Source organism: Lepisma saccharinum, chromosome 20 (assembly GCF_977018435.1).
Source record: "Lepisma saccharinum chromosome 20, izLepSacc3.1, whole genome shotgun sequence".
Taxonomy (NCBI): Eukaryota; Metazoa; Arthropoda; class Insecta; order Zygentoma; family Lepismatidae; genus Lepisma; species Lepisma saccharinum.
Genome location: NC_139248.1, coordinates 45214219 through 45286307, shown reverse-complemented (window position 1 = coordinate 45286307; position 72089 = coordinate 45214219). Strand labels below are relative to the sequence as shown.

Below are 72089 nucleotides of genomic sequence, written 5' to 3'. Positions count from 1 at the left end.
AGCCAACAGAGCTACAAGATAAATGCTTCCTTGATGTGGAAGGGGCGTTCGACAGGGTCTGGACACAAGGCCTCATCTGGAAACTTCAAAGATCTTCAATATCAGATTTCTACGTCCACATAATACAGAGGGAAACCTTTTATTACATCCAAGAAAAGCCACTAAATGCCTGCACAAAAATCGCACCCCATACTGCATTCTTTGTACTACGAAACTACCTAGTCAAATTCATCGAATTCTTTCTTACTTTTTTATCAAAAATAAAAATCTTAACCAACTGCTTTGACCGCAATTCCCAACACATGCAGGTAATAACGGTCACTAGGCTCCTGGTATATACAGTCAAAAAAACATTTTGTTTTTCAAGTTTCAAAACATGTATTTCAATTTTACTCATTACAATTATGATCTATATAAGAAATTACTTGAATTTATAGATATAAAAATAATAAAAACTTCGTCTGTAATCAAAACTGATAGGCAACAATTAAAATTACGTCTTCTAAAGAAAAATGTAATGTCCTTTCGGAAGTTTTCAAATAATTTAAAATAAGTTTTGAAAAAAATAAGTAAGAATTAATCTACATAGAAGAGACAGAAATAAAAATAAGTTTACTGACAGCATTTAATGACACTATTTCATACAAGAATCACACACAAAATCTGTAGGATCTTCATAGCCACAACACACTGAATGAGCCCATATGCCACACCCCCTGCACCGATACCACATTTCATTATTCCTTCCGAAATCTTCACAATAGAAACACTTCACACGCTCACCATCTGAACCGTCGGCAGGCAAATCATCATCGATGTCGTCATCACAAAGTTCTGCTACTCCCAGATCTTCATCCGACGATGATTCTTCATGAATTTTTTTGCTACATTTTGTTACACAGAGTTTACATGATTCCTAAATATTTGGTCAAACCAGCTTAGAAACAGTAGACACTAGCCTACAGCCATCATACCAAATATTACACTTTCTGGTTGTTGCAGGGAATTACGGTCACATGCAGGGAATGCCGGTCAGTGTGAAGATACAAGATACAAGGAGCCACAGGAACTCAAATACATGGGACAACAAATCCCCTTTGAGGAAGCAGCTAAATATTTTGGACTTACGCTTGAGCATAATTTTAGCTTCAAACGACATGTAGAAGACATCCATTACAGAGGAAGCCAAAGATTAGTGGGGCTATATGCAATCTTCAGAACTTGAGCTTGTCATTGGAAAAGACAACACAAATATACAAGACGATGATCCGCCCGATGCTATTGTATGCTATACCTGCATGCAACAACATTGCTCCAACCAATCTGCAAAAGCTTCAAGTTACCCAGAATAAAGCTGCGAAGCTTATCAGTGGCCATTCAAGAAGAACAACAAATCTTCAGATCCAAGATGACCTTGAACTACATCCAATTTCCGTCATAATCGCCAGAGAAGTACACAAATTCTGGAAAATGCTACGAACGCATGACAATCCAACGATTGGAGAGCTAGACAGAATACCGCTTGGAAAGGCGAACACTAGGACTGAGATAAAATCAACTTCTGCAATACTCAATTACACGTCGGTCCTTTTTTAGGACCACAAGGACATTGCACTTCAAGTCGGCCCTTTTTAGGACCACAGGGGTGGAATTAGAGATCTCACCAACTTCTCCGCAACGCAGATGTCACACTCCAAGCGACAGAGGCAGGAGTAACAGAATTCAAAATCACCAACAACACGTCAATCGTTAACTCCACACACTATAAATAGAAGCCAGGCTCAATGCGACACTTCACAGCAAAAGACAGCCAGAATAATGATGAATGAATGGCGAAGGGACTTTTGAGATACAGAGTATTCTAACTATGCTATGCTTTATCGGCGTGCATTACTGTGAACGGTGTAGCACACGCATCGGGAGGCTTTGCACGCTCAGGGCATTCATGGTCAATCAGAGGCAAGTAGCGGTGCTGTAGGAATCTCTGACTACCATTTCAATTATTTTTTGGGTTAATAGTAGTCAAATCAACCCTTTCTACAAGTATGGTGGAGTCTTGGTCACCGCCTAAAAGTAATCCTCCAACGCGACGCTGTTACTCTGCAGTGGTTTACATTCGAACTGCGCCCCTGGAACAAGATCCCTCAGGTGACATGGAGATTCCCCCAGAAGAGGTAACCCAACCATCTAAAAAAAAACTCAACCTAAGAAAGTCCCAATACCTCCACCTATTTCCGTCTTCGGAATTAAGGACACTTACGCCTTCACCTCTACTTTAAGCAAGACGCTTAGTCAACCTCCTCACATACAGCACAATAGAGAGGTCACCTTCCAAGTATCAATCAGGGCAGATTATGATAAAATAATTGCATTTTGCGACCAGACCAAACGAGAATATGCCTCCGGCATCGTTCTCAGTGAACGGCCTGTGAAGTTGGTAATACGTAAATTACCCATAGATACCTGCCTGGGCGACCTGGAGCAGGATCTGAAAGACAAGAACTATACACCTATATCAGTTCATCAAATGTCTCTCAGAAAGAAGGGATCAAATGAACGAGTGTTGATGCCACTCATTCTGGTGTCGCTTTCAAGAAACTCCACCACTCACGAAATATACAAAGAAAATATATTTTTGGCTGCAGAATTAAAGTACAGGTATACAAACCACCCACCACACTACAGGGTTATCGCTGTCAGCGAATGGGACATGGTCAAAACCACTGTCCCGCTGCCTCAAATGCGGACAGGGACACTTGACAAGAGCTTGTCTCAAAACAGACACCACTACCCCAGCCAAATGTGGCAACTGCCACGGTGAATACCTCGCAACCTTCGGAGGATGTCCGGTGTTCAAAGCCTACACGGACGCTCAAACTTCCACTAACAAGAAGACGCAAAAATCTACCCGAACCATCACTTCTTAACACACAACTGCTACTTCTGCAGAAACTACTTTTTACCAACTAACCTCGTCAACATTCGCAGGCACAGCCACTCCGCCCAGACACACCCCCAACCAAAACCATCACCAAAGAAGCCCCCTCCACAACAAGCATATCAGAATCACTCGGGATGACACATCACCCTCAGACATTAAACTCATTTTTGACTTCTTCAAAGGAATGACCCTAAGCAAAATAATACCAGATGTTAAAAGAGGTATGGCTCGTCTTACCTCTGCTACGGACACAGCCACAATAGCAGCCGCGTATATTGATACCATTGCAGAAATGATTGACGATGGCTGTTTCTAGTCAGTCGAAAATTCACCACTCACTTACCATCATGGCGTGGAATGCAGATGGGCTAAGAGAGCAGAGACATACTCTCATCCACTTTCTTCAACATAACAAAGTAGACGTAGCACTAATCAGTGAAACACTTCTCCCACACAGTCAAAGGCTGGAAATTACCCAACTATCTCAAATACCGACTGGATAGAATTGGAAGACCGAGAGACCACGAGCCTGTCATATTACAAGATTCCCACCGTACTCTCACAAAAGGAGTCCCATCCCTTCTGAGACGCGAGACAAATTGGGATACATTCAGAGGAAATGTGAACTCTCTTCTCGATCTTCATGATCGACCTCAGACACCCCAGCAAATCGATCAGTCAGTATCACATCTCACCCACTCTCTGTTCAAAACTGAGGCTGAAAGCACAGAAGTAACACAGCTACACCGATCGTCACAAATGACAGGCAGTCTTCGTCTCCAAATGTACATTCAGTTAAAATGGTGGGCGAGACGAAGGTGGCAACACACAAGGAGTCCAACATATAAACTCTTTGGAACTGTCTCTGCTCCAACGTGAAAACCCTCATCCAAAAAGAAACTGCACATCATTGGAATGACACACTCAGTGGCCTTTCAGTGAATGATCAGCGTATATGGAAATATACCAGGGCATTTCTTCTTCCCAAGGACTCATCACACACCAGAGTCATAGAAGGACCAAACGGACTGTTACATGAGCCAAAAGATCAGGTTGAAGTCTTTGCAAATGCTCTCGAGGAACAATTCACTCCAAATGAAGATCCATCAGATGAGAATACAATCGCACATGTAAAGAGGTCGATACGCACTTGCACCACCAGACAAATGGAGCACATGCCAAAGTTGACGTCACCTCGAGAGGTAGAACGCCAAATTCGAAGATTGCCTAAAAAAATAGGCTCCTGGTCCAGATGGTATACGACCGGAACTGCTGTGACATCCCACTCGTAAATTACTTGTATACATTACATACATATTCAATGCCATCCTACAACTAGGCTACTTTCCTGCAAAGGTAATAACATTACTCAAACCTGGAAAGAGTACTCTCAAACCGGAGAATTATAGGCCAATAAGTATCCTTTCACACCTTGGGAAAAATATGGGGGCCTCCCCCATGGCGCAGTGGTAGCGTCTTTGCCTTGTAATCAAGCGGTCCCGGGTTCGATACCCGGTGGAGGCACAAGTGGTTCGGATCCACTTTAAACTGTAGGTCCAGTCCCGATTAGCCTTACTGTGCATAAAGTGGACTTAAAACAGCAACTCAAACACCTTGGGAAATTCTTCAAAAGAGTATTACTCTCGAGACTCATGACACACGTAAAAACCTCCTCGCTCCTAGCACACAACCAATTTGGTTTTAGGGCCAACCACAATACCACCTCTCAGCTGGTCCGTGTGGTAGACTACATCACAACGGCATTCAATAAGGCTTTTGACCGAGTCTGGCACTCTGGTCTCATATATAAACTTTTAAGGCAGGGTTTCCCGGATTGCTATGTTCGACTCCTCCAATCTTACCTGAGCAAACTCAGTTTTTTTGTCTCCTTCTCAGGAGCAACGTCTCAAACCCGGCTCATATTAGCAGGTGTACCTCAGGGAGCAGTACTTTCTGCACTTTTGTACACGCTTTATACAGCAGATGTCCCAACTTAAGAGAGATGTTTCCAAGCCACGTAAACTTACGATACCGCAATCTTTGCAGCCAGTCGTCGAATAGCCTTATGCCACCGCTATCTACAAAAACAACTCGAAGAGTTCCAAGCATGGGCTCGCAAATGGCGTCTGAAGATGAACGCCGTGAAAAGTGTATGTGCCATCCGCACAAAAAGAAGAAAGTATGAACTCAGACAACTTTCAAGCAGTGCCACATGAAGACAAAGTCAAATATCTAGGGGTCACCCTAGATCGATGACTAACGTTTGCCTCTCACATCCAAGATGCGGCCAACAGAGAACTACTAAAAGTCTTTGCACTTTTCGTTTTTTACATGTCCGGAACTCACACTACAGACGAGGCTACATCTACTCCAGATCTACATCATTCCAACTTTTACTTACGCGGGCCCAGCCTGACAGCATTCACATCTTAAACTACTGGTACGGGTGCAAAGCAAAGCAGCTGGGATCATCTCAGGCCACGACATGTACACCCGCAGCAGCCAAGTTTTAGAGGGTCTGGAATTGACTCCAGTAATCCAGCAGCTACGGGACGCTCACCAAAAATTCTGGCAAACACTGCCAAGACATACAAATCCGAAAATAGAACTTATGGGGACAGCGAATCGCTTCAGACACACTTATGCAATGCCAGGCCCATGAAACACAATTTCCATATGAAACATTCCTTTTGTTTCGACAGTTGCACACACAAGATCTACGTATAGTCACAGGCACTTGTCATTAATTCCACACACACTTCACTTAAACAATTGTCATAGAGTCAAGGGCAAACCAGCTCGACACTCATCTTCAAAACTTCAGATTTATGCCATGCCATGCCATGACATGGCGAAGAAAAACAAACACCCTCCAAAAATATATACAGTGCGTGTGTGCTAATAAATGAAAAGATAATAATATACATTTATTATTACTTAGTTTCGGTCCAGTTTTTTTCAATAATTCACAGGAAACAGTTTTTAATCATATGTGGTCTTATTTTGCTTCTGATCATCAATCAGTGAATCATATACTGCCCTACGAAAGTGTTGGTAGTTCAGTTGTTTTATTTCGTTCGGGAGTGCATTCCAGATTTTAGGTGCCACGTAACTGAGTGAAGATTGCGAAACAGAAGTTCTGCAGCGAGGTATATGGAGATTAGCGGCATTTCTGGTGGAGTATGAGTGCGTTTCACTCCTGGCTTTAAGCTTTACACTCAGATAGTCCGGGATGTTTTTATTTATAACATTGCAAGTAATGCAGGTCATGTGCAGTTCTCTCCGTCTTGCCATGCTGAGAATTTTGTGCTTAATCAGTGTTCGTGAATTTTAAATCTGTAGACATACGTCATGCATGCATTTTGGATTTTCTGAATTTTGCCTGAGAGCCGTTTTGTGATTGATTCTTGACCCGTAAACAACGTCGCAATAATCGAAAAGAGGATATATTAGAGATTGGACCAAATTTAATTTAATTTTGGGTGAAATAAAGTCAACAAGCGTGTAAGGGCTCTTTAGCACTGAATATCCTTTACCACACTGTTTCAGTACATGTTCAGACCAGTCTAATTTTTGATCCATGGTCAAGCCCAAATTTCGTATTGTTTGTGAGAATGTTGGTGTTCTGCGTTTCAATTAATATTTTGCATTCGCTCAGATTAATTTGTTCAGGAGATTATTGTTTCCGATAATAGTAAATGTTAACTAAATATGGTGGAAATTCATTAATATGTCAAATTCATAAATTAATTTGTTTAATATGGAATAAAGAAGAAATCCCTCAACAGTGGAAAGAATCCATAATTGTTCCTGTGTTTAAAAAAAGTGATAAAATGAACTGCAATAATTACCGTGGAATTTCTCTACTCTCAACAACATACAAAATATTGTCTAACATTTTTTTAACAAGACTAACACCATATGCTAATGAAATTATAGGTGATTATCAATGTGGATTTAAACGTAACAGATCAACTACAGATCAAATTTTTCACATCAGACAGACACTTGAAAAAAAGTGGGAATATAATCAAAATGTCCATCAGCTATTCATTGATTTCAAAAAAGCATATGATTCGGTCAAAAGAGATAAATTATATAATATATTAGTAGAGTTTGGAATACCTAAGAAGCTTGTTAGTATGATAAAAGTATGCACCAGTGAAACAGAAAGTAAAATTCCTGTAGGTATTAATATGTCTGACAAATTTACAATTCATGATGGGTTAAAACAAGGAGATGCATTATCTCCATTGCTCTTTAATTTTGCCTTAGAATATGCTGTTAGGAAGGTAAAAGAAACTAAAGAAGGACTAAAATTAAATGATGTGACTCAGTTGTTAGCATATGCAGATGATGTAGACTTGCTGGGGGATGATGTGAATACAATTAAGAATAATGCTAAAATATTTTTCAAAACTGCTAAAGAGATAGGTTTGGAAGTTAACAACGAGAAAACTAAATATATGCTTACAGGCCGAAACCAAGTGTTAGGTAATTATCAAAATCTAATTATTGATAACAACTCGTTTGAACCAGTTTCCAAATTCAAATACTTAGGAGTAATATTAACAAATGAAAATTATATTAAAGAGGAAATAAAAAGTAGGCTTAATTCAGGAAATGCATGTTACTTCTCTCTTCATAAACTTTTGTCTTCTCGTTTAATATCTAAGAAACTAAAAGTTAAAATATACAAAACCGTAATTTTGCCTGTAGTATTATATGGATGTGAAACTTGGTCCCTTACATTGAAAGAGGAACATAAATTGAGAGTATTTGAAAATAAGATCCTTAGGAAAATCTTTGGACCTAAAAGGGATGAGGAGACAGGTGAGTGGAGAAGGTTACATAATTTAGAACTACATAATTTGTATTCATGTCCAGATATCATTAGAATAATTAAATCAAGAAGACTTAGGTGGGCAGGCCATGTGGCACGAATGGGAGAGGAAAGAGAAGTTTACAGGATTCTTGTTGGGAAACCTGATGGTAAGAGACCTGTGGGAAGACCAAGACGAAGATGGAGGGACAACGTTGAGGTGGACCTAAGGGAAATCGGTAGGGATGGAAAAGAGATTATAGATCTTTCTCAAGATAGGGGAAAGATGGAAGGCCTGTGTTGCTGCAGCCATGAACCTTCGGGTTTAGGAAGGCTAGAGAGTTAGTTAGTTAGGGAGGAAGTACCTGGCGCAGATTTGTGTAGGCCGAAATTTATGTAGGGGGTCAGACCAACGATAAAACTTGAATAGTAATAATACTTATTTATTATTCAAGTTTATGTCCTATGATCTCTCACATAAAACAATTTTTTGGAATTATATTACTAGAATTAATGGTAAAATTTAAAACATAATCTGATTCCTATAATTTACTCAAATTTTTATCGATCTAACCAAGTTTTTACTTTGGTTATTCTGTTCGAACACTAACTGAACTTTTTTCGATTATTAACAGTGAACAGGGGTGTCCATCCCCCTCCCAAGGAATACGACGCAATCCCCCCCAAAAGGTAGAAACTTTCCCCGCCCCCTTTATGCAGAATTATTTACTCAAATTATTTTGGTCACAGAAAATTTACGGATCAAGATAATAGAGATAAATTTAAGCAATGTAGTATATTTCTTTAGGTATTGTTTACAATATAGACATTTACATGTATATTGTATAGCTATTACTTTTACATGGATTGAAATAATATTTTACATAAACAATAATAAATTCTGACGTTGCAAAGTTGTTGCTGCAAAATTATTGATAAGTTCCTCATTTTGCACCACTATTAAAATATCGGACTCACAGGATGGAATTAAGGTAGACATTAACCAGTCATCAGCCATACACGAACGTAGTCTGTTCTTAATGATTCTTATGACACTCATTGTGTGTTCTCTAGAGCAACTTGCCACTAGTATGGAGATCACCTACAAATTTGGAAAGGTCGGAAACTGGACATCAACGCGGTGTGGTTTAAGAAAGCCATTCTTAACCCATTTCTGCTGATCCATAACTTCTTCAGAACTTTCCATGTCGTCTGTACCTGAACTTTCGTTCTATTTTAAGCAATTGTTCAAAGAGGTTACTGTTGTCGATAATTTGATCTTTTCCAACTTTCTACTCCAATATCACTTAGCTCTCTCGCAACTTCATCTCAGTTTAAAAAAAAATTCAAAGTGCATAAATTCTAGGTAATTCTTCCCTTGTAGTCAGGGCTGGATTAACCTATGGGCAAATGGGGCAATTGCCCCAAAAGGAAGCTGTGAAGTTCCTCCAGCAAAAAAATATTTTAACCAGCTGGCTATGCTTGTTGTATTTTAAAAATAAAATAAAAACTTCAATGTTGTCGTATGTCTACACTCTTCTGGATCAAATTGTAGCACAGCTATCAGTGGACCTGTTTGTAGATATCTGAAGCTCAGTATACTTTATACCATGGATTGATTTGGCTGTGGTGTGGAAATAAGGCACACTTATTCAAACAGTGTATAACTTTCCTTCGTTAACCCTCCAGTACTCGCGCGGGTGACCATTGTCACCCAGCCCCTTTGTTTTCGTTACCGCCAAGCAGTGTGGTGGAGGGGAGTGGTAGGGGCTCCAGTACCTTCCGCCTACATTTCCAGCTACCTGACTAGTGTGCTTTTGTATGTTGTAGTGACGAGTGGCCCGTGTTATTGCGCTTGAAAGTCAGTTGGGTGACACTTGTCCCCCGCGCGATTAACGGCGTTATGAATGCACCAAAGCGTCCACGACTCTGTAATAACTCTCTTATTTTGGACGTATTGCTTGGTGAGAGTTCCGATGAGGATGATGTTGTGGAGAATGATAGTGACGTTGGTGGAGATGACCATTTAGATGTCCAGGACGATCTCTTTGACACCGAAGAAGCAGATGAGCCACAAAAGGACCAAGTGAAAAATGCCGAAAATGACCTGGCGCCAAATGCGGAAGAAGAATCCAGTGATGAAGAGGACATCCCATTTGCAAATTTATGCATGGTAAGAGACCAGTTTAAAAATGTAATGAAGTGGAAGAACTATCCCCTTAGCCCAGAAATGTACGAACCAGAGCTGACAACATTATTTTGCGGCTCCCAGGACCAACTGGACGGGTAGGGAAGCACGCAGTGCACTTGATTGCTTTGAACTTTTTAACGTTATTGGAACCAGGCACGTATCCAGAGGGTGGCTCAGGGGGCTCGAGCCCCCCCGAAAGTTTTAGGTTTACATTAGATAAAATGAGGTTTTTGATTTCTTGTGGTGTGAAATAAAATAATGTGACAATAATTTAAGGAGAGAAATAATTATCGAGGCAAGACGGAGAATGTTCCGTAACCCTGTTATTGATAATAGCACGTATCCAAGATGGGGCACAGGGAGCTCGACCCTCTCCCCAGGAAATTTTTCAGTTAACTTTAAATAAAATTAGGTTTTTGGCTTCTTGAATAATGTGAAAATAATGTAAGGAGAGAAATAATTATCGAGGCAAGACGGAGCATGTTTTATACCCCTGTTATTGTTAATGGCTCGAGCCCCCCTCCCTCCGAAAAGTTTTCAATTTACACTAGATAAAATTAGATTTTTGGCATCTTGAATAATGTGAAGATAATAAATTTATAAATCTGAGAGAAATAATTATCGAGACAAAACGGAGAGTGTTCTATAACCCTATTATTGTCAATAGCACGTATCCAAGGTGGGAATCAGGAGGCTCGAGCCCGCCTTCAGGATTTTTTTCTGTTTACACTAGATAAAATTAGGATTTTGGCTTCTTGAATAATGTGATGATAATTTGGGAGAAATAATTATCGAGACAAGATGGAGAATGTTCTATAACCCTGTTATTGTTAATAGCACGTATCAACTGGGGTTGAGGTGGCTCGAGCCTCCCCCCCAAGGATTTTTTTTTTTATTTTACACTAGATAAAATCAGGTTTTTGGCTTTTTGAATAATGTGACGATGTTTTAAGGAGATAGACAATTATCGAGGCAAGACGGAGAATGTTCTATAACCCTGTTGTTGATAATATTGCACGTACACTTTTCTTGCGCTTTCAGTGTTGTCGCAGCGCACTTGAGCACTATGTAGAAACTAATTACTGGAAGGCGGGAGAGGGTACGTTCTTGAATGAGAGAAGGAGTCAACTACTGGCGATATTAACGAATCGTTTTATCTGCGGAACGTTCTAGAATATAATGAGGATATAAATACGTGGATTCAATTTTTCGGTTGATCTGTACAAAGAATCGGTTAATGAGATTTCAGAGGTAAGTGTGACAATTCATACAGTCGATTGGTGATCAGATCAGTCAGCGTCCTCTGATTGCTTTATGAGATATAGTGATTCGTAAATGAAGACATTGACGACAGCAGAACTTCCGGCTCCTCAGTGTAGTGCTAATTCGATTCGAGGGCCGAATAGATCAAAGGTCTCTCTTTAAAGTGAATATTTCAGCAGTACCTGATATTGGAATGGTTTATTAAAACAGAAATAAACTGCATAGATTAACTGAAAAGCAAAGTTTTGAGTGATGATTTAGTTTTGCTAGAACTAAATTTCGTATATGCAGTCCGAGAATTTCATGGTATAAAAAAATACTTTTCTTTAAGCCTACTGGGTTCGAAACACATTCAAACACTTAACTACCATAAAGAGACAGCCGAAAATTTTATGAATGTCGAGAAGAGAAAGCAAGAAGATGTTGCATATGTAAATATTTTAGGCGGAAATTCTTGGCTCTACCAGGACCCAAATCAGGGCTCTACCAACCGAACCACCTAGCCATCCTTGACTTCAACCGATTTTTCGTTAAAATGTCGACATAGTACATGTCCTGTGTATATAAAATCGTAAGGTGTTGCCTGTATAGTGAACAAGCACAGAAAATATAGGAGAGAAGAAAACTGAGGAGCATTATCACCGGTTGAGGAGAATTTTTTCTGTGGTCAACAAGAGCTACTACTTCGAGGTGACAATGACAGTGGCCTAATAAGAGAGATTTCACACCATGTCGCCTGAACGTTAGGTTTGTGCGGACTTTTGTGTCGCTACGGTGTGAAACGTTGCTGTTGATTGGCCCATTCCAATCGACATGTATCACGTGTCCCTTCGGTCTGAAACCTTCCTAAGTCTTGAAAATCCAAGTCACAAGGATGAAAAATTAGGGCCTTGTTAAGGTTAGGCGTGAAGGCAGGCAGACGACAGCACCCTTAAGGATCATATTCAAACCTGCAGGAAGAACGGATCTTACTTCAATCTCCAATACGATGATAAAATCTTCTGGTGAGTTGATTTTAAAAAAATGTGTCTGAGATAAAGAGAGGCGTGCCCAGGATTTTCGGAAGGGAGAGGGGTTACGCATACTATTGTTGGTGGTCAGTCCTGATTTTGCCATTTTTTCCCTGTCTTTGACGTTCCTCTTTTTTTAAAAGGAATACTGGGTCAAATGGGGTTATTACCTCACCAAACCTCCCTTCGGCACGTCACTGGAGATAAATGAGTAAGCATTTCATCATACTGGGAGACGAAACATTAGATGTGTTGGGAACGGAAGGGTTTTCACTGTGCATTAATTGTTTCGTGATCCACCTGTATTCGAGAAGACTTCCTTTGTTTCGTGCCGATACATGACAAGACAGCGGAAGCTGTGACAGGCATTTTTGAACACTTGTGAGTGCTAAGGCCTGAATCTGAACAATTTGGTGGGTTTCGGCTTTTATAAGAGCTGCAAACATGGGTGGACAAGACACTTTAGTGGTGTTCAGGCTCGAATCAGAGAGAAATATTCGAGAGCTGTCTGCGTTCAGTTCGCAGCCCACAATTTGAATCTCGCGTTGTCGTCGAGTGGATTGTCCATCCCGTGCATGTGTATCAGCTTCGTAAAAACACTCAAAGACACCATAGATGTTTTTATACCTGATGAGAAGAAATGGACAAACCCAGATACTGAGATGGTTCCGGCACACAATATTAATGCATGGAAACAGAGGAGTCGAGTGGTAAAAAATGTTCCGATTTCACGTTCTGATTAAAATGATACCCTTACAGTGGCAACGATTTAAGGGATAGTTGCTCCCCATTTTTTACTTTTTTTGCCTCAACATTATGACCTCTTAATATTAAGCCTTGGCTACCAAGAGAAAGTAAACTTTCCTTGCAACGCCCTCCGCACCCCCCCCCCCCCCATTTTGGAACCCAATTGCCACCTCTGGGCTTAAACACACAATTGTGAGGTTCTTACTATACCCCTTAAAAAATGGTGTTGAGCCCCCTCCCCCCGAAAGGAATTCCTGGATACGTGCCTGATTGGAACTATAGTTAAAGGAGCATTTTAGCCGAGACAGGGACGCCAAACACACGAATGTTGTTGAAATTCGTGCTTTCATAGACATTTTGCTACTAACCGGCTGTTTGGTGAGTAACAGGAAAAAAACTAAGCAGGTGCTGGACAACTCTGCAGGGACTGGTGTGGAAGTCTGTTATCTTGGCGTGAGTGTGAATAGATTTCATTTTCTCATGCGATGTCTTCGTTTTGATAACATCAGAGATCGTCAGCAGCGAAGAGAAATTGATCGGCTTGAGCCTATCAGAGAAGTTCTAGAACTTGTGGGGCAAAACTTGTGGTCAACGCCTCAATCATTTACAAGTTCAACAATGCTGCAGCTAAACCACCTAGAATTCCTGAAACGTTTGGCTTTCAAACTCATAAACCCTCTGATTGAGAGTCTAATCCAGCTTCCTTTCATCCCTGTACATCTGAAGAGAAGAGGAAAGGCCCTTCTTGGAATCGAAGAAACTCTTCAGCCTGAGCGCAGACAACAAGGTAACAGTAGAGGTTGCTGCTATCTGTGTGGGAGGGCGAGACAAAACAACCAGAAAGCATTGTGAAAAATATGGACGTCATATCTGTAGTTATCTTTCATCAATTGTTTGTACTGAATGCTTGGAATGCGACTAAGGTAATACAACCATTGCAACTGTAAAATATTGCTGACTTCTTAGTATTCTTATGTACAAATGTATTTCTGTAGTTAAACATTCATTTCAATCTTGATATCCAAAATGTGAAACAAAATAAGGACATTATAGGCCTAGTTATTACATTGAAATTTTCAACCTACAATATGCGCAAATAAATATTACGAGTAACAAACATTGTTGTGACAATACTCTTTCCATATGTAAAATGCAGGGTACGATTTAGCGATTTCTTTTGTCTTGTAAAAATGGCCAAAATATGTTAATATATATGTTTATGGATTCTCGATAAAGCTGTCTTTCAGATGAGCAAGGAAATTTACAATGTTACCCTGCATTAAAAAAAAGTTATGGTAGCCTAAAGTTTAAGATATTTTTTCCATGCAAAATTTTGTTAAACAACGATTTGGTAATTTTTTCCTTACAACACCTGTTTGATACAAAAATAATACAAAAAACACTTTAAGTGTCACTAGAATAAATTGTAAATATAACAAAACAAAAAATCCACCATACTATAATTAGTCTTTTCGAAATAAGTAAAATACCTTATGGGTGACAACTGTCACCCGCGCGAGTATCCGTGTTACGGGATGCCGCGCGAGTACTCGAGGGTTAATAACATCTTATTAGAAATGTGGGTTTTTCTACGGCAAAAAATTGTTGAGATACTAGCTCTCACTCCTGGTGCATCAGTGAACTACGGGACACCTAACTTTAAGCAACGCTTTTTTGAACCGCGTTAAGATAAGCTAACGGACGGCGGAATGAGTAAATTGTTTCCTTTCGGCTTTCGGCTTTCGGCCATTGAGTACTTTTTCAACAGTGTGTGACTTACGTTTTATTGTTGAGTACTGGCGTGTTCGTAACTAGACGGCTCACTTCACGTAGTATTGAGGACTTTTAAGGTAAGTACAAACGTATGTTCTTTCCTTGTTTAATGTTTTTACTAGCATAGTAGGCAAAGCACATAGCGGTTTACATATATATGTTTATGTTCCTCATAAGTCATAAGTTAAGACTCTGTGACGCACCCAAATAATTTTTAACAATCAATCAATAAGTGAAGACTTAGTTATCGGATTTCTTTTAAAGAAATGCCACAAAATGTTGGTACTCAGCACAGCAGGCTCGGAAAGGCTTGTGCGAGCCGTTTCTTAAATTCATATTATTGTTCTGACACAGTTTGCACACCTAGTAAGCAGTATCAATGTTAAACATCAGGAAGACATCCCAATGGAACTGTCTATGTATAATATTGTATGTAAGGACCCGTTCCGCAGTACATTTCCCAATGTCCAAATTTTCTTTAGAATTTATTTGGTCTTAATAGTAACAAACTGCAGCGGAGAAAGATCTTTCTCAAAAATGAAATTAGTGAAAAAACAGGCGTCGTGCTGCCATGGGATAGGATCGTTTATCCAATCTTTCTATATTAAGAATTAAACATAAACTTCTTCGTGAATTGGACTTCGGTGATATAATAGATGGACCGTGGATATGTAGTGACATATTTACTCTTAATTCTAAATAATATCATTTATAATAAATTATGTACGTAAGTACAGTCTACTGCTCAGTTCTCTGTTTCCGTCTGAACCCCCTTAGTATTTACTATACTATATATATTGTAGTTACGGTGTTCAATCATCATAATATACTGTAGACATTTAGACGCAGAATTTTACTGCTGCTATAGCGCTACAATATTCGTCCTGTAACTTTATTTTACTGCGCTCTTCTCCCTGCAAACCTATCTGCGATATGTTCGATTGTGAATGACTACTGATTCTAAAATCAGGTCTACCATTTCAACTGCTGAGAATTGGTGCTTAACATATTGAGCTAATAAAGCTCCTAGTAAAAAATAATAAAAAAATGGGGGCCCCCCCACAAACCATTTTCCCCAGGGGTCTCCACAAACCTTGATACGACCCTGCTTGTAGTTGCTAAATTACCTGCAGTAAAGTATGTCATCTCAGAATATACAGTAGATGCATGTTCTGAAAACCTGTTGGAAAGATATATTATCAAACTATCGAGAGACGTGTACAAAATATCAATATTTGTTGGGTAGCTCTTGATACGCTATCTTCATAAATCTGTATGAGTGTCTGTGTATGAGTGCTACTTGTTTGAGAGAAGGGATAAAGGGTGCATTTGCCTTCTGGTTGCAACTGTTCATCCCTTGGGGGTATACTACATATATATGCTTCTGCTTCAAAATAATTTACTGGAACCTCACCTCCCGACTTGGAAATATTTTAAATACTACAGTGTGTGATATTCTCCATCCAGTGTAAGAACGAAACAAATGTAAACAAAAGAGCGTGACCTGTGAGTTTTGGACTTGATTCCACACTTGGGCGTCTGGAAGGGGGGGGGGACACAACTCACTGGAAAATAGATGTTGCCATAAACTTATACAATTAGAAACATATATTTCATTACATTCACAGTCATAATAGCTTTAATCTGAATAAGTGCTTTTTGAGGGAAATATGTCTTGTTTGCCTCCTCCCTGGAAAAAAATTACCATGCTTGCCCCTCCCTGAAAAAAAACATCCTGCGGACGTCCATGATTCCATTATGCTGGCGTTGGCTTATTTTTAGATAATGTACATGAAATAACCTACCCCCCTTCGGTATAGAAACTTGGGGAAATGGCGCTCCTTTTGTCAAATGCTCTACATACTTATATTTTCGAACAGCTGCTATCTGAAATAATCATTAGAATTTCTCTCGGTCCATGTGCATCTGTTTATATCCACTCCATGCTTACTGCGACGATAGTAAAAACTTGTAATATCGAAAGACAGCGGTGGCGAGGGGGTCAGTTTCCCTCCACATTTTTCTACCAAAAAAATGAATCTGTCCTTGCCCCCTCCCCTTCTCAGTTTTGGCGCCCAATCACTGCTGCTCCCGAAAGATTGAAGAGAAAATTTATTTAAGGCCGTACTAAAGCCGATTTTGCGGTAACTTTTCGATAACAGATGGCAACACAGTTTGTCATGGCATCCGAGGGCCATGTTGCCAGAACTCCGCGTAAATATAACCAAGGTAGATACATACAGGTTGGTCGATTAGGGTACTCGATATGAGATGACGCCATGTTGGTTAGCGGTGAGTTAGTGGATTAAAAAAAAGTCCTAGTGGATCAGCGAAATTGATTATCATGAGATTTTAGTTAGATATTAGAGAAATAACCAAAATATCATCAGTGGAAGGAAGTAATAGTAGAAATATTAATATAAAATCCGTTGTTTTATATTATGTATTTATTTTAATATTTAGAACGCAGAGAAGAAAAAAATAATAAGTGTAGTGAATTCAAATACGAAACGGGCCAAGTGAGGACAGTAATTGAAATAATTGAAAACATTTTGTGAATTCGTTTGAAGCAAATGCTGCACTGACTGTACATTCCATTTTGTATGTTAATACTTTCTACCTTTGATCGGCGACTTTATACTTTTCCCGACTATCTCTGAAGCAAGGCTGCACATAGCGGCCGAGAAGGTGGTGATTTGGAGGGGGGGGGATCGAGTGGAGAGAGCGAAGCAGCACACGATGCTGCAAAAGCTGGTAACTTAGTCGCCTTCCCCCGTTCCACGCAATCCCGTTCCCTCTCATTTGTTCATTGGCGGAGCCGTCTCGCGTCACTACTTGCTTAGAGATTTGTTTTCGTTCGCTTGCTCCAGCGAAGTTCTTTTCTTGTGTATCCATGAAGTGATCGTTCAAAATATTCTTGGGTATAACCCAACTTAACGCACCGCGCTTTCATTGTTTGAAATGTCATTTGGAAGGTGTTATTTTCCGCACTCTATACTAGTAAAATGAAGTTAAAGATAAAACAGATCTTCAATTTTTGTAATTATAAACATTGTTGAAAAATGCTTAAAATTAGTAATGTTAATTTTTCCAAAAGGCCGTAAATTTCAGTTTCTTAATGTATTTTTCTTGCAGAATCAGAATAGTGAAGATCATAGCATTTTATGATACACATTAAAATGTTCCGTTACTAGCAGTTTTGTTTTGTTTTGTTTTGTGTTGGAATGCTTACACGTTATGAGGAGAATGAAGACATGGTGTTGTTTCACCTAAATTGTTCTGTAAATAAAGAGAACTGTCGCTACTGGGCTGTGGAAATTCCCCGATAACTCCATCAGAAACCGATGTAATTTTTCGCACATGAATAGCATAAAATGCTATGATCTTCACTATATATTTCTGTAGATATATTTTTTACCCAGCAAAAGTTAACTTTGTAGTGACTTCTTAAAATTCGTCCGCTTCCCGTGTCCCACCCTTCAAGACACTAACGAGCTAAATAAAATTCAGTACGCTTACATTGACATTATTTGTAAAGCAACACAAAATGTGTTTTAATTTTCTATTTTCAAAACAATGAATAACAAAATTTTGTTGGAAGTGTTCCAATGTAATTTCCTTTTGTTGTACCTATCTTAAAATGGATTTATATTGACTAAAACTGCGTTCATTAAAACAAGAAGTGATGGGAATGTATTTCAAATTTGTCAGTTATTCGCAAAAAGTCACCCAACTCTTTGGGTTAGTTATTTCGCGAATATGGAGTATATGTTGAGAAAAGTTCTGGAATATGAAAATATGTAAAAATAACTAAAATATGTAAAATTGAGCCAAAACCTAATATGTAAAAATTTGGATGCATGATGTGCAAAGATAATACAAAATATAACTGATTTCAGCTTCATACATAAATATGTATTTACGTATAAATCCGTTCCCTGCTAATAATCATCCGCTTTTGTTCCATCACTCCTAAAACTTAACATCGGATATATGAGGAGAAAGTGGTGAAGTAAAATATAGCATACTACTAAACAAGAAGTCCACGGGTAAATATTTTTGTTAGTTTACGTCAATTTTATGTCACTAGAATAATAAGGATGAATAATGGTTAGACAAAGCATTAGCTACGGGGGAAGGTAAGGTGGCGACACAAGTGTAGATGTAAAGTGGGTGCTGGACGAGCAAAAAGAGAATAATTGGGAAGGAATAAAGGCCCGGCACCTTGTAAAAATATTGACTCCTTATTAAATTATATTATTGCCAGTTTCGTAATAAATACCCTAAAAATTTTCTTATGCTCTTCGCTCGCAATGCTGCTCACGGTGTTGCTACTAGGGCGGATTGAAGGAAGGGGACATAGAGCGCTGGAAGTGATCTCTCCTGAAAACCTGGATAGTTTTCACGGTTCGCATTTTTTTATAATATTATATGCGAAATAGTTATTGGGGTTTTTAATTTCTTATCGAATCCGGAACCCCTTATAACATAAATATCTGTTCTTAAACATCCTGTTTAAGAAGAGACATTCGTATGTTAACATTCTACTGTGCAAGAGAAAAATCAAGAAACTGAGCAAAAGCATTCCTCGAGGAATTCATAAATACTTACAATGATTTAATATAATATTATATTCCATTATGTAAATAACAAAAAAAAAACAACAAGAAGCAGCAGAGGGTGGGATTTGAACCTACGATGCTTCGTTTTTGACGAGAAAGTATAACCACAGACAAAGGTATAACTAGGTAAAGGTCTTTTTCTTTTTAATTTAAAAGAAAGCCCCTAAGCGGCAGCTTCCTCCATATTTCAGTTCTTTCATGACAGACAATCACAAACATCCACGTCCGAACTGGGATTCGAACCCGGGACCCCCTGGCATTGCAGCGCACTGTGCTAACCACTCCGCCACGGAGGTCGACTTTGGGACTAAACGTACAGCTTAAACCGTCTAACCAACTGCTCCATCAGATTACCAAGGAAAAGCTCTGTAAAACGCACTGATCTCAATGGAAACAACCCTGAGCCGGAGTTCCGAACCATTTTCACAGATCAAGGAAAATACACACTCCGCAGAATCGTCCGATATCGTGCAAGACATCTTTACTGAAATTTCGCCTCAAGTGGTGAGAAATTAGCCTCTTTGCATTCAGATGGAACGGCAATTCTCTCCAAGTGGAGGAGACTCTGTTCAGTGTTACAAACTGTACAGAAATTTCCCTATTTTTAATTTCAGAACGTAGAATCGTCAATATTCTTCAACATTCGAATTTCTACTTACGATTTTTTTTGTTTATTTCTGTATTGTATTACTGGCTTAGTGTTCCTAACGTCATGGAATATGAAAGAATTTAAAAAAAATCAACAACACAAGAGCGTTTTCATTTAGAAACAACACAACACGAACCTGTACTGCGTGGAAGGGAGGTAGACATGAGGGTGTCTTCAGAAGGATGCGTCATTGTGTCTGTTCGATATTCGGTCTCCGTAGCGGTGTGGTTAGAACAACGCGCTACGACGCCAGGGGTCCCTGGTTCGAATCCTAGCCTGGACGTGGGTGTTCTTTGTGAGTGTTCCTTAATCAATTTCATCATATCATCGCGATTAACCAAAAGTGGCAGAAATTCAAAGTAAAATAAACCAAATCAATCAATGTTTGTCCACTGAGCATCATCCATTGCCGCGATTGGCCAAGGATGTAGAATACCTATACAAAGTAACAATAAATAGAATTTAATTGCTGTTATGAGCCTCTGAAAGAACAGAATTTTCCACTTCTTGAGGAAGAAATGAAGATCTTTTGCTTTGAAATTTATGATGCTAAAACATTCTCGCAATTCCTGTTGTAAAGTTGGCTACTATATGTTGGCTGAGAAGTGCTATGTTGCCAAATTTACGAAATCAGGACTTTGAAATTTTTCAGGGCGCGCAAATAAGGTGTTACAAAGAGTATTTTTTCACTTCTAATCCTTGTCACAACCTACCCCTTACTTGTGTCACAACTAGCTCCATATGTACTTTCTCACTTCTAACCCTTCAATTTCAACTTCAAGTTTAAATTTACTTAAATCAAACCTCTCACATACTGAGTATAAATAATATAATTCTCAGGATATATTAGTGCTGTTTGAGACGATATTGAAAACTGTAGAGAAGAAATAATATCTACCACAGAAATTAGGTAAAAAATCCACAAAAAGAAAACACCCATCTAACTCTTCTCAGGGGAGAAGCACATAACTGGCAAACAATGGATAAGAATTGGTCATGCCAATGAGCTATCATTGTCAACAAAAAACGAACATCACTAATAGTTTCCACGGAACAGTGGTTGTCACAACCAGCCCCCGTCACAACCAACCTCGGTCTCCTGTATACCTACTTTTAAACCTCTGTGTATGTGTGTGTATGTGTGTACCATATTTACCATAATATATACCATAATTACTATATTTATCTTGCAGTGTAATTGAAGTTTATTTAGAGTTTCCCAGTCTAAGAGAAGTTAACGTGGAGATATAATTGTTTAGGTTAACAGTCATATTAGGGATATTAAATAGGAGAAAATTTATTGGAGAAAAGACATCCAATTATATAAATCAGATCTGTTTCCCTTAAGAGTGTTAAAGATTATTATCTTTGATACACTATACATTTTAGAACCTAATTTGCGTGCAATATTCTCAACATTTAAGGCTATAACTCTGTTTGTTAAAAAGTTAAGAACTGTTTAGCATGGTTTATCGGGTTTATGTTCATTACATGATATTAATAAGTAGCTAAGTATAACTTTAATAAGCACTAAAATAGAGTTTGTATTGTAAAAAATTCACAGCTATAGTACAGAATTTTGGGCACTATTTTTTGTATTTTCCATGAAAAATTGGCTTCCAAGGTAGGGTGACCAGACGTTCTGATTTTCGAAGAAGAATCCTATTTTTGAGGGTCATGTCCTGCGGTCTGCAACGCTACTAGAAAAAAAACACAAATACGTCCTATTTTTCAACAGCGTCCTGCGAAATGTACTGCAAAACATCCAAAATTGGATACCTCTGTGAAACTGTTAGTGCCATTTGAATTAACAGTATTGTTGGCTTGCTTAGCAATAGTTGTAGATCTAAAAAATTTCACCTTGGAAACTGGTAACTTATATTTATTGGTTAGAAGCAGATAATGCATGCAGTCTCTTCATGATATAATATGCAAGGTGCCGATTGATTACTAAAGTATTTGCAGCTGGGCGCTTTGAAAATTAAAAATTGCCCAATTCTGAGGATTTGTCTGTTTGATGCATTGATGAGACGATTACTAGAACAGCGGCAATATTCTCAGTATTGATTAATATTTTAATATTATTTTACAATGTATGAATGCTTTAGGTAAAAAAAAGTAATGAAACACAAAGAAGTGAAAACGTACAATTAAAAATATAAACAAAAGGAGGATCAAAAAAGAGTGAAAATATAAAGGAAATATGTAGGAAGGGAAGAGTGGTTGAACGCCAGGGGTTCTGGGGTCGAATCGCAGCAGGGCATGGATGTTCTTTGTGAGTGTCCATTCATGAATTAAATCATATCATCACTCATATTCATTGTTGTAAATATCCAAAAGTGACAGAAAAGTGACGTTGTTAAATAACAAAATTCAAATCAAATCAAGAAGAAACTTAGATCAGAGAGAATTGTGTAAAATTTCAAGAGACATGTAAGCAGAAATACTTTTTCTTTGCCAATGAAGGAGGGGATACCCTGTACTCTGATACAGCACAGAGAAATTCTATACTCATTCGTAATAGCTACAATCCCCACCGTATGCATCCATGGAAGTCCTGGTTTTTGTTTCAGAATATCTGGTCACCCTATTCCAAGGTCTTCTTGAAAGTAGATAAGTTTGTGTTTGTCTTTCTGAGCTGTTCATAATGAAACTTCTGTACTATTACACACTGAAATAGAATTACAGTATATAGATTGGTAGGAACATCGTGCTCTCGCTAGAAGCTATTTCCAACAGTAAGCAGAATCCTTCGTGTTTTCACTTATCCACTGCAAAAACCTCTTGACTTTAGTAAATATTCCTGGATATCCTGGAAAAGCACATCCCACTCCATTTGACACTATACCTGCAAAAAAAAATAATTTGTTCATCACGAAAAATAAATTAAGTTGATAATAATATGCTAATGTATATTTTTTTTGGAATTTGATATTTTGAAAAACGCAAATCAAACAACATACCCCCAATTCAGCTATACATAAGAACATAGAGGCAAACCCATCAAGAAATAAGTTACACATGGGTAACCGTGCTTCCACTTTTACAACATTTATGATATGCGTCCGAATGCAGCATTTATTCATTACATTTTTTGCATACATCTATTCGCAAAAAAGTAGCATTTTTCTGTTATATTATCCTGACGCGGGATGTACTTTGACTCTTAGTAAGGTTAAGAATTTGTAGTTCCACAAGTTCACACTACACTGGGTTGAGAACAATTTTAAAATCCCGAATTAGCCTATTTCCATCGAACCATCATGTTTCGGTATGTATGTTGCTGCTAAGTCACAGTTACATGCTGTATACCATAAGTATACGTATACATGCATTATCTACACTGACGTAATCCATGTGTATTGCATTGATTTACAGTTTACATAGTTTATGTAGCAAGGCAAAATAACATTATTTACAAGAAAAAATCCTTTCAAGCACCAACTGTTGACTAGTGGCAAACACGAATCAAAAGTATGCATTTGTCACCGACAACAACGATGTATTCAATATATTTCATGATACGTTTTCTACGTACAAAACTGTAATTGTAGAGAAGAATACGAGAGATTTTTTTTTTGTAAACGTAGGATAATTATTTCTTCTTCACTTCTACAAAGAGGGAATTCATTGTCACCCCCACGTCAACTAGAACCCTGCTTATAATTTAGAGTGTTATTATTTACAGAAGTAGTAAATATTTTTATTGCGAGCCTCCTCTGTAATGCCGGAGTACATTCAACACGGTGCGGTTTTATGAAAGATCGAGCTGACTATTAACCCACGAAGTATTGGAACAGTCAATCGAGATAACAGGGCTTAAATTGAGGTAGTAGTTCTAATGTCTGACAGAAAGCTGTACCCATCAACCATTACCATCGTAGAAACGTTTGGGAATCAAAAACTATTATTTGACTTTAGCGTAGACACCAAAGATAGACATATAACATGGTTCTAAAAAAACAACTGTGTAGAATAATAATAACAATGTAAGCTGCCCAATGTGGTAGAAAAACATTAATTCAGCAATTTGCTCTGTAGTTGAAAATTGTGTTATGTAAATTGTGTTGGGTGACTGGAGCATTCCTTGTTCCCTCCCGAAAATCTGGAAATATGCAGAAATTGTTGACCCTTTTTATCTTTTACATGTAACACTCTATAACTTATGCTTACCACTACGTAAGGGCGGAATTAATATTTTCGATGTAGAACTACAAACCTTATTTTGTAACTTGAGTACCACGGAAGTTAAGAAGTAAGATTATTTCCTAGATATGATGTGCAATTACGTTGTCATATATTTTTAATCAATTGTCCGTAAATATATAGTTGAGTTTTTCCCGTTTTTAATAGGTTCACCTAACATCAAACGTAAAAGTCAAGTTCCAATGTGTAGAGCTGACTGAAGAACATGTCATATGTCACGATTCACACTTATGAGAACAAATGCAATATGTTCAAATGTTTTTAGCAACATAACTGTGGATGATCATGATGTGTGAGAATCTTAAGATCACTTACTGCAAACAGGAATCTACTCTACCACAACACTTAGACTCACGCGCAACATCTAAGAACAGTGGACGTTTTCTTAAAGGCACTTGATACCATGACTTTTCAGGATCATCTATTATATCCAGACTTTGTGTATTGTCCAAAATGTTGCATTACGTTCTATAAGATTTCTAGTTGGTCACAATGTAAATTTGTACTTTGATGTAAAACAGGTAAGAGTAGACGCTGAAGACATCTGAAAAGTATTGTTATAGTAAGGTCTATCATCATGTCGATAGTAGTGTAGTTACGCGCAGTGATTATAAGAAAATTCCTAGCAAATACAGGGTGTCCACATGAAACCTCCCTGATTTCAATCTACAATTGTGAAGCAACTGTTCGACATAGGGCCTTGTGGTTTGCTGCATCATGTAAAACAACCCAAAAGTTGTTTTTTTCAGATGCTTAGTAAGTAGCAACGATGACGAAAGCACAAGAGAGCGCAGTGTGTAGTGTGGTACGCGGAAACGAAATCACCAATTTCATTCCAAAGGGATTTCAGACGTGCGTTTGAATGGGAGCTACTAGAAGTAAAGGCAATTTAGGCTTGGTATGACAAGTTCCTAGTCAATCCATCACCCCTGACATGCTAGTGCGCAAACATTTGAGTTGCTTTACATTATGTCGCAAACCCCCAAGACTATGTAGACTAGTTTCCTCACAATTGTAATTTGAAATCAGGGAGGTTTCATGTGAACACCCTGTATTATTCTAATGCTGTGTTACATTAAAATAGATAGCCCCATAGCTTAATGTAGTCTGAAGTGAAGCGTAATTAATATAAAACAGCAATTATAAATGTATTAAATTGACAATAAATAATATTTCCTTTTAAAAATATCACTAACGCTTCTGATTGTAACGTGGGAAAAAATCAGTTTCAACTTTCAAGGGTGACTGATCTCGGGTAGGAATTCTTCTTCCAATGTGTATGCATCTATAAGCAGTTCTATCGCTCACTTAGCCTTTTATCAATGGATACCTGTGAACGATCTGGAGGAGGGAAGATGAAGGAGACATGAACAACGGGCTGACCCTATCCTTACTATGTCTGAGGGAGAGCGTGTAGATACTTACATTTACACTTTCCAGTGCTTTCATAACACGGTGTAGTGCACAGAAGATTACTTCACTTTTTAAACTTCATTACTTACTATTAATTAATATCTAACACTCACCTGCTATTTCGTACTTTCTTCTTCTGCTCTCTACGACCAGGGGTCCACCGCTGTCCCCCTGAAGAAAATGAAACAGAGAGGAGACAAGCTATAATGAATGCATCGTAGCACTTAAATGCGACATTAAAGTAAACAATTTTATTTTACCGAGAGAGTATTGAGACAGTAACATGCATTTTTCATTTCGATAACTTCCTTAAAAACAGGCTAAAGTTTAGGACTGACTGGAAAAATAAAAATAAATGTCTTCTTAGTCATCTTAATTTCAAGGCGCAAGTAAACGGATGACAGTTTTTGAAATAAATAACAATGCATTGGTAATGATAGATCTTGATTTAAAATCAATTGTAAGAAATATCTCTAACACGTTTTACAAAATACGTATAATTGATTTCTTCAACTTTACGAAAGTAAAACATCGTTGTATAGAGAACCAAATATTGAATACTAGCTCATTACTCGGCGTTGCCCGGGTATTTATTTATCCCAATCTTGTATTAGACAGGAAAATGATGAATTCTAACTATAGTGTAAAATCTAACTAATTTTAAATGTGATCGTGAATGTCACCAATTAGCTTAGCGATTCCGAAAACTACGGATTCGTCAATAATCTAGGTAATTTGTGGCATTTTATTTTTCACCCCCTCTCACCCCGATACCGATAGGCGATGAACTTGAAGTTGAACGGCATTGCGAGTGTCACGAAAACTATGGATTCCATTCGCAACACAGCCTGAATGTTAGACAACCCGAGAAACACTATCGTTGTGCGGCATTGCATAGAATCACGGATGTGTGTTTGTGCGGAATTCAATATAGGTCGTTCTCGATTATTTTTACATGCCACACCTTCCCACCCCACCCCTAGGGGTACCAGGGGTGTCTTACCCGAAAAATATTCTTTCCAGTTTGCAAATGATACGTGAACCAAGTTTGGTTGAAATTACTCCATGCGTTCGAGAGTTATGCCGGAACAAACACATATACACACCCACACACACACCCTCACGCACACACACACACACACACGTACATCCATTTTTATATACAGGGTGATTGGTAATTCGACCTATTCCTGGAGAGGAGTAATACTAGAGCTCATTTGCAACAAATTTGACCCTATGCACCGGGGGTCGGAAATCAATGGGTTTCGAGTTATTGCAGTTTGTAGATTTTCGTGACATATTCCGACTTGCGACCAAAAAACTACTAATTGTGAAAAAAAACTACTACACCCTGGGCACTCAATTGACACGTTGCTAACAGCTGACATATGAGTGACTACTGGGAAAAAGAAATCATGCCCAAAATTCCGATAGGCTGCCCACAGAAAGAAACAGTCATTGGAGCACACGTCATGAAGAAATTTGGAAATTATCGTTTAAATCGAAGAGGATTACTCAAAAAAATGGTAACACAGCGTAAAAATTACGGAAAAAACGTTCTCGTTTCATAAGCTCTCCAAAAGGATACAAATGTTGTCAACGATAATTTCAAATTATGCTTTAAAATAAATACACACGCGTATTTATTCGCAAAAAACACTTTGTTTTGCGTTCGAGTATATCCACACAATTTACTTTGACGTGACTACTTTCACGTTTGATAACTTTATTAGATAGTTGGTAACACTGGCTCTCTCGTTCATCGAACGCGTTGAACACAATTGCTGTGCGTCTTGCATAAAACTGACAGCTAAGGAGTTCTTGGCCACTATACCCCGAAGTTGTTCATTTCGCGGTGCAAACTCCAAAACATTTTGTAACGACGTCTACCTTATTTAATGTGCCTGACGACCTTCTGGCTCTACATTACACGGGTAATGCAAACCAACAAGAAACAATTAAACAAATAAACAAAAGTCAATCATTAATAACATATTTACCTTTTGTGCCAGGGTAAGTGCCATCAGTTGGAGCCCAAGAGATTGCAAAGGGTAGAACAAATTACACACCACAGGGTTTGTTCTATATATGATGTAATTGCTATATAAGAGCACATGCATAAACACTTACATTAATTCCCCGTTCATTCTTACATACATTCTCTCTCTCACATATACTGCGGCATTCCAAAAGACATGATTAATTAATACAAATGTAGCTCGGCGTGACGTTTAAAGATAGTAACATTCATTAAATTTTTTCTTAATTTTACATTTACTTTTCCGTTTCCGGGAAAACTATGTTCCGGTAGGAGCTTATACCTGGACGAAAAACACTACTCCTTTATGCTGTTATAATTTAATGTTAATCTTTATATTGTTACTTTTTAGGTTAACTTGGATCACTGTTATATAATTATATTGACAATTTATAGCGTCGTACAATCTGAATGTTAAGTACTTTGGCTAAATGAATAACTGGAAGTTGTACGGTTTTACATGATAAAATTATCGTTGGTACGATTTAATCACCGTAATAAGCAATGTCACTTGGTAATTTTTACGTAATATGCGAGTTCATTGGATGTTACGACGGGGCGAACGAAGGTTATCCATTTTCACCCTCCACTCACAGCTTACCTTTGTCGGCTCTGATTGAAGTAATCGTGCTGGAGATGTAGATACTCGGCGCCATGATGAATAGATGGCTTCCGGGCGATAAGGTTGGATCTCAGCATCTTCAAGGGAGGCAAGGGTCGGTCGAACGCCCCCCAGCGGGTCCTTTCGCTGTCTCTACTCCATCGTGTTAGTAAACAATCCCGGGCGAACTATATACAACACTGATCGGTCAAACACACGAGGCGGTTACTTTTACGCGGGTGGTTCCCGAGAGGTTGTCCACGATAAACTGTCAAAGAAAAACTGTCTCTTCTGCTTCTCCGCTTGTCTATTTATCTGGTATTCAAAATGTTCGTTAAGTACCTTCTCTGTCTAAGCCTTGTTAACTCGTCCTCAAATCGTGGCATCTTATCCTGCTATCTTCGCCCGCGTAACTTGAGTTCCTTGACCCTTCTCCAGCGGCTCCTCGAAGGGAGGCTACCCTTCCACCGGACCCATTGTATCCTGCACGGTTGCTCCGAAGAGAGCGCCTGGGAGTCTGTAGTTATTGTTATCAACTCTCGCTGTTTAACCTTTAATATCTCCGTTAAATAACCTCCTATCAAATTGTGCTTTTGTGATTTTGCCGATCCGAATCTGATACTGGGCTGTCTTAAATTTCAATCGAATCCGATCATTGGTTCCAAAGTTGTAATTTTAGTCGTTTTTTTTTTACCCGAGGATCGGCCTCTTCGCTCGGGAAACCGGCTTGTCCTCCGTACTCCGCAGTCCAAATCTCGGTGAACAGCCACCATCCAATGCTTGTTATTGCTTATTACGGCGATTAATCTATTTACCTGATAGTTAGCAAGATTTGATCGTTATAACATTCCCCTCTCCTGACACATGAATTTTTTCTAGCTTAAGATTATACGCGAAGGAGAAATTCATCAAAACCCAATTAATAATTAACGTTAAATCTTGCCTAATTATTACACACAGGCGCTCGAATAGGGACTCGAACCCTGGAATATATAGTTTTCTTTCTCTAAAGACTAAATTGCAATTTTCAATTAATTTACACTATTACATTTAACATTAACCAAACATAAAATTGCAGGATTGCTCAACATTCATTTGCAGTTCTTGACTCTGTAACATTGATCATTTAAACAAACACCTTGCTAACACTTAGGATATTTATCCTATTATGTATACATATACATATGTAAACCTACTATATTCACACTCCAAGTTATAATGAAAATTCACTCTTTGAGATATAGTTCAGAATTATTGACTTACTACATAAACTATTTCTTATCATCAATTCAAACCCTTTTAAATACATGTTTCTTCACTAAATAATATCTATTCTGGGTAATAAGAATATAAATAATACGTTATTAATATTATATTGGCATTAACATAACATGATATATGCTCAGATATTGATTTTTTGATTTGATTTGATTTAGTTTATTTTACTTCGCGTTTTGTGCCTCTTGGCTAATTTGCGAAGATGGGGATGAGTGATGAAATGATGAAATTGATGAATGGACATTCACAAACAACCAAGCCCGACCGGGATTCGAACCCGGGACCCTTGGCGTCGCAGCGCGATGTGCTAACCACTCGGCCACAGGGTCGGGCTCTCAGATATTGATATATATATATATATAAATATATGTAAGTCTCAGTTTTTTTTAATAATAATAATATCATAATTGTGTTAAATTATTTACACTAGTATGCGGAATAATTTACAAGTTTAGAGGCTCTTTCGATGTTCAGTATCGTCGCGGTCAGTACTCTAGGTTTTTTCAAGTCGTTGAAGCCACATCTTTTCTTTCTTGAGAACAGTTCCATTTTTTGATGTTATGTACGTGCTGGTGGATAATATTCTCTCCTCGTTTACTTCTGCATGGTCTAATAGGATATTCTTAAAACATATTCCGACGTCACTGCAACTTTCATTCAAATTACATACCAGTTTATCAATTTTTTCTTCCACACTTAATTTAGGGCATTCTTGGCTCTCCTCAGCGAAAATAACAAAACAATTTTCCTCCTCTGAAAGTTTGTGTTTATAATTGGTAAATTCCGCCACTTCTTGGGCTTCCTCGTTCCTTAAGCACACTTCCCCCTTACGTATATCTAAGGAAGCTCCATACTGTGCTTGAAAATCCATACCTAGGATAAGATCGACGTTCAGATTCTTTAATACGTGGACGTCGATGAGGGTATCAATTTTCCCTAATTTTGCCCCAATAATAACATGTCCTACTGGTTTTTCCCTGACTTTTCCAGAAAAGTCGACTAAACGAATATCTTTGCAGCGTCGCAATTGTGGACTATTGATATCCTTTGAAATTAATTTCCAAAACTCTGCAGCACACAGATTCAGTTCGCATCCTGTGTCTAATATGGCATTAATACGGTGTTCACCAATTTTCAGCTCCAGCTGGGGCGTTACTGCGGGCCATAGCTTCTTACTAGCCAGTGTTGCCATCTCAGTCTCCTCCTCGTCACCCGACGCTTCGTTGACGAACCAGCAATCTCTAATTTCTATATTTGTAATTTTGTTCATCTCCTCAGTTGAGAAAGTGGGCTCTAGGACCTGATTTCCTTTAATTCCTTCCAAGACACGAGCCTGTCTGTCTTTGGAAAACGTTAGTTTCCCGACATATTTGTGGAATTATTCTGCATTCTCGATTCGGGCTGATAAGCCGGAGCTATAGGGTTTAAGTCCCGACTTGTTGTCGCTTCCTGCCAGTTTGTGGAACTACTGCTGTTCTGCGGGCCACAGGTTGTTCTAACTAGGTTTACAGCCTGGTTTCTACCATCCTCCCGGTCGGTGTCGCCTCTGTTACGCTGTTGCCACCTCGGGCTTCTCCCTCTTTGGTCACGGTCAGAACGGAAGCTCTGTTTGTTGCGGTTGTTCCGCCCCTCGGCGTCCAAAATTGCTCGGTGGTTCTCGATGTGGTATCGTCCCCGTCTATAATTGTTATTCTGGGCCGCTGCCATATTCACTCGAGGGAAATTTTCTTGCCTTTTCTGTTCGAAATTCCGCGCTACACTCTCGCGTGATTATTGTTTTGTGTCCGTGGACTTTGTTTTCTTACGTACCGGGAGCGAATTGCAGATAGAGAGTTACCTCTGTGCGCCTTATTTTGGTGAAGTTTTACGCGGTGATTTGTTTTTGCCAAGCGTGGACTACATAATCATGGGCGACAAAAGGAGGTAGAGAAGGGAGTCCGTCGACTTCCCTGACCCCGCAACGATGCATCGCCATCTTCCGATGAAGCCAGCCAGCCAACGCCAAACACTGCCCAATGCCCGAAGGACGTTCCCAGATCGACGTTCCAACCGAAGCCCGTTACCAGAGAGAGAGAGAGAGAGAGAGAGAGAGAGAGAGAGAGAGAGAGAAGGACCACTCCAGATCGACGCCCAATCGAAGCCCGTTACCAGAGAGAGATGATTCCAGATCGACGTCCAATTGATGCCCGACACTAGAGAGATACCGGACCGGCGCTTGACCACGTACATCGGACGCTAGTGACAAGAGGAACGCCCGAAGTACTGAGGAGGTGCAAGTACACCATATCGTCGCAATCATTCTTCGTCGCGATCGACCTCGGAGAACAATTTCGTCACAAAGGAGCCGTGTGCAAGTCCCGCGTCCAGGAGAGATGAATGACCACGCAATGTAGCAGAGTCCGGTAGAGTATTCTTCAGAGGGTCTATTTCCAAGTAAACGTGCATTGTTAGTATCAACACCGTACTGTTAACGCCGAAGTCTACTTATTTGCAAAGTGACTCAGGAACCCCGAACCTAACTTCCGTGTCTGTTAATTTTTTGGTATTGTTATAAACAAAAGGGTCATTGCAGGTTCAGATGTTCTGATTTAATTGCCTGCATTCAGGGTTAGAAGCTCCATTTCATTACTTTATTATTTAGTATAAATTGTCAAAGTGTGCTCCATTTTTTGTGTAACCGACCGCCCCGTCGCGCCATTTAACTTGTCAATACTTGACTGATGAGTCCTTTTTAATTGTGGAAAGCGTATTTTTTTTTATTGCAAGGTCGTGCACGTGAAGTAGTATTATTTGTTGCATAGTTGTTATTAATGTAATTTTTTGCTCGCGCCGACGATTGATTTGTGTATTCCGGCAGCTGGAGCCGATTAAGTTTTGCATCACTATGTAATGGTGTAGTTGTTCTCATTGGACGAGAGAGGCTTACGTGTATTACCCCCGTCCGAGAAACTTGTTAAGTGTCGTGCTTACGACTGGATGCATACGTTCATTCGAACGAAAAATTTAACCACGCCGACCCAATTGCCTTAGATACCCGCTTTCCAAGGGCTGGCACATAAATTAATTTAAAAGAGCACAGGAGCTGGCAGGCAAATACCCTAAATTCACATAAAGGTTTAAAACTAAAAAGGAATGATATGTTAATGAGATCCATGATTTGTATCTATACTTCACATGTAAAAATACCTCAGATGTGTGAAAGAGAGATAGAGTGAATTAGTGAGAGTTTGAGGAGGCTATGTAAACAGTTGTTGATTGCAATATTTTTTTGTTGTTACAATATATATTAACTTTTTACCGTTCGTCAGTGTTGTTATTTGATGTTTTTCAGGTATTGGATATTATGCTATTAGTGTGTTATGATTGTTCGAATCTACATATCAAAGGTAAACAAAACAGTGTAACATTTCAAGGTATTTATCTCCGCCGCGCAATAGTACGACAATAAACGACCGTCTCAGTACCGAACTTGAAAACCTGGACCGTAAGAGTCACGACCGGTTTCCCGTACACATAACGACGTTTGGCGCCGTGCCGGGGTATGAATGACACGTCATTTCAGGGACCGTGAATGCACTCGTTACACGGTCATTAGAAATAGACAACTTCTAGATAGATTACAATTGCTTTTTTCATGTGGTAGTCGGATCGGCTACCTTGTTTTAATGTTTTAATGTATGCAAATGCTATTCTTATTATTGGTAACTATCATCTGCTGAGCGAGCGAAGAAAGTTTTATTAAATATTTTGCAAATCGACAATAACATTGTTATTGTAAATATGTATTTCTATGTTTCGAGTGATTTTGTAAGGTTATTTATTGCATGCTGAAGTATCTATAGCACAATAACATCTCTCTTCTTGTGATCGACGGTAACATTACCGAGGCATTTCAAATTTGTAAAAAAAAATATATTTAAAAAATCATGAAATTAAACTCTTCCATAGTCTCATTATCAGAGAAAGGTCGTCATAATTTGCCAATACGTGGACATTAAGATGTACGCAAATATGGGTGTGAGTAATTGAGAGAGGTGATAACACTTATTTTGGACTCAAGGCTGAAGTGCAGATTCACAGAGCCAGACCTTCAGCCGCCACTGCCCCTATTACATATTGTATATGTTTTAACATACTGACTTGGCGTTTCTAGATGTTTAATGCGAACTTTGGAATCCCTTTGCCTTTGCTCGCACCTACCTTCAACTCCAATTTGTAATATCGACAACACCATATGCTCTTGCGGATGCCAACTTCGAGAAGGCACATCCAGTTCCCAAAATTGCCAGAAAGAGAAACGCCCTTCTTTATTTCTAATTATGTATATGTGTACGTGTATCCAACTATCATTAGATGTCTAGTTCATATTAGGCTGAGAGAGAGAATTTTTTTACATGTAGTAAATTTTAAACAACGATAGTTACTAATTGAGGAATTATATAAATCTGTTTAATTCAATAGCAACAATGTTTCAATAAATCTTGATAAAGGATATGTCGAAGACGTTGTGTTACAAGACGTTCTGAGAAGGTTCAGCACAGCCATTTTATTACCGATTCTCATCGCAATTGAGAGTATTCTGGTATCATGGCCAATTTGGGAGAAGTTAGACCACAGACTTTTATTCTCAGACTAATGTTACTAAAGTTTTGTTGATGTTATATAACTCGTTTACTGTGGTCGCACATTCAGAAAGCTAAATGCATCAAATCATGTCTACAGTTTGATGCATATTTGTATTTTGTTTGAAATGTCGAAGTGCATCATATGTTGCAAGTGACTTGATCTGTTCGATCTGTTCTTTAATGCGTCAATTGATGCTTCTTACCCTCCTTCATCTCCCTGGATGATGAACCTCAACATTTGATCTGAACATATGAGATTATGATTATTATTTTTTTGTTTCAGATGATGCATTTACTTTTACAGTTTTAGTTTAACGAAACAAACGGTTCAAGGCTTCATGGATTCGAAAGCTCAAATCCTCCTGCAGATCCTTTGATGCAACACCAACAGCCACAATTATCAGATTTCCTTGTTTCATCTTATAAGGTAAATAAACGATGTTAATATAAACGCATAGCACACATTCATAAATACAGTGTGTCCCAAAATACACTTTTCGAACATTAATAACAGAAAAACTATTAATTATGGCTTGATTGGACTTTTGTATTTGAAACTGCAACGCCTATATTGAATGGGTGTGAGCACGTGTAGGCATTCTGTTGTTTTTAGTTCCAAAAAGCCACGAATATGCAATTGAGACTAGAGTAAGGTGGGGCAAGACTGCGCAGTTTGAGTTCATATTTTTTTTATTCAAGCTATGAAACTACAGATACATATGAAAAAAGCAATACACATTGCACTATCCTTTGCTAACTAACAGTAAATTTCCGAAAGCTGAATGAACAATATTTCTGCATGAAACAATTACAAAACTGTGACCATGCAAATGCGTAGTCTTACCCGCATTGCGGGGTAAGACTGCGATCAAGTTCGGGTAAGAATGCGCACTTTCTACACAGAGTCACATTTGTATATAAAAAAACACCTTAAAAAGTTCTTCTATCATATGGGATACATTTCTCGTGTCATTCTCACAGTAGGCACAGTGAACCCCGTCCTGCACGTGGGTTAGGAATCGCTAACACAAATCACAAATAAAGGTTCCTGTTTCATACGAGGTGCAATTTTCATGCCACCACTCGTCACATGTAGAACACTGGATCCAATCCTCTACTGGAGGATCGCTGTACTTCTCATTACAACCTGGGCAATTGTACTCTTTCTTCTGGCGTTTTCTGCTTGCTACATCTTCTTCAACAACGATGTTCCGTTTCTGTTTCCCCTGAACTTTCTTCTTACTCTTCTCAGCCAACGAGGCTTCCAAGTTGACTTTGAATGGAGATCCAGTTAACACCTGAGGCTGCCTTCCCTTTCGTCGGTTATGCTGAATATGGTCTGCACGTGGAAGTGGTGATATCTGGTTAACGGAAATGTGCCCGTATGATCCAGTATTGTTAACTCCACTTGTTGAAGGCTGCTCACCTGGAGTTTCAGCTGATGCATGAGCCACATTTGCCTGCTGTGGCACGTCATTGGTGGATAGTCCAGTATTGTTAACCCCACTTGTTGAGGACTGCTCACCTGGAGTTAGAGCTGATACATTTGTCACAGTAGAGGGATGAAACTCGTCCTCAGTGAAGATGTCTTGATTGAAAGGGCATAATCCAGTCACTTCAAAGCCCTTCATGGCATTCCCAACTGTAGCTGCCTTCCCATATGCCTTTGTAAAAATGGATGCCACTTGGAAAACTGTGATTGGGCGACCCGGAAGGTTACTCATCCACTTATCACACTCAGATGAATAAAACGACCAAAAAAATGATCTATCTAATGGCTGGGTCTTGCAAACCACACACTTGTGGGGTAAAACTGCGCACGTGCGCAGTCGTGCCCCGTGCTGCATTCCTGAACAAATCACGTGATGCTGCCCAGCCATTGCACAAAGCAATGGAAACTAATACACAGGTGGACGCGGCATTAACACAGCTTCTTCTATCCTTAAACATCGTAATATTGTATACATTCACAGTGACGTAGTACTCAAAACACGTAGTACCAAAATAAATAGCAAACACCCTCAAAATCTTTTCACTTGCCTCTCTCAGCACAACGAATTTCAAACGTATCTTCACCGCTGTCCAGAGCTAGCTACCATCTTGGACGAAGTTACGGTGGCGCAGTGGTGCCAACTGTGTATGATTTTCACCTCGAAAAACCGGTGCGCAGTCCTACCCGCCGCGCAGTCTTACCCCACCTTACTCTACCTGTGCATCTCTTCTCGTGGAAACCATATCTGTTGGTTGTTGATCTGCTCACCATTGCAGACGATGTTTTGCAGCCAATAGCGGTCATTTTGAACATTTATAACTTTAAGGCATTCGACAACAATAAAAGTTCATACTTGCTGTTATAACCGTTCCTGTTATTACCGTTCCAATAGTGTAAACACTAATTTTGGGACACTGTACACACACACACACGGACGCACATGTAGGTATGTACCAGTGTGATGTCTTGTCATGGGAGTGCATGAGTGGGAGTACTGATGAAAGTACAATATCTTAGCCATTCCTTACCTGGCAAGCGTCCTTCCCACCGGAGAGGTATCCGGCACAGAACATGGCATCGTGGAGAGCCGCGCTGTCGTATTCCGAGTGAGCACACTCGTCCCGCGAAAGGATGGGGATGGACACCTTTCGCATCCTGCAGGGCAGTTCCCCCATGTACGACGTCACTCCCCAACCAGCCACGGTTCCCAGGCGCCCGGTGTGGTCGACAACTGCAGAAAAGAACTCTTCATTAATAATTTATTCCTTTTGGTACTCCCTTACATCATACTTGTTGATTATTATTAACTTAGATTCAACATTAAAGTTCAATCAAAGTATATACAGGATTATTAAAAATAATTATCCGGATTAAAGACGACTATATTTTTGAAATTTAAAAATGGGGAGTAATTGGTAATCCATGAGTCAAAAGAACAAAAGTCGAAATATTTTCTCTCATCTTTGTATTTCATAGACTGTATTTCGCCGAGCCAGAGCGACAGAAATTAAAATTCTTGAGAGACTGCCAGAATTTAAATACCTATAGGATCACGAATCAAGGAAAGAAGTGAACAAGAAATAAAGCTAGAATAGAAGCAGGTAACAGATTTTATTATGCATTACATTAGCAACTGAAGTCATCATTATATCACCCAAACTCAAGATCAGGATCTATCAGACAATCATAAGGCCAGTAGTACTTTACAGAGCAGAATGCTGGTGCATGACAAAAAATATGAGACGGCACCAAACACCTGGAAAAGAAAAGTACTGAGGAAGATTTTTGGAACTGTAATGCAGAATGGAGAATGGCGAATACGAATGAGGTTATATGGAAAACCTGACTTAGTAACTTAAACTAAAATAAGACGGTTGTAGTGGCTCGGACACATGGGAAGGATGGAGGAGAGCAGAGCAGCGAAGAAAGTTTTCTGCGGAAAACCAGGAGGTAGAAGAATGAAGGCAAGACCCAGGAAGAGGTGGTTGGATGACACAGAGGCAGATCTAAGGCATCTGGGAGTGAAGCGATGGAGACAGAAGGCTGCAAACAGAGAAGAATGGACTAAGGCCATTATGGAGGCCAAGGCCCTGCAAGTGTTGCAGCACCATCGGGTAAGTAAGAGCGACAGTAGTTCCATATTGCAGTGACACTTTAAAACCGCGTTAATTTGTGTAACCCTGATACAGAATTAAGCAAATTTGAAATCAGATTAATTATTTTGAAGAACTCTGTATTGCACCTCGTGTCACAAAACTTGCGACAGCAGTGTTTCTTCCTTATAATTACACATTTTCAACATCGAGGAGGAAATATGTGTGCTCTAAACCTGTGGATTGTACATATTGTGCCATTATTATTTCATCAACCTACTCCCATTCATATTAGACTCCAAAATTATGGTAAATATACCAATTCTGTATATTAAATAATTTGTAACTGATAATAATAATTCGAAACAGGTCAATTCAAGAATATTATCAGTGCTGGCAGGTGTAGATTGCTTTGCTAACATTGTCACATATTTTCAAGAGTTACTGTTAACATTCCTAAATGGTTTGATTTTGACAATGTTTTGGTTCTTGCACATTTGATATTACTGCGACAGTATTGAACCAGGAGAAATTACTCCAAAGAATTTCCCAGTCCTGCCCTATGAGAGTCAGAAGACTCACCGTGATTTGGTAGGCATATGGGCCTAATGACGTCATTAAACGAGATTCTCATGTTCACTTTAAGTAGCATTATGTCTGAGTAGAAATAATTTTCTGGATCGTAGTTTGGATGTGGCATGATCTTCTCCACTGACAACTCAGCGGTTCGTCTGTCGTAACGGCATTTGTCATACTGGCCAAGGACAATCTTCATCTCATCTTGGCTGTACCTAGGAAGAACAAATCAAAAATTACATTTTATTTTACCTTTATGTTGTGAAGCTACAATTTGCAATGTTGGTATGTGCTCCCGTGTTCTTGACATGTGTGTGAATCTAATGGAAGTTTTTGTTTCATGTTGTGTGAAATGCATATCATATTTCTGCAATTTCACCTACTCTTATTTGGTTGAGATGTCACACAAGAAAACAAAGATAATGCATCGCATTTTTAAAAGAGAGTTTCATATGACAGTTTGCTTTCCCAACAACAGAAATCATTTCAGAAGGAAAGTCTCCCAAGATGATTAGGAGTCATGGTAGTGGCGACTTTTAATAATAAACGTCATCATGAATCTAAGTGTTGTTTAGTACACTTTCGAAGTCGAATTTGATGCAATAGGTGAGAATGTTATAACTTTAGTAAAATCGAATCTTAAAATTAACATTTAATTTCTCCACAGGGAATTAATGTGAAGAAAATTAATATAAGTAGAGTATGACAGGCACATTTTTAGTAGGGGACAGGGGTATTCCTAGACGGAGGGTAGCCCCGTACAGAAAGAAATTTGCGTGATTTACACTACTACTGCATTATCCCTGTCAAATTTCTCTCCACTAAGGAAAAACTCCAAAGCATGTTTTTTTGAAGCGAAACCTCTCACTAGCTTGCAAATGCCACATTATTTTATGTAGCTCTTGTAGAGTTTAAGCAGCACAGATAACGAGTATCGACATTTCATAGATCGGTTGGTAAGAAGAGCTGCACTACCTGCACATTGTGAAAAATCGGGGACATAGTTGCATAACATATTGTAGTCTGGACAGTAGCGGCTTCTGCCTTTTCGCAAATTCGCACGTAAACACCCAAACAAATCTGTAATGCAATTATTTTTTATTATACTTATTCACTGGACACTATCTTCTTCAAAACATCAAACGTTTCCACACCCCATCGCCCCATCGGCTTCGATTTACCAGCGCCTGCCGCTGAGATAGATACGTTCACCTCGCACACAAGTCGCCGTGTGCTCGTTTGCAGCTCGCAGTATTATGGTATTATGGGCTAAACTCGCAATCCCATTCCATTCCTTTTTTTTTTTTTTTTTTTTTTTTTTTGAGAAGGGACGTTTCTATGCTATCTTCGCCCACCCTGTTCCGAGCATGGCAGGCGCAAGGAAGAAGACAGGAGAGAGAGGGGACAACTGAAAGCGAAACGCGTGCTTTAAACAATGTCTAGCATTGTTTTGCTTGGTGAAAACAAACTGTCCTTGTGGCGCTGCAGTCGAATTATCCACCCGCTCGGGGGGGGGGGGGGAGACGTGGATCAGTCAGCTGTTTCCATTGTGCGGCAAAATTGTTACACTACCAAAAGCTCGTTCCTGTTTCACTGCAAAGTGAGCATGATGAAAGGAAAATTTAACGTTGTTGAATATTTGGAGGGAAGTTAGTTACTCGTACAAATCGCGCAACGACTGTAGTGCGAAGAAGGGCAGTGTTGACTGAGTGAGTATTGTCATTTTCTTTAATATTTATTATTTATTCCCTTGATATCTCTTGAGTTTGTTAGTTTGGTCAGTTGGTCGTTAGATATAAACAACTGCTAGATAGATTACAACTGATTTTCTGCATGTGGTCGTTGGATCGGCTACCTTGTTTGCAGGAGTGGCTCAAGATAAAATTTTTACCCAGGCGAGATGTTGGCGCCCCTACTTTCCACATTCCTCCAATATAAATCATAACTATGTTATATATTTACTGTTTTAATGACGAAAAACAATAGCCTTATTTAAAAAACAAAAATACTAAAATTCTGTTAAAGAACACGTTTATTGTAGGTAGGTATGTGTTTATTTAATACATACATAATGACATCAAAACAACAATAAACCCTTAGCTTAGATGATTTTGCAATATACTTATTAAGATATTCAGCAGTAGCTTCAATTAATTCTTGTCAACAATAAATCCAGCTCTTTTTAAAACAAATAGCCACGCAGCCGGTGGAGGCACATAGTGGTTCGGACCCCTATTTAAATTGTATATCGTCTGTCCCTATTAGCATTTCTGTGCATAAAGTGGACTTAACAAATAAACTCACGCTTTGGATTTGGCTCTAATCAAGGAGGATGCCTCGGTTTGACGCCCTCGGTAGTCGCCCGATCCTGCTTATTTGATATATGCAAATATTATTATTCTTGTTCACATTTTTCAACGGAGCGAGGGGGAAAGTTTTTACTAAATATTTTGCAAATCGACAATAATATTAAATATTGTAGATCGGAATTCTATGTTTATAGTGATTTTGTCAGGTTATCGAATGTTGAATTATCTACAGAGTGGGCACAAAGTCGCTTTCCCCAATAAATGAAGAAATCAATGATTGGGGAAAGCGACTTTGTGCCCACCCTGTATAAACAATAACATCGCTCTTTTCGTGATCGACGGAAAATTCGCTGCGGTATTTCAAATTTGTAAAAATTAATATTTTTTATGAAACAAAACTCCCCCACAGCCTCATTTTCAGTAAAAGGTGTTCATAACTTGGGTTACCAATACATTTAGGATTATTATGGACGCAAAAACGGAACGAGTATTTGAGAGGGGTTGTAAAACACTTCTTCTGGACGCGATGATGAAGTGCACACCCATATAGCCACCACTGAGTTTGAAAGCCTTGCCGATACTAATGTCGAATCTGAAAGTGATAAATGCGAAACGTGCGTAGAGGATACCCACTGACAGGCAGAAAAATAGTAGCTACACACACGATTTACGAAAGTAGATAGCTAATGATAGTTTGACGTATATAATTAATCTTTTGTGTTATTATACTTACTAACTAGAACAGACAAACTAATAACTATTGAAATAGTTAGTTTTTGTCTGTTTCAGTTAGTAAATATTATAATCATGCCAAAAGACAATGGAATGAACTAAGTCTCAGTATCTCATCTCACAGTATTTTATCTCGGTCAAACTACGATTCTGAATGAGAATAAAGCGATTCTGATTAAAGGAATTACACAATCGTTGTCGCCTTTGCCAGTTGCCAGCAATAAAAGCAGAGCGTCTTCTAAAGAAAACCACCGAGCATCCTTGCAGAAAAAGCTGAGAGCCAAAAGCAATGGTAAATCCGTAAAACGTTCTGTGCAACTGGGCGAGTCCAAATCACTGTATTAGCTGTTGAATTGGAAAACTCTATTGCAAAGTTTCCTCTAAAACGTTTCACGAAAATAGTGCCTTTGGTGTAAATGGAACGATGGGTACATGAAGACTGCACTGGGGTAGATCCAGATCTGGGAAAGTAGAGTATGTTCCCTGGGCCACCAATCCTATGTTGAATCACTAACTCAAGTTCAATTGTTTACATGTTTCTTTCCATGTGTGTATTTTACCAAATGATTTTACTGTACCCATATATGCAATATTAAGTTCTGAGGAAGATCAGGTGATCCGACCTCTGAGACACAGCGCATTGCGGAGCCAGGGATTCCGGGTTCGAATCCTGGTCTGGGTATGGGTGTTCTTGGCGAGTGTCCCTTCATCACTTTCATCATATCATCACTCATCTTGATCTCCGTCATTAGCAAAAAGCTGCAGAAAAGCGATTGAAAATTAACGTAATCAATCTAATCATTGGAGCTACATTCTGAGGGTCTTTCACTAAAATAACTTATATTATGATTTACAGCCGTGTAACTGGTACTTTTTTGTTTCTATTATACCATAAATATAAATATACTAAATATCGAAAGAAATCTGTTAATCCAAAGAAGTTATGAACATTACGTACATATCCACATTGCAATGCGCCGCGGTGAGGATGTATCTGTCGCTGATGATTGATCCTCCGCACAGCAAGGTGTCGTTTCCTTTGATCATCACCAGCCAAGGGAACTCGTTCTTTATTCCTTCGACTCCTCCGACGATCCTGGGGCCTCTCGTGGGTTCTCCACACACTGGAACATTGAAAACCTTAAAGTGTCGTAAGGGATGCAGTTGGGGAAATCTGCGGAAAAAATATGAGAGACTCCAAACAAATTACAACAAAAGCTTTTCTTACATTATTTGCACTTTTGAGGTATCCTATTTAGCATATTAATACTGTGTGAACTTCTTCGGCATGTTCCTGCAAAGCCTCCAACAATTCTATAGCGTTCCATCACCCTGATTGGAGAGGTTAAATATCAATTGATTAGGCTAAATTGTTTTACTATTATTAGTACTTGTAATATTCACCTCTGAAATGTGCTCTATTATTTGTGACTGCTATGTACTTTTATTGCAATGTAATGGATATTAAAATGTCAATTCAGATGGCTGACCTTGAACACAGCAATATTCCAAAAACCAAAATATCCCCCTTGTAACTTACTTCAGTGGTCTGCTTTCAAAGGGCAACCAAGTCCATAGTATACAAATTTGAAAAGGTGTTAATATTTTCTATTTCCAAGTCGAAATAGACTGTCTTCCAAACCTTGGGGGTAGTCACCCATATAGCCCCATTACCGGACAGCATAGTAACTTACATTTATACAATTGCAGAGGGAGACAACCGAATGTAGTGATTACCTTCGCTTGAACTTTGTTCTTAAAATCGCGGAGGAATTTGTGTCGATGTAAGCCACATCTGTTAATTGCATTACGCAGTTAATGCAAACTTATTGTTCCACATGTGCTTACATCAATGAACTTAATTTTTATGTACAGAAAGGCTAATAGGAGCTAGGCCTACATGTTAAAGTGGGATCATTGATTGATTGATTGATTTAATTTATTTTACTTCGCGTTTTGTGCCTTTTGGCTAATTTGCGAAGATGGGGATGAGTGATGAAATTATGAAATTGATGAATGGACATTCACAAACAACCAAGCCCGACAGGATTCGAACCCGGGACCCTTGGCGTCGCAGCGCGATGTGTTAACCACTCGGCCACAGGGTCGGGCTTAAAGTGGGATCAGATCCGCTATGTGCCTCCACTGGGTATCAAACCGTGTAGTCGTTTATTACACTGCGTTGACTGTGCTACTGTACCACTACGCCATCCGTGTTTACATCAAGAAAAGATTTCTTAGGTTACAATATTTAGCCATATTTTAAACTTCTCGCATGATCCTAAACCGAAAACAACCTATTTCCCAATACCGGACGAAAAAAGATTCCAGTGTTTTCAGATTTTTTCTGCATGGCATCACGTATAGAAGGATTTATTTAATTCTTTTTATTTCATTTGCTTTATTTTACTTCGCCTTTTGTGCCACTTTTGGCTAATTTGCGAAGATGGGGATGATTGATGATATGATGAAATTGATGAATGGACACTCACAAACATCCATGCACAGGCAGGGATTCGAACCCGGGACCCCTGACGTCGTACCGCGATGTGCACGTATAGAAGGAAAACAGGATCAGGATATCATGAAAAAACCTGGGGAAAGTCAGTGTTAGGGAAGCAGCAGGACATTTCCGTTTCCAAAAGTGAGCATGTGCCTTGTTTGTGTCCTTAATAAGGTATGATAAATTTAATTGGCACTTTCAATATGAAGATATAGAAAAAGAAAATCAATGTTTAAAGGAATAGGACAAAAGAGCGAAATTTTATTATTCACCCCTTATAACATTATGCAAGAGGAGGAAGAAGAGTCGCTCTGAAAAGAAGCCAATCTCAAACGCAGGGGTGTCCATTCCCCCAGATCATACTATAATCCCCATAAAATATGTAAATCCTCGTTTTCACACATCGAGTAATTTTTTAGTATTCGATTTGTAATTCCTACGCACCACGTGATAAGAGCAGGTTCAATGATTTGCTCTTAATTCGTGTTTCGTTATGGACTTAGCGCTGTTTTCGATTTTAAAAATCCAACTTTTTTTTATTTACTTAAAGTTTCAGATACAGTACTGAAAGACCATTTTATACTGAAACTGTAGCAACAAGAAAAAAAAGAAAAATAACAACAACAAAACAATACAAGATGGCAGACGAAAAAAATAAATTGTTACATGTACATTCTTAGTGATTGTCGGAAACTGTGTTCTGACAAGAAAATATCAACATTTACAGGCAGGTTATTATATAAGTGTGGGAGCCTATATAAAGGTTGATTGATTGATTGATTTCGTTTATTTTACTTCGCGTTTTGTGCCTCTTGGCTAATTTGCGAAGATGGGGATGAGTGATGAAATGATGAGATTGATGAATGGACATTCACAAACAACCAAGCCCGACCGGGATTCGAACCCGGGACCCTAGGCGTCGCAGCGCGATGTGCTAACCACTCGGCCACAGGGTCGGGCGCCTATATAAAGGGACCGCTGCAGGAGAGAGAGCCTAGTAGCTCTCTCTAGTAGGGCATGTGAAAGAGCTTTATGTTGCGGGTTGGCCGTAGATGAAATTGGTTGACAAGGTTTTGATTTTGCCATAAATGATTTTATGCAAAAATTTCATGTCTCCTATTTCGTAACGAGTGTGTGGTGACTGGATGTTCAAAATAGACATAATATCTATTTTATGGAGGTGTCTGAGAGAAGGAATTCTATGACGAGCAATGGCGAGGAAAATGCTGAGGACAGAATCAAGCCTGGAAAGATTAGTTTTAGAAGCCATAGTCCAGATGGGAGAGCAGAATTCAAGAATGGGAGACATAAAGGATTTGAAAAATAAGCTAATGGTTGATTGGTTTTGGATTTCAGGGAATCTATACAGTATGCCAAGGAGACGCATGGCTCGTTTAGTAGTATATGTAATGTACTCATTGAAGTTTAGCTTTTCGTCGATGATAACAGCAAGATCTTTTTGAGGGGAAACCTTTTTGATGAGACTGTTATCGAGAGTATACAAAGGGAGCACTTTGTTCCTTTTTAAGGAAATGGTGAGGAAGGAGCATTTCTGAGGATTCAATTCAAGTTTCCACTGGCGACACCACAAAAGTAGTTCTGTAACAGCTTGTTGTAGGATTAGTGAATCACGTTCAGATGAAATTTCTTTGAAGAGTTTACAGTCATCGGCAAAGAGAAGTACATTTATGGGAAGAGAAGACAGTGTGTCGGGCAGATCATCCATGTAAAGAAGGAACAAAAGTGGGCCTAAGACACTCCTCTGGGGGACACCAGACAGGACGGGTAGAAAGCTGGAAGGGGAGCCAGAGCATTACCTTCTCAATCTGAAAGCCTCATGGCTTGCTCCGGTTACGTGACTAAGCGTCATCAACTGGAAGCGAGATAGCCGCCATGTTTGATTTGCTTCTTCGGAATCAATGTTGGACCTTTTTAGTGAATATGGAATTGTAATGCAAATTTAAGAACTGTAATCGAGTTTACATGACGTATAAATATGCTTAAATGTGCAAGAGGTATGGTGTATAAGTGTTGTGTGCTCAATTGCAGAGGCAATTATGATGAAAAAGGTAAGAGTAACGTTCACATTTCTTCAAGATGTTAAAAATGAGAAATTTTTAGGGCAATTCCATTTGATTCAGTCACTACGAAAAGATACAAGTTAAGTAACAAATGTTTTATACTAAAAAATAAATAAGAGTAATAGTTCATGATGTAAACATGTCATGTGTACGGAATAGGGATCAAATATACTCGTAAATGTGGACAACATGTCTACATTTTTTTAGAAATATCAAATAATTTACCCTGAATTACAAACGTTGGTTAATATTACGTCTACCAAAGCAATTTGTTAGTGTAAATTTTATGCAAGTATTCGATAAATTATTCATATTATTTACACAAATTTTCAGTTTCAAAATGTGCTTAATGAAAGAAACCTATACAACGGCTCAAAGTTGATACATGTGTACATTTATTCTTGTTTTATCCCGCTTTATGCTTCTTTATGCTAATCGGAGGCTAATGGAAGATATGTTGTACATTCAAATACAAAGGTGCGATGTGTAACAAGAACTTTTCGTGTGTAAAACTATCCAAGAATATATTACTTATGTTTCAAATACAAATGTTTTCACACAGAAAGCATTTTGTTACTTAGCTATGTTAATATGAACTACAAATGTATTAAATTTTTAAAACTGTTTCATATGAACTGCTTTTTATTTTTTGTCTTTGTGAAGTTTCAATGTTCGTAACTTTGATTATTATATCAGTGATAATGTTTATTGTGTCATAATTTATTAACATTCTTCACGATTTCTTTAACAGAATGTAAAACACAGTGTAAGGAAATATTCCAAATGTTTATTTCCCAAGTGAACGTTAAAATGGAAATATTAATCTGCTTTTTTATTTTTCAATGAAACTCTTAAGTTATTGTCACAGATCTTACTAACGACAATGAAAAGATTCAATTTGTTTATTATCTTTCGTTCAATAAAGTCAATTGGATCGAAATTACAATGTGACAAATGATTTAGGTTTAGTCTTTATCACAGTAATGTAACATTGTCCTTGTACAGTCATGTTCAAAAAATCTGTCGCATGGAATTTTTCTAAGTCCAACGTCTTACGAAATTATGTTGGTAGCTCTGAAACAAGGAAGTGTTGTGAAATATACGATCCTCCAATCAGAGTGAAGTTTGATTCGGCGGAGCAGGAGGCGTGCTCACGGTCTTGTCCACAGGAAGTTCAACCAATGCAGCATTTTCAAATATGAGATAACGTCCCCATTGGTTAAATATTGTTTCAATAATGCGAATCGGCAGAAAGATTGCGCAAAAGTTTACTTTGTCGCTTTAATTGACTTTAATCGTTTCAAATTAGTATTAAATTGTCCCAATTATAGTTCACGAACTTAATATATGTATTCATGTATGTGTTTGACAATCATATATCACTCCTTAGAACAATTTTCACATTGTTTTCACTACGTGAGATGACATTTCATTTACATTTACGATAAAATAGTGGTTTGGGTGTAATGACAGTTTTCATTAATTAATTTAGAGATGTATTTTTATTTATTGAGTTAATGATTAGGTTAATTCGTTATTTTTCGCGAAAAGAGGGATCCACAGCTGAAAGAAAATACACAAATTGCATGATTGAGGTCAAGAGTTCGTTTTAACATCACTTTTTGCACACATAGGCTAATCACGACTTGAGATACATTTAAATTGGAATGTGAAACATTATGCGACCTGACTGGAACTCGGAAGAGGACACACTGATTACAAGACGTCGATACATTACCGCTATGGTCTGGCGAACGCCAATAATAATGAGGGGGTTGTGGGAGTGAGAGAGGGGTGACAGAGAGTAGAAAATAAATAGTATTTTTGGGGGTATTTAGTGTTTATTTATACACATACAAACCTAAGAAAATATTTATTTTGATACATGTGTGTGGGAGGGGGGGGGGCGAAGGTAGAAAAGAGAGGAACAGAAAGATATTGGGAGAGATGAGACGAAGAGGTGATTATAGAAAATGTTTTATTTGACGTTCAGTAATAAAAACAATCAAATCAATAATGATTATCTTACAAATACCATATTTATTGTAAATTTGTTTTAGAAATGGGGGCGGGGAGCTGTTTGTTTAAGTACAGTGCAGGATAACAAGTGGAGACACATAGTGGTACGTATCTCACTTTAAACTGTAGGTCCAGTCCCGATTAGCCTATCTGTGCATAAAGTGGACTTAGAATTCAGTAGGAAAATAACGTCGATCTAGTATTTTTTATTTTAGATGCGTTGAGACCACTAAAATTACCAATTCTTATAATAAGAAACCTGTCCTCATCTTACCATTTTGAAAGAGAGAGAGTTAATTGTATAATCTTTCGTTGTTAATTTCAAAGAAGACTAATTCAAATAGTAACAATGGGGACGAATAAAGCTTACGAAAAGTTTTTGCCACCGTGGGGATTTGAACCTACGACCATTAGAGTGACAACCCATTGCGATAACCACTACCCCACGAGTTCGTTCCTTCATACGGCATGATTATAAGTTAAGACCAATTTGTTCAATGTGCATTAGAAATATAATCCCCACCCGCCTCTTTATAAACAACACACCAAAACGCTCCTTTGTAGCAAATGAAATAAAGGTGGTATGAATGTCACAAAACATTTAAGCAAAATCCACTATATTTACGACGCAATCGTTTTACATGAAGAGGCTACAGCTTCGAAAATTGAGGTTGTGGTTTGATTCTAGTTGTAGGATACCCCATAGGTATTGATAAGCCAAGGCTCTAGTGTGCACTAGATTGGTTCATTTGTAGTGACGTGCTCAGGAGTTTGTAAAGAGGTATGTGAATATAAAAATGTGTTAATGCTTAGTTTTTAAACAGTGAACTCATATTTTAATATCTCTCTGTCAATCTCACTATCTGACTTAGGAACATATTAGTATTGCAGGAGTCATACTGAAAAGAAATTTCACGTGACAATAACGAGAAATTAGATTTACGGAAGGAATAGATTTCATATTTTAAAACCTCGAAGGGCCTTGGGCTATCTCCTAACTGTCAATCTCGCTTCCACAATCCTACCTATAGTTGTGGAGATCTTCAACTGGCAACGAGGTGACGTCGGTCAGCACGTCGAACCCTCAGCCGTTATAGAAGATATATGAAACCGGGTTACACCAGTCAATCGTAGCTCCCCAATTTCCTCACTATGGTGGGTTGCCGCCGGTCCTATACACATAGCAGGCCGAGAACACAGGACAACTCGAATCCATGCCGTCCCGCTGCTGTTGGAGTCCAAAACACAGTGTTAGACCGCACTGCTACGGAGGAGGAGAGTTTTCATATTTTATTTCTTATAAATGTCGACAATACATTAAATCTATTACGCACCAAAAATTAGTGGAAAAAATAGCCGGTTCTATAAGAGATTCGAACCTTCGATCTTCACTCAACTAGGCCGCTATTTTTAACAATTTCCCATTTTCTCACTCAATAACCTTCGTCGAACGTTAACGTTTATCTTAAGAGTCGTTAGCAATCTTGTAAACCTTATTAACCTATCTGCTGTCTATCACAAATTTATTTTACAACCTGGAGTAGATTTTGATGTCTGCAATTTAGAACTTGACTTTCGTGGTAAGTAATTCTCTACCGTCTACTATAATAAATAAATCAAAGTCTACATATCTCATATTTTGTAAATGCGAAATGTCATTGTTAAATGTTACAAACGATTTCTCATTCGACCGTTAGTTCCAGATATAGCCACAGCATTCTGGAAACCAGCGTGAAACGTGTTTCCCACACTTTCAAGGTTAGGTGAACCCTTATCAGTTGTATTGGATGTCTGTGAACATGTTACTTCATACGTCATGGTCCTGTGGTGGATTTCTTCCCCTTCCCCTTTTACCTTGAACGGTAGTAATCCCCGACTGGGCACGACGAATCAATCACAGAAAAGCAGACTGTCTAGTAAATCTCATGGCATGTATTATTTCGAGCTCCTAGGTTTTGGAAAGTGAAATAAAAATGTATGTAACATAAATTCATAATGGTTGACTTCTTTGGGTATTATTTCATGTCTCTTTTCTACTTACTCCTCTGAAACTTTTTGTCTACTGTTTTCAGTAGATCAAAAGGTGTTTTGAAACATCTACTGTGTTCATATTTTCAAAAAGATATAAATGCAAGAAATAATAAGGGGGAATGAAATTCATATTTACAGCCAAAATATTAAGCTTAACATATTATACGCTATACTGAATAAATTAATTTCACTTGCAGTTTCTCTACTGTACTGGTTTCAGTAGATCAATAGGTGTTTTGAAACATCTACGTTAAGATTTTTTAAATTTGAATTACAATTTGTGTGCATCAAAACTTCGGGTTTTGATGCAAGGGGCTGGACCCCGTCACCCTATACGGGGCCCAGCCCCTTATCATGACAAAAATAAAAGCGTGTCTGAAAACGAAAATATCCTTACCTGGGTTAAAAGCTGAGACTGTAAAGGGACAGTCAGCACAAACAAGGACAAAACACAGGACAACACGCACACAGTCCTACGAAGATTATACTAACAGTAGGTCCAGTCACCAGAGCCTCGTTAGTCTGCAAAATGCAGTTCAGGGTGTACTACATGGAAGTGAGGTTGGTTTAGATTTTAAATAGATATAAAAACAAATTGTTAGTGAGGAGGAATAAAAAGCTATATTTACAGCTGACATGCTGAGCTAAACACACTACAAGGGTGGAAGGGATGACCTTCCACGAAGTATGTACAGCCAATTGTTGCTTCCACGTAGTACACCCAGGACTTCTGTTGTGCAGACGAACGAGGCTCTGGCGACTGGCCCCATGGCCAGTATAATTTTCTGTGTTGTCCTGTGTTTGGTCCTTGTGGGTGCTGAGCGCCTCTTTACAGCCTCAGCTTTTAACCGAATTCAGAATATTTTAATATTTTAATTACAACAGGACGTTACTTATGTTATTTTTGTTCTGCTAAGGAGCTGGACCCTGTATAAAGTGACAGGTGCAAAATAGCCTAAGTGCTGATACACCCATAAATTCAATTCAAATTCAAACACTACATGCAATATTACATGTAGTACTGAAGAGAATGCTGTGGCTATATCTGGAACTAATCTACTATATTTACGACGCAATCGTTTTACATGGAGAGGTTACAGCTTCGAAAATTGAGGTTGTGGCGTGGCTGCTTTTACTGGTAGATAATGGTATGGCAAGGTTCCTGCGTGCATTAGCCAGTAATTTCCGAGAAAGAAACTTCATTTTTTTTAATATGGTAAAGTGGATCGGTGATAGGCTATCAGTATCACACGCCGAAGATTATAGGTTTGACTTCTGTTCGATTACCCCTATTATTATTATATAGAGCAACTAAGTATTGTATTTAATTAATAATTTAAAGAAATAAAAATGTTATATATATTTAAAAAAATAACACTCCTTTCTAATGATGTTTCAATGTTATTTTTGAAAATAATTTCTCAGAATATGTTTTTGAATTTCTCATCATTTTACAAATATTTGCATAAAATTTATCCATGTGTTATATTCGACGAAATGTCATGTTCAGCGAGAGTTATACATTTTTATTTTAGGGAAAATTATCAAGAAACAAAACAAATAAATACTATTGACATTTTGTGAATAATATTTATTTTACATTATTTTTTGTTCACCATGCATAGTTGTATTCTTGTAAAAAGCATGAAAAACAATATATTTCTCTACATTTCGCAAAGCAAATAATATACGAATTTTCGTAATAAGTGAAATTCAATAAATAATTTTTAGGTTTAATAAAGAATAAAAATCGCAGGGTTAACCGAACGTTGAATCGAACACGGAATTTTACACCCCATAAAAAGCCTTGTAGCTTTTGCAATGAAGTGATGTAGATTCAAGTAATAACATTTCATGCAAAATCGCACGTTATAAGATTGTTCAAATATATTAACTCAAATCAAAGTGTCCATAATTTGTTATACTGTCAGCCATTCGGCACATCTCGTTACAAAATTTCAGCATATCACCATTCACTAACTAATCGAATTGAATATTGATCCACTTCACAGTTCAATGTGCAACAATAGTTTCGACTCATATCACGTGAGACGTAAACTCAATTCAATTCTCTCATTGTATGTAACTTGTATGTTGAGCTCATGTAGAAATATCAATTACGAGCTCTAAGCTAAATTTGACGCTACAATCGCTTGATCAACTCTTGCGTCTCCCTGCCAGACATTCTACGTTCCTGTTTGCTCCAGGCCGCTTCTTCATTTCATTATCATTATTTTCATCTCTTTCATTCTCATCGTCTTTATAAACGTACGTAATTTCTACTGTTTACAATAGACAGAATCTACTGTTATCAATTGTAGTACTCTACTGTGTCTCTCGGAAATCTACTCAAAATCAATGATTTCCTACTGAACACTTTCAGTAGGCCTAATGTGTAATTACAGTTGAGGAACTACAAGTGAAATATTCTCTTCAGTACTACATGTAATATTGCATGTAGTGTTTGAATTTGAATTGAATTTATGGGTGTATCAGCACTTAGGCTATTTTGCACCTGTCACTTTATACAGGGTCCAGCTCCTTAGCAGAACAAAAATAACATAAGTAACGTCCTGTTGTAATTAAAATATTAAAATATTCTGAATTCGGTTAAAAGCTGAGGCTGTAAAGAGGCGCTCAGCACCCACAAGGACCAAACACAGGACAACACAGAAAATTATACTGGCCATGGGGCCAGTCGCCAGAGCCTCGTTCGTCTGCACAACAGAAGTCCTGGGTGTACTACGTGGAAGCAACAATTGGCTGTACATACTTCGTGGAAGGTCATCCCTTCCACCCTTGTAGTGTGTTTAGCTCAGCATGTCAGCTGTAAATATAGCTTTTTATTCCTCCTCACTAACAATTTGTTTTTATATCTATTTAAAATCTAAACCAACCTCACTTCCATGTAGTACACCCTGAACTGCATTTTGCAGACTAACGAGGCTCTGGTGACTGGACCTACTGTTAGTATAATCTTCGTAGGACTGTGTGCGTGTTGTCCTGTGTTTTGTCCTTGTTTGTGCTGACTGTCCCTTTACAGTCTCAGCTTTTAACCCAGGTAAGGATATTTTCGTTTTCAGACACGCTTTTATTTTTGTCATGATAAGGGGCTGGGCCCCGTATAGGGTGACGGGGTCCAGCCCCTTGCATCAAAACCCGAAGTTTTGATGCACACAAATTGTAATTCAAATTTAAAAAATCTTAACGTAGATGTTTCAAAACACCTATTGATCTACTGAAACCAGTACAGTAGAGAAACTGCAAGTGAAATTAATTTATTCAGTATAGCGTATAATATGTTAAGCTTAATATTTTGGCTGTAAATATGAATTTCATTCCCCCTTATTATTTCTTGCATTTATATCTTTTTGAAAATATGAACACAGTAGATGTTTCAAAACACCTTTTGATCTACTGAAAACAGTAGACAAAAAGTTTCAGAGGAGTAAGTACCGGGTGGCCAAACTAAAAGAGGCCCCATGTCTTATAAACAACATACAGACAATTCACTCATTTATTGTATATACAGAATACAGAGTAGGAAAGTATTATTATGAAAAACAACGTACTGAACATTCAATAGGTCAATAGTTCACAGGAGGTGCTGAAAATGTTCACCATGAACCTCGATACACAACTCAGCACGTCTCAACATGTTTCTGGAAACTTTTGCCAATTCATTTGGTGTGATTTCCGCAATCGCATTGCGAATGTTTGTTTTCAACTCTTCAATTGTATGCGGGTTGTTACTGTAGACCTTACCCTTTAAATTACCCCACAAATAAAAATCACAGGTCGACAGATCGGGCGATCTGGGAGGCCATAAACCTGCGGAAACTGTACGTTCTTCTCCGAAAGCTTCATGGACGTATGACATTGAAAACCGTGAAGTATGCGCCGTAGCGCCATCTTGCTGGAAAAACGCATACTCTCGTTCTTCATCAGTTAGCTGCGCTATGAATGGTTGCAACAATTCCGTTACATACACTTGCGAGTTCACAGTGTTGTGAAAGAAAATGGGGCCTACAATCCGTTGGCCTGAAACAGCACACCAAACGCCTACTTTCAAATCATGCAGAGGCACCTCAAAGCGTTCCCTGGGATTGTCTGTTGACCAATAGCGTGTGTTTTGAGAGTTCACGTACCCGCTAAGGTGAAACCATGCTTCGTCTGAGTGGAAGTAAAGATGAGGATCCAGATAACCATCAGCAACATTCGTGAGTAACCATTCGCAATAGTGTTGTCGTTGTCCGTAATCTGTAGGTTTTAATGCTTGCATCACTCTTACTTTGTATGGTCGCATATGTAACTGCTGCAACATGTTCTGGCATGACGTTCGTTTGATGTTTAGTTGGGAGGAGAGACGTCTAGTTGATTTCCGTGGACTCCTTACCATAGCCTCGTGAACACGTTCAGTATTGTCCGGCGAACAAACTGTCTTTACACGGTTACGTTTGGCGTTAGCGACTGAACCTGTTGCTCTAAATTTCGTGATCAATTTCTGCACAACACTTTTCGCAGGAGCAGCTGTCTCTGGATATTTTATAGTGAACCTTTCATTTACAGTTTTAAACGATTTACATCCGAAGTACGTTTCAATAATGAACACTCTTTGTTCGATTGACAAAGGCATTCTGCAGCACTTCACAACACACTTCAAACAGACTACTGACAACGCAGCACTGATCACTCAATCGCTGCTCGACATCACGTGACCCCGCTCGAGCGCCGCCCTAGCGGTAAGAAATAACAACACGTCATCACACAACGTGCGAAAAAAAAATTCTTGTAACATAAATGCAGCTCTTACTTGCTCAATGTTCTTTTTATATCACGTATAACACGGGGCCTCTTTTATCTTGGCCACTCTGTAGAAAAGAGACATGAAATAATACCCAAAGACGTCAACCATTATGAATTTATGTTACATACATTTTTATTTCACTTTCCAAAACCTAGGAGCTCGAAATAATACATGCCATGAGATTTACTAGACAGTCTGCTTTTCTGTGATTGATTCGTCGTGCCCAGTCGGGGATTACTACCGTTCAAGGTAAAAGGGGAAGGGGAAGAAATCCACCACAGGACCATGACGTATGAAGTAACATGTTCACAGACATCCAATACAACTGATAAGGGTTCACCTAACCTTGAAAGTGTGGGAAACACGTTTCACGCTGGTTTCCAGAATGCTGTGGCTATATCTGGAACTAACGGTCGAATGAGAAATCGTTTGTAACATTTAACAATGACATTTCGCATTTACAAAATATGAGATATGTAGACTTTGATTTATTTATTATAGTAGACGGTAGAGAATTACTTACCACGAAAGTCAAGTTCTAAATTGCAGACATCAAAATCTACTCCAGGTTGTAAAATAAATTTGTGATAGACAGCAGATAGGTTAATAAGGTTTACAAGATTGCTAACGACTCTTAAGATAAACGTTAACGTTCGACGAAGGTTATTGAGTGAGAAAATGGGAAATTGTTAAAAATAGCGGCCTAGTTGAGTGAAGATCGAAGGTTCGAATCTCTTATAGAACCGGCTATTTTTTCCACTAATTTTTGGTGCGTAATAGATTTAATGTATTGTCGACATTTATAAGAAATAAAATATGAAAACTCTCCTCCTCCGTAGCAGTGCGGTCTAACACTGTGTTTTGGACTCCAACTGCAGCGGGACGGCATGTATTCGAGTTGTCCTGTGTTCCCGGCCTGCTATGTGTATAGGACCGGCGGCAACCCACCATAGTGAGGAAATTGGGGAGCTACGATTGACTGGTGTAACCCGGTTTCATATATCTTCTATAACGGCTGAGGGTTCGACGTGCTGACCGACGTCACCTCGTTGCCAGTTGAAGATCTCCACAACTATAGGTAGGATTGTGGAAGCGAGATTGACAGTCAGGAGATAGCCCAAGGCCCTTCGAGGTTTTAAAATATGAAATCTATTCCTTCCGTAAATCTAATTTCTCGTTATTGTCACGTGAAATTTCTTTTCAGTATGACTCCTGCAATACTAATAAGTTCCTAAGTCAGATAGTGAGATTGACAGAGAGATATTAAAATATGAGTTCACTGTTTAAAAACTAAGCATTAACACATTTTTATATTCACATACCTCTTTACAAATTCCTGAGCACGTCACTACAAATGAACCAATCTAGTGCACACTAGAGCCTTGGCTTATCAATACCTATGGGGTATCCTACAACTAGAATCAAACCACAACCTCAATTTTCGAAGCTGTAGCCTCTTCATGTAAAACGATTGCGTCGTAAATATAGTGGATTTTGCTTAAATGTTTTGTGACATTCATACCACCTTTATTTCATTTGCTACAAAGGAGCGTTTTGGTGTGTTGTTTATAAAGAGGCGGGTGGGGATTATATTTCTAATGCACATTGAACAAATTGGTCTTAACTTATAATCATGCCGTATGAAGGAACGAACTCGTGGGGTAGTGGTTATCGCAATGGGTTGTCACTCTAATGGTCGTAGGTTCAAATCCCTACGGTGGCAAAAACTTTTCGTAAGCTTTATTCGTCCCCATTGTTACTATTTGAATTAGTCTTCTTTGAAATTAACAACGAAAGATTATACAATTAACTCTCTCTCTTTCAAAATGGTAAGATGAGGACAGGTTTCTTATTATAAGAATTGGTAATTTTAGTGGTCTCAACGCATCTAAAATAAAAAATACTAGATCGACGATATTTTCCTACTGAATTCTAAGTCCACTTTATGCACAGATAGGCTAATCGGGACTGAACCTACAGTTTAAAGTGAGATACGAACCACTATGTGTCTCCACTTGTTATCCTGCACTGTACTTAAACAAACAGCTCCCCGCCCCCATTTCTAAAACAAATTTACAATAAATATGGTATTTGTAAGATAATCATTATTGATTTGATTGTTTTTATTACTGAACGTCAAATAAAACATTTTCTATAATCACCTCTTCGTCCCATCTCTCCCAATATCTTTCTGTTCCTCTCTTTTCTACCTTCGCCCCCACCCCTCCCACACACATGTATCAAAATAAATATTTTCTTAGGTTTGTATGTGTATAAATAAACACTAAATACCCCCAAAAATACTATTTATTTTCTACTCTCTGTCACCCCTCTCTCACTCCCACAACCCCCTCATTATTATTGGCGTTCGCCAGACCATAGCGGTAATGTATCGACGTCTTGTAATCAGTGTGTCCTCTTCCGAGTTCCAGTCAGGTCGCATAATGTTTCACATTCCAATTTAAATGTATCCCGAGTCGTGATTAGCCTATGTGTGCAAAAAGTGATGTTAAAACGAACTCTTGACCTCAATCATGCAATTTGTGTATTTTCTTTCAGCTGTGGATCCCTCTTTTCGCGAAAAATAACGAATTAACCTAATCATTAACTCAATAAATAAAAATACATCTCTAAATTAATTAATGAAAACTGTCATTACACCCAAACCACTATTTTATCGTAAATGTAAATGAAATGTCATCTCACGTAGTGAAAACAATGTGAAAATTGTTCTAAGGAGTGATATATATGATTGTCAAACACATACATGAATACATATATTAAGTTCGTGAACTATAATTGGGACAATTTAATACTAATTTGAAACGATTAAAGTCAATTAAAGCGACAAAGTAAACTTTTGCGCAATCTTTCTGCCGATTCGCATTATTGAAACAATATTTAACCACTGGGGGTGTTATCTCATATTTGAAAATGCTGCATTGGTTGAATTTCCTGTGGACATGACCGTGAGTCACGCCTCCTGCTCCGCCGAATCGAACTACACTCTGATTGGAAGATCGTATATTTCACAACACTTCCTTGTTTCAGAGCTACCAACATAATTTCGTAAGACGTTGGACTTAGAAAAAATCCATGCGACAGATTTTTTTAACATGACTGTACCAATTTCTTTCGCTTTTGCTGCAAGAATATAGAAATTAAGGTTTTGTATTGAGATTGTATAGCTACACAGAATATCTGCATTATCTGGTTGATTAATTTTGGGTAAACTTAAAGACAATTTAATTGATTAGGTAACTTGGAAAGTTTACGGTCAACCTAACATGTTTTTTTGTTTTATTTAATCAATTGATTTTACATACAAAAGTTCATACAAAAGCGGTTACGAGTTTTACTGTTGCTGACCAATATTCCCGATAATATTTTTCAAAGATATACAATGTTTAAATTTTCCGTCAGGAAGTTTCTAGCGGTTTTCAACTCTTTCTTTGTGCTATGGTAGGAATTTTTGTGGTGGCCATAGTGACTTCCTGAATGAAAGTTTTGGTGCAAATATTCAATATCATACATTTTTCTTCTAACTATATTCGTCGGGAGGGTAAATGTCGAAATTTAACTACATAAGAGAAATAAATATACCTTAATTATCTACTGTGAAATGACGACAAGGAGTTTAGAGCTTTAAGACGATCGCCTCCAGATGATGACGTCTTGACTGAGCGCTGTGGCCTGAACCTCAAGATGGTCTTGGCCAGAGAGGATAACACGCTACTCTCGTGCATGCAGATAGTCTTTTAGCAAAGATAGAAGTTTGCCATGGATGTGAAATCGGGATTGTAATTTATGAAGAAGGAGATTACGGTTGATTTTATCGAAGGCTTTTGAATACCCAAATATATAACGTCAAGCTGGGAATTGTTTGAGATAGACTGAGTAGCATGAGAAAGTAATACCTATAGATTGGTAGATTTGATGTTGTCTTTGAATGGGGCGTGACTATCTTTGAAACGTTTGTTCTTAAAGACCTTCTATAATTCTTTATCCCTTCATATTCAGACGTTAACTAAGCATGAACGATTAATGTACGGTATTTGGCTGCCTTTGATATTAGACCTAGGCTTCTTCCATGCAGTAACTCACCGCAATCCTTGTAAACCACGCTTCCGTATTGCACATTGACGTACTTGAGCGACGCAGACGAGTTCCTTTTGCCTTCTCTGCCTCCATGCAACTCCTCTCCTGCAGAAGAGTCTTCTTTGTTCGCTTCAAGCTGAAATAAAGGTGTTTTATATTTTTTCACATCATTTTTTTTAACTATTTTAAAAATGTGTGTTACACTATCTGTATGAATATCGCTCACAAGCAAACAATACTTTTAAAAGTAATCTTATAACAGGTATTGGATCACTTCGAATGGGTTTACTCATTAGTTTCTTACGAAGTTACATGTTAGTAATTAAATAGAATCCAAACATACCACTTATTAGAATTTATTTCTACTTTCCATGTAATTCAATTGACTGTATAATTTAATGGTGGCCAATAATACATAAAATTAAAACTATTAGATCTTGATGTTATTAACGTAGGACTAAATCACATTATGTAAGAGTCAAGGTGAAGTTTTCCTTCAATTCAGCGGCGTTATAGAATGACACAGATGTCACTAGAGCAGCCAAAGCTGTTTCAGAGGGAAGAAAATTGATCGTCCATCCAGCAGAAATAAGAAATAAGTCAAAGCTCCGAAGTGAGCGTATAGGTTGCTGCTTAAATCTTAAGAGCAATAACAAACTAGTATAATTTTGATGATTTAGAATATATAAATAGGATTTCAAATATTGCATTGTCGTATATGAACCGCTTCTATTACTTTGCAAAGATTAGGTTGATCTTTACTGGTTTTTGTGTTATATCAATTAATTGCTGGCCAGCTGCAAGTTGAAGGATTAATTAATATGTTTTCATATTTATGTTTTATGTGTGTGATTGTGCGTATATAAATGTACTTATTGGATTGTGCATCATCATATTAGATTCCCCTATGCTTAGCTACCCAGTTGAGGGAGCTGTAGTTTGAAAAAGGCTGTTGCCGTGGAAAATTCCAGTTCTACGTGGTGAACTTCCACGGACTTCCGCCCTGTCTATAAAAGCGCCGCTTTTGGCGTAAACATCAAGTTAAAAACTGCAATTACCAGTGCGTAGTCACAGATCGGTTAGTTGTGAACTCTCCAGCCTAAGAATTGCCTATTATTATTATCTCACCCAACAGGTCGTTAGGTGCCTGTGCTTGCCCTGAGTTGATAGCTTTCTGGAGATGAGGCCTGCTCGAAAAGGTGTTTTTATTTTTCAAACGAAAAATCAGTCCTTTTCCGGATTTGCGACGACGAGGAATCTTCGTTTCTGAGAGCAACTTCTATTGATTGGATAGCCCTTGTCTCTCATTTCTTCAAGAGCTTAGTCCACTTATGGTGACTAGACTGATGATAGAGATATGAATGTAGCATTTAGTGGAAGACAATCCTTTTCTGAAACACTTTCCACTTGTTTTCCCCGCTAGAACAGTTTTGCACATGTTCCGAAAACGCATGATAATGTCCAACGGGCGAGAGCGAAAATGGTGCAGCGTAAGGAAACGCACTGAAATGCTCTATACTAGTTTTGCTAGAAAGCAGCATTGGCAATCGGAACATCATTAAGTAGAGTTTAGGTTCACGGAGCTAGTTTCCCTAACTCTGCGGTAAAGGAAGTACTTATGGTGAAAGCCATAGGTGCGCATTTTTGTTTTAAAGTTTTATGGTTGAATCTGAGTAATGCACCTATAGAAGCAACTTGTAAATGTGTAAATAGAAAAACTACGTAATAAACCCTTGTAATCCTCCAGATATAATGCTTTGATTTAAAGATTAACTCCCTGAGCAAAATACTGCAAATTACCAGTAGTTTATTTACTGTCTGTACTTGTGTATTGCATTTAAACGAACCCAGAGACAAATATAAATATTATGTATAACCCCCTTTTCCGAAAATCAGGCGTTATTGTTAATTAATCTGCACTCGACAACCCAGAGAGAGATGTGGAAAGAGAGAGATTGGATGAATGAAGGAAAGTTAGTAACAAGGGCAGGAATAAAGAACGGAATCGGAGATACATTACAACTTTGATTGTGACACTGCAACAATGGCAACATTATCTGAAGTATTCTAACGCGATGCGTAACGAGCAACTCTTTGAAGCGCCTCAGCAGACGACGAAATAAATACTTCTTCTTCTTCTTTTCTCAGTTTCTGACACTCTAAAGCCTATTCAGTACTCGTTTGGTAGTATTCTTGGTCAGTATTGCTGCTACAACTACTTTTCGTCTTCTTCTTTTTCTAAGAGAACCAAAACTAACAAGCCTAACCTAACAACGAACGCATTCCACAGACTCCACAAGGCTACCAGCCAATGGCGATGCTTAAAACAGTTGTAGAAGAATTCACTACTATTACGAAACAGAGCTCGCTAATAGAAACTGATTATTTTGTACCGAGGAGAAATCTGAATTTACTAATCCACCCCGCATCCTAAATTTCTACAAGCGTCTAGCCAATTTTTATGTTCATGGTGGTGTTATGTTACTTCGATTGTGACAACGTGTTGGGTGTTTTTATTGGCCATAAAACACCAGCATTCCGAACTTCATAGATACTTCCTCATTCCTGAAATAGTAAGTTGTTGTTGTGAAAGATTTCTCTCCTCTTCTTCACTTTCGCTTCCCATGTAAACACAAACTTGACACTTTAGTTTTCTTTGAACCAGCACGTTAAATGGTGGACTCGCTACGTAAGTTCCCCGGTTCAAATCTTTGCGTAAGCAGGGGTACCCACAGGGGGGACTATGGCGTAGAATGAGCCATCGAGATTTTGGGAGGAATTTTTTTTCCCCTTCATATAATATAAAATTCAACATTTGTATGTTTTTCCAATATATATGTAAATATTTTACACCTTAAATGCACTATTAAATCCATTAGATGAAGAAAATAATGTGTTTAAGGGTATTATCGAAGGGGGAGGAGAGAAATATCCAACTCTTACATATTAGGCCTTCATTGACACGTGGGTTCTGAGGGGGGGGGTTCTGAATATAACTTGAGGAGGACAGTCTCCAACTTAGATTATAGCTGGTATTTTGGTTAGAGGGGGATTGAGCATTAAATTGAGTGGGGTATCCAATTCTTGTGTTTTACTATTGTCGTAGACTGTTGTGGAAATTCTGGTGTGGAAACTGAAAATTATTTTTTTGGAGGAGGCAATATCCACTCTTCAAAATTAACAGTAAGTCTAACATTGGCATGGGAATTTTGGTGGTAGGATTGAGTATTAAATTTAAAGGGATTTCTGGTGTGGAGAGAGTTCGAACATTAAATTTTGGAGACTGTATTTAGCGATATAGTATCTACACGTTTTCAACCCCGAACGTGCTAAGAAAGTATTGACACCCCATTAAATTAATATTATTGAAAGCCTGCAAAGAAACGAATGTAAAAAATCTTCTAGCTAGCTTCGCTCGCAATTTTGTGTTTCTAGGATGCGTGTTTGGCGCTTTAATGAGATGAATGTGAACTATACCTACATAACAAGACATAAACGATATTCTCGATATTCATTAATAACATCACTTCTTAAAATATAATGATTAGTGTTGGTATACTGCTTAATTTAAAGAAAATGCATCATTTGGAACAGAAATATATCGAATCCGCATTTCTAACTTCTTGTCACAGGAAAGTGAAATTTGCACGGAAGATGTATCTCTTATAGAATCCACGTAATTATTGTTATGGGTTACTACCCCAAGAAAACGGGAGGAGGTGCTGTTTGAAAGAGAAACCGTATATATTTTCGCCCTGAGCTAGAATTTCTAGTTAGGGTTCTGTAATGTCTCGTCAAACAATAATCAAATCGGTCATACGGCTGGAGCATGTTATTTGATTTGCCAAGGTTAAATTTTCTATTTTTATCTTAAGTTGTGTAACAATTTGTGTTAAAACTCAAATTGTGAGTTTTATATGGACACCCCTGTTTAAGGAAGAGGGGCAGATCAAGTATAGTGTTCATTAAAGTTAATAAAGAATTGACTTTCGGTATACACTCTGTCGTAATTAAATACTTTGTGGGGATATGGTTTGAGGGCGCGAATGATATGATTTTGGGTGGATGTGTGTGGGGATGGGCACCCCTGGGCGTAAGTGTTCTTTGCGAATCTCACTTAATCTCATCACATCATTCATTACCTATCCTCATTGTGGCGATTAGCCAGGAGTGATAGGAAAGCGACGTTGAATAACAAAAATACAAATACAATAAATAAGTTTACGTTGGGCCTAAAAGAAAAATAGTCATGGTGCCCTCCCAAACGACAATGCTATTTTTGAAAAATACAGAATACTTTCCTATCAATGACGTATTTAGTGGGTTCCTAAAAAACATGCCAAATACTAAAATTAAATAATGAAAATATATTTATTTAGCATTTGTTGTATCACCAAGGATTAATTATTTTCGCCAAACTTACTGGAAGGTATGGATTGGACTTTCATCATATGTCTTTCAATGGCAGTACGAAAGAATATTTATGCACACTACTACTTTTAAAAATGTCCGTAAAATATTAATATACTCTTCAACAACTGGATCTAACATCATTTTTAGTTATTCAATAATATTTAATTCTTTATCTTTTTGACGTTAATTTATTTCCCAGGACAGCTGTTTTACACAAATATTGGCGCTTAACTACACGTAAGCTAGGCAGTGACGACGCCAGAGGGGAGGCAAGGGGGCGGGCGCTCCCCCAGTCATACGCTTCGCCCCCCGTCCGCCCTCCTCCCAACTGAAGTTAAGAAAATATGGAATAATAAGAGAGTTAATGTCTAAGACTATGACGATATTCACCTTTTCTAAGTGGTGTATTATGCATGATATCACTTTTCCTGCTTACAATATCAACTTGACTAACAAGTATTAATTTGTTTTAGTATATATCTACGTATATGCGTGTGTGACTTTCGTTCAAGATTCGATCGCCGACCAGGGCATAGACGATTTTTAATTCATTTATGTCCTGTAATCGTCACGATTAACCTAAGTTTTAACCAGTTTTAAGAACTGAAAAAAGCGTTGTATGTGGATAGTTTTAAAACATCACGAACATTCTGAGGACCATAAAACATAATTTGTAGTACGGGTAAATTATTCTAATTGTGGTCGTTAGTGACAACGCTATTTAGTAAAATACATTCAAAGGTGATTCAAGATTTGATTTAAGCCCACTGTATGCACAGTAAGGCTAATCGGGACTGGACCTACATTATAAAGTGCCTCCACCGGGTATCGAACCGGGGATGAAAGGTGATCCAAGAAAACCGACACTACATGTCAGTTGTGGATGCATCGCGGTTTCTTACTATTCATGGCCTTGATTTTCGAGATGATGAGTCTGAGGCAAACCTTAACAATGGAAATTTCTTCGATACTCTTGAAGTTACTTTCAAAATGATGGGATATTATTCGGAAATATATTGAACTTGAACCTTGAAATGCAAATTACACTCAAAATTAGATTCAAAACAAATTAATCTGCGTAATGTCCAAACTAATTCTCAGCAAAATACGCCAGGAAGTGGAAGAGGCGAAAGTATTCACACTGATGTCAGATGAAACAAAAGACATTGCGAAAAAGCTACATGACAGATATTTCTATCGCGGACAGGGAAAAGAACGCTTTTTAGGATTTGCCACACTTCAATCAAGATACAGGTTCGCTCTTTCTCGTACATATCGAAATCAAAGAACGTCATCCCAAGAACTCCATAGGTGCCTGTAATTGTGTAGAACGAACATACTTTGGAGTGATAGTGTGAGATGTGTACAAGAGTGTGAATATTTCTTGAATTATGAGATAAATGTAACATTTTTCAGATTTTTATTCCTGTTATAACATTTCCCTGAAAGGTGAAATTCAGATTTTGCCCAAAACTCTTCAGCGTTACGAAGATGGAACGAAAGTACTCAACTTAATGGATTTCTTCGAAATCCTAGGAAATTATAAATTGGCATTTCACGAGATTCACACTCTAGTTGTATTCTCTGTAACAATTCCAGTTTCCAATGCAGCGTGTGAAAGAACCTTTCCTTGTTCGAAACCTCTGAAAAGCTTTGCTCGAAACAGGATGCTTGATGCCAGCTGCCTCATTTGGCTGTCTTTGCAATTGATAAGAAGTGTCAAATCCTGGACGTACCGAAGGTGGGCAATGTGTTCTCCAAAGCACGTACGTAAGATTTCTCCTACAGGAGAATTGCACTTTAGTAAGTGACTTTCGTTGCTTCTAATACTTAAGATTAATTTCTTCCAACGTCATGTTTATTTCGCAAGAGAATTAAACTCTTCGAAACATATTTTTCGTCATTTATATTATTACCTATCTTAGAACTTGAATACTTATAGTTTCACCTCAAGAAAGAAGATGAATTATAAAATTATAAGTGTCTTCCAATACTGAAATAGGCCACTAGAAACAACGCAACTTGCGGCAGTTCCCACGAATAAAAAAAAAATTAATGTCTTTATTAAAGCGAATCATATGGAGATAAACTCTTAATCAAGAAGTAAATTTAGGCAGTAAACGTCCATTCTAAATAAATGACAAACATGAAACATCATACATGAATATAATAATAATAATTTTTATTATTATTTATTATTATTATAAGTATTATATATATATATATATATAAATACATATTATATTTATATATTGTATTTTCGGTCGTTTTAATGTGACTGCCCCCAACATTACTTTGTCGCTACCCTTTCGTCCCCCCCCCTCACTTTTCCCTCGCGCCATCACTGAAGCTAGGTAATGAATACTTGCTACCTATTCTTATTCTTCCTGTTTACTTATTCATGCAATAATAACAATACATATTAATATTAATTATTATTTATTACAATATTACACATTATTTTGAATAGGTTTATTAATTATATTAACGTATTATTCTTGAACATTTATATTATTATTGTTGTTATTAATATTATTTCTGAGACACTTGGTCTGGACCTCCCCCCGATATATACACATATCGTAACATACCTTAATATGTGGAATCTTATTTGGGTGATGTAGCTCACTGATTATTCATCCTTGTTTATGGTGCAACTCGCTGCTCATGGCGAGCTTGATGGTAAGGAACAAGGGGTACAATTATGCACTTAAGTGAATGGCAATACATAACTCTTGAGTTTCACACCACTACAGATTGGATCAGCCTGCTTTGATAGAAGATATACCTGTCTCTGTCTGAAGCTGAAGATCTGCGGTGAGTGGTTATTCTCGAGACCGTACAATTGAGCCCGACTTGCGACTCACTCAACATATCCTTGCCCAAATCCTCACTCTGCCTCCTCTCTCAAAGTTCGCTCTAGTCTCCATCACCGATAGGTTAAAACTGACCCCTCACTCTCTCGTAGTGTTGTTTCTGATCTGCCCTGTTCTGCCCCTGTCTATCAGAATACACACTATTTATCCTCCAAGGATTGCTGTCGTAAATACTAGGTCGATGCACTTCTTTATTTCCTCGAAGTTGTTTGTTACCTGGTGTCCTACTAAGATTGATGTAACAACTTTACTCAGCAATACTTGGGAGTTCCTAGCGAATGCTTCCTGGCTGTGATTCGGATAGTTAAGAATTGAGAGTAATTATCTTTTGTGTTCTTAATAAAATGTATGATATTGTATAGAAATTATACGATATATCTTTATACGTGTCTGCGTTGGATTAATTTTAGATTAATTTCGACACTATAGAAAGTAATATAACAAAAATAGTAACAAAATAGAATTACGCATGTACAGTCATGGAAAAAAGTTCTTCCCCATAAGGCTTTAATAGGAGCAAGTAATGCAGGAGGGTAGGCAACACATATTGCACCCTTCGATGATCGGGTGATTTTGCCTGTCTTAACACCGAGAAATGTGTTCCACGCGAAGGTCAACATGACAGGAAAGCAAAGAGGGTCACGTGACTATTGGTTACGTGGAGTGTTGTTGTGCTTCTCCACGTCCCCAGTTCTTGATCCACGTTGCAGAAAAAGTAGAGCTGCATGCAATATATGAAAATAGGTTGTTTTCAACTACACGCTTAATTATAATTTTCCCAATTGTAAATCTATCAGACGTGTCTCCCGATTTAGTCGGGACAGTCTTTTACTTTGAATTCCTGTTTGTCATAGGCGTAACTTGACGGGAGCAGAAAGGGCATTTGTAACCCCCCCCCCAAATCAGGTTTCTTAAAGCTGCTAAAACAGGAATTAAATACTATGATTTGACGTGTCCAAAAAAAGTATTATATTGACAGATTGTTCCCAAATACGTAGATAGCAATTTAATACTTTGAAAGTGTCTCAGATTTGTTTATTATGTCACATCTTAGTGTGGCACAGGTCTACTACAAAAGTGGAATTTCGTAACAGAAATATGAACCCACTCCTTTTATTTCGTAGCCGATTTCATCTTGAAACTGAAACTAAGAATATTAGTTAACAATGTCATTGGTAAACAATAAAAAAATGTGTTAGACCCAATTCTTTAATACCTTATCATAATCTTTATCGCAATTTTAAATTTTGTTGTAAGTCCACTTTATGCAAAAAAAAAGGTAAAGTTCTCACCTGTGCTTAGCGCTACGCCATGAAGGCGTATAGGGGGTGTGGGGGTAACGCCCCACACTTTCTTGATTCGTTCGTGAGTGGGGGTGATGTGATCAGCATCACGCCCCTGACCGCCTTTACCCCCAGGGTTTCCCCCAGGTACCCATGTCATTCGACGCTGGGTGAGCGCCGGGGCCGCTTCCAACGTTAGAAAAGTTACCGGGCTTGAACCGGCCGGGGATTGAACCCGGGGCCTAAAGCATGGTAGTCAGACGCGTTACCGACTGAGTCACCGGCACAGATAGACTAATCTGAACTGCATACAGTTTAAAGTGGGATCCGAACCACTATGTGCGATCACCTGGTATCGTACCCGAGACCCCTTGATTACATGGCCTTACCACTACGCCATCAGTGAGGCGCACACAATCTTTCTATTTCGACCCTATTAAACCTATATGTATCATATAAGAGGTTGTTTAACGTTGCTATGCCTCTATCGATTATATTTAGCCAGTATTCGAGCACATAGCATCAGGTTTCATAGAATATAAGCTTCTCTTCCATGTTTATGGTTTCCTGTCTGCAGTAGAAAAACTGGCAGGTTCCCATAGCTTTTCTTTCAATAGTCTTCCAATGGTTGCATATCATATCACTCAAATTTGATTCATTCGTTTCGAACACAATCCCCGATGGCGCAGTGGGATCGTGGGCGCCTTGTAATTAAGGGATCCCGGGTTTCGATACTCGGTGGAGGAACATAGTGGTTCGGATCCCCCTTTAAACTGTAGGTCCATTCACGATTAGCCTAACAGGACATAAAGTGGACTTAAGACACCAAATCAAGCAACCAACACAATCCCGTTATTGTCCAGATTATCGAATCCAGAGCCTTCGTCGCGAATAACATAAGCAGGAAGACAACGTGAAATAACCGAACAGAAACAGAACCTAAAACCTACATCGGATAGATTGGATTAAGTCGACGATACAGCACGGGTTCTGAAATGAAAAAGAATACGAAAGTTGAAGGACCTCTATACGCAACCACTTTTCCTCCACTCAATGGGGAAGATATCCTTCTAGCTGAGAAGCCTTTACGTAGGAGTGCCCTGAGGGAACTTCAAGGCCACGACGATAAAGTGTTCTAGTGCAATGACGGGACCAAAACATACGTCAGATAGCTGTGTTCCTCCTTATTTCGTACGCCATTGAATACTGGAACACGTGACCTCGTCTTTGATAGAGCAGAAGCCTGCTTGCTTGCCACCACCCTTTAGTTCAGTGACCTTCGCCCGTAGTCAGAAAGAGTGAATGACTCACCAGATACTTGTTGTCTGTGAGGCTACACAAGAATAGATATTTCGTTAGTGGCTGTAAGTATTGTTTCATCTGCAGTTATATCAGTTAACATTTCAATAGTTTTCTAATGGTTACGTTAGTGATAAACATGTAAATTAGTTCTCGAGAGTGAACGTTTTATCTATTTGAACGGGGGATTTTTATACAGCCTGCATGTATTATTTTTTCCTGAAACAAGAAGAAATTCGAAGACGCAAAAAGAGTTGTATAAGAGTAGTTAACAAAAGGAAAAAAGAAGAAGAAAACGAAAATGTAAATGCTGAAATAAATTATGGTAGAGATCGAGTGAATAACATTTTGTCATGGGGCCTCCTCGATGGCGTAGTGATAACGTCGTCGCCTTGTAATCAGTGGATCCCGGGTTTGATACACGATGGATGCATATAGTGGTTAGTATCCCACTTTAAACTGAAGGTCGAGTCCAGATTAGCATATCTGTGCACCAAACCAAAACTAAGAAAGAAATTGTCACAGTGTAAGAAAATTTCATGTTCAACCAGATACGAAACAAAAGGGAATAATATATTGCAGGTTGGAGTTCACATCTGTAGCATCTAATCAGCACAATTATGAATCGCAACATATCGTATGAGATCCATTTTTATTATACATGTATGATAATATAAGAGAAGTAGAGGAAAGAGAAAACCAAGCGAAACACGGACGCCTTCTCCAGAATTTCAAATCTCGTTACATAAGGTTCTGGGTTGGAGTCCCGAACAGGCATGACTTTCTTGTTATTGCCCTTTTATCTGCTTCATTTCATCATAATTCATCGTTATGGTTTACCTGCAGGGGAAGAATAATGACAATAATTGCCAATACAAAGCTAATGACAAACAGAACAACTTGATTACGGAGATGCCAAGAAGAAACGAGACTTGACAGTTTCTCCGTCTCTCGGTTTGTCGAACTGAAAATTGCTCTTCCGTTCTCGGTCTCGATTAGTTAAATATAGAAATCGAAAATGTATGTGAATGAATATACATGTATTTTATATATTCCGGTTTTTTAGGAGATTTCGTGAGAGATGAAATAAATACTCTTCCATCGTATTTATTTTTATAATTTTTATTCCCTGTTCGATGATCGCGACGATAAGGACGAGTGACCATTACATGAAATTGATGACGAAATAGTCAAACACCCCCGACAAGGACGGTACTCAAACCCGGGAGCTTTGGCGACGATATCGAATGTCAATCACTTAATGAGCTTGACCACCGAGCCTGCTTAATGTTGTTTCTGTCAGGTAATTCGTAATAACTGTCAATATCCCACATTCACTATCATTTTCTTCATAATTTATCTTATTGTTGTGCACCTGAATTCAAAGAATTAGTTGAAAGGCAAACATGCAAGATTGAATGTCTCTGATGTTACTTCGTGCCGAATAATATGACGTGGTATTATGGTATGAATTTATTAATCATATAATATGCCTATTCATTCCATTGATTGATCCCAATTGAGCACACAAAATATGCTATAATGTCCACTCCATGGAGGAGTGGTTAGCACAGCGCGCTACGATGCCATGGGTCCATGGTTAGAATCTCGACTTGGGCGTGGGTGTCCTTGGTAAGTGTCCCTTCATCAATTTCATCATAGCATCACTCATCTTCATCGTCGCTATTTGCCAAAAGTGAAAGAATAGCAAATCTAAATAACAAACATCCAATCAAATCGAACATCTCTACCGATTTAATTCTATACGGTACCGAATTCCCACTTTATTACTGCATCTTAAGTCATTTTACAGCATCTCAATTGTTTTCCGATTCGAAAACATTTGGAATGTTGTTTTGTGCAGTTGATTGTGCATTGTTTAGTTGTTGGGATTGTTTAATTAACGTCGCATTAATTAGTTTTAGACCAATCGTGACGGGGGAAGCAAGAGCACAAAGAAAGCGAAAAAGACAAGGAAGAGACCACGGCTTTCTTTAAAGATAGCATCCCGTGAATACAACTCAAGTGACTGCAGAATATTATGAATAAAATTTATTTCGCTTTTTCCTTTTATTTCTGTTTCAGTTATTTTACTTCGCTTTTCTTCTACCACTCGCGTTACTCGTGTCGGTGAGGAAGAATTATAAACTCGTGAAATGGACGATGGTACAAAAAAATATATGCCTCTCCCACGGTTCGAAACTGTCAGTACAAAATATTGTCTTATTTTTAAAATTTACGGGCAAATATGGTTTGTCACGTAGCAATTTTCGCTTATCTCTTTCTCAAGGGGTTCCATTGCCTCTCTGATGTCGTAGTGGTAACGTCTTCGCCATGTAATGAAAGGCTTCCGAATTCAATACCAAATAGAGAGGCATTTGGTTCGAATCCCATTTTAATCTGTAGGTCCAGTGCATGAACTGGACTTAAACAATTAACGTGTGGCATGTGGTCTGTGATGAGAACCATCATTTCAGCGAACCTTCTTGACAATGACTCTAATATCACTTGATAGAATAGTATATCCTTACGAGTAGCTCTTGTCAAGGAACCAGTTCCTGAAATTTTCTTCTGGAGGCATCGTAGCACCCAGCTGTTTGTTGTGGCTGGGGCACGAGTCATGTGACTCATGCTATCAAAGCTCAATCCTTCCCGAGAACTCAGAATCACCAGGCAAACTTAAGCGAATATTTTGTTATTTGGGTTGCATAAACAACAGGCTTTAAGACGTTACGAAATTCTACGTCCCGTGGCCCAGGTATTTTTTTCTAAGACTGTACACTCCTAATAGTCCCATATTAATTGAAGGGGTCGGAACGAGATAGTTCCATGTCTTATTTTTGTCTGACAGTGCGAGTCGTACATTGTAACCTAACCTATCTAAAATGGCTGTCTACATAATGTCTGTAAATACATACTTTGATGTAATTTTATTTGAAATATTTTCTTCGGGGTGAAAAGAAAACTTTGTTTGGCACTGTGTCATATTAAAATTTTACAGTTGCATATAAAAAAAGAAAGAAAGAAAATCCTTTCCATAATATGCTTTCAGAATTGTTGGCTTGCTGTAGATCTCATTCAAAGCTCGGTTTCTTTTAAGAAGTTGCTATCAGTGGCTTAAATGATTTCCAACTTACAAGATATGAATGACTGAGCAAATCAATTTAGTTTGATTTATTTCCTTCATTCATTAAAAATTCATTCAAAATTAAATGAAATAATCTCATTTTACATTAAAAACACACTTCTAAATTTTACCTCCACTCATACTTTCAATTATTTGAAAAATGCTATATCT

The 72089-nt window shown here is 38.3% G+C and overlaps 1 protein-coding gene across 1 annotated transcript; it reads right to left on the bottom strand.

The window, feature by feature from the left end:
• Window positions 1-21890: 21890 nt before the first annotated feature.
• LOC146003451 (trypsin-1-like) lies at window positions 21891-66263 on the bottom strand. The gene is made up of 7 exons (XM_083141736.1): window positions 66228-66263; window positions 58927-59056; window positions 42340-42505; window positions 38347-38555; window positions 36700-36902; window positions 25751-25808; window positions 21891-22866 (listed from the first exon to the last, which is right to left on the bottom strand). The coding sequence occupies exons 1-7, from the start codon at window positions 66261-66263 to the stop codon at window positions 22745-22747; spliced, it is 924 nt and encodes a 307-aa protein (XP_082997862.1). The 3' UTR covers window positions 21891-22744.
• Between the last annotated feature and the right edge of the window lie 5826 nt (window positions 66264-72089).

Excerpts from the sequence above, each read along its gene's own strand:
- LOC146003451 (XM_083141736.1), bottom strand. The coding sequence starts at position 66,263 with ATGGAGACTAGAGCGAACTTTGAGAGAGGAGGCAGA. Across the intron at positions 36,903-38,346 it reads CATATGCCTACCAAATCACG|TTGTCGACCACACCGGGCGC; the intron begins GTGAGTCTTCTG and ends TCTTTTCTGCAG. Across the intron at positions 25,809-36,699 it reads GTGGGAAGGACGCTTGCCAG|GGGGACAGCGGTGGACCCCT; the intron begins GTAAGGAATGGC and ends CATTTTCTTCAG.